The sequence below is a fragment of the Pezoporus wallicus genome, unplaced genomic scaffold (genome assembly GCF_028554395.1).
Source record: "Pezoporus wallicus isolate ANWC-B61680 ecotype Strahan unplaced genomic scaffold, APGP_CSIRO_Pwel_v1 contig_13737, whole genome shotgun sequence".
Taxonomy (NCBI): Eukaryota; Metazoa; Chordata; class Aves; order Psittaciformes; family Psittacidae; genus Pezoporus; species Pezoporus wallicus.
The window spans coordinates 168874-238285 of NW_026641629.1; the positions used below are offsets into that span (position 1 = coordinate 168874).

At 53.4% G+C, this 69412-nt stretch overlaps 1 protein-coding gene across 3 annotated transcripts; it reads left to right on the forward strand.

The window, feature by feature from the left end:
- Positions 1 to 7622: 7622 nt before the first annotated feature.
- On the forward strand, positions 7623 to 58531 carry CDH22 (cadherin 22). 3 transcript variants are annotated; one of them, XM_057424687.1, is made up of 11 exons: positions 7623 to 8225; positions 12899 to 13193; positions 22409 to 22528; positions 32041 to 32208; positions 32757 to 32944; positions 33718 to 33971; positions 40520 to 40656; positions 47898 to 48019; positions 48304 to 48421; positions 56403 to 56654; positions 57925 to 58531. In XM_057424687.1, the coding sequence occupies exons 1-11, from the start codon at positions 8001 to 8003 to the stop codon at positions 58461 to 58463; spliced, it is 2418 nt and encodes an 805-aa protein (XP_057280670.1). In that variant the 5' UTR covers positions 7623 to 8000; the 3' UTR covers positions 58464 to 58531. The 3 variants fall into 3 exon arrangements, with proteins under 3 accessions (XP_057280670.1, XP_057280672.1, XP_057280671.1); XM_057424689.1 differs by lacking the exon at positions 56403 to 56654; XM_057424688.1 differs by lacking the exon at positions 22409 to 22528.
- Positions 58532 to 69412: the final 10881 nt, after the last annotated feature.

Below are 69412 nucleotides of genomic sequence, written 5' to 3' on the forward strand. Positions count from 1 at the left end.
ACCTCCACTTGGGGTATGTTCATCCAGTAACACAAGCCTTTCACTGCGTAAGTAAAAATAAAAGTAATTTAAATATCCTCTGTTGAAAGTCTTTAAGTTTTGAATCCCTTGGCCACTTATCTCCAATATTTGTACACTCTGTGGTGCTGTGCCAGAACCGGATGGTCTTAAGGTCCTTTCCAACAATAACCGTTCTAAGGTTCTGTGTGCTATCCAGATCTGTAGCCATCTCTCACTTGATTGTGAGAGATTGTGGAAATATGCTGAGATTGTGGAAGGGACACTGAACTAGAGTGTCCTTCTAGAGAACGTATTTCAGCAGATTGATGCTCTGGGGGCTCCAGAGTTTGCACTGGTCTAGCTTGCAGCTGCTTTCTGGGCCACCACAGTGTTCTGACACATTGTCCAGCTTTGTTTTATCTGAACGTTGGACCTTAAATGCTACATCACCAATGGGATCTGCTAATGGGAATTTGTAGTGAATTTGGTCTGAATGGGAGCTTGTGGCTATGTGCAGTGGCTATGACCATAATCTGTCTTGATGTGGGTGGGTGTCACATCCCACACCTTTGCACCAGCAATGCATGTTAATGTGTTCCCACCAAAGACACTTGTGGCTGTGGGTACTGCAGTGATTCAGAGGCAATTGGAGCAGCAGCCAGGTTGTGGTGTTGGCCCCTAGTGATCTAAATCTGCAGATCCCTCTCTGTAGGGCTGAAGGCTGAATGCCCTGACTACTGCATTGTCCTGCCCAAAGGTGTAATTGTAAAATGCCTCTTGGATGCTACGAAGGAGCTGTGGAAAGCCAGGGGGATATAGGCGGGTGCTTGGCCATGGCGCAGTGGTCCAGGGTTTGTGTGGTACTGAGGTGTGTTGACAAGCATGTGGGCTTGTCGGATGCTTGCATGCAGTACGCTTACCGTGTGTCTGGAGTTGATAGCATCTTACGTCTGGCAAGATTGTCTCCTCCCTCATCTTTGGATTTTGGGGAAAAGTTCATAAAAGAAAAAGGTATCTTTGTCTCATCTTGCCTTACAATATCCAGTAGAGAAAGTGAGCTCCAGAGAGCCTGAGTTCATGTCTTAGCCTTAGGACTGGAGATTATGAACAATTTTAAAGCTTTGCAGTAGCCTTGCCATGCTTGTATTACCTCCATACAACATATACTAGAAGTGTGCTCTAGACAGCCTGTTCCTTTTCCCAGGAAGGGGAGCATTAAGTGGATTTTAATTCTGTTTAACAGGAGGAGATGTGGTTACACACCACATGCTGCACTGTCGGCAGCATGAGAGAATTGCTGTTGAAGTAATTGCAGGCTTTTTGTGGCCCTGTCTCCCAGCCAGGTCTGCCTAAGGCTGGGCTGCTCGGCTGCTCCCTTGGCTGCTCCCTCGGCTGTGAGGGAGGTGGGCTCCCTGTGATGCAGACTGAGCTGGGGCTGTATGGCCCCAGAGCTGCTGTTGTGCTTGTTGTGGCTTTGTCTGTTCCTGTGTGGCTGACACAAGCTGGCACATGTGGATGGTGCTGGGCCTGGTGCTCACCCTCTGGTTCCTGGGTGAAGGCACATTGGGGTCAGGAGGTGCTGGGCAGAGAATGGAGGGCCTGGTTGGTGCTGGAGGTCTGCCCTGCTGTTTGGAGAGTCTCCAGATGGACTTGCCTGTCTGGGGAAGGAGCTGGTGTGAAGCTGTGCTACTCCTGCCACTCCATCAGTGAGGTCTGGCCGCTGGCTGGGGGGATCTAGCAGGAGCTTTTGTCCCTCAGACTCCTGTCTTGGGTTGTCTCCAAAGATGCTGCAGTGCTGCCTGTTTGAAGCAGCACTGCAAACCGCTGACAACATCTCCAACCTGCCTCTCGCATCTCCCTGTGCTCATCTCTCCACCTTCCCTCTATTGTAGCTGTATTCGGTATTTATTCTGTAGCTTTGCCTTCCCAAGGATGGCACAAGCAGTGCTTTCCTCCTCAGCAGCTTTTGTAGCATCCTGGTGGCCGTTCTGAACAAATGGAGCAGTCCCAAGGCTGGTGCAGGCAGCTCATGCAACTCTGGAGGTTGTGAGGAGCCAAAGCAGTGCATCCAGGCCTGCGCTATCTCAGGTAGCAAGCTGGGGTAGAGGAGGGAGGGCTCTCCTACTCCATTGCATTTTTTGTAGCTGATGGGGAGCTCTCTATGTTCTGTGGCTTATCTCAGAGGAACAGTACTGCTGTGACAGTCTCCCTCATAGAGTTGGAGGCACAGGGGGCACTGCCTCCTGCTGGGATCAACCCTCCTTGGGCTGCAGGGCTGCTACTGCCCTGGCTCTGGGACTGTAGCTCTCTTGGGCAACAGTGTGGTTTGGAGGTGTGGGACTGTGATGTATTGGGCAGTGCTTTGTGTGCTGTCGCTGCCTGTGTCTTCCCCTTCCCTCTTGCCTGCTTCTCCTGCATCAGCCTGCATTTGTAAAATGAAATAAATATTGACACGGATGGGATGCTATTCAATTTGTCCTGATCACTGGGCTGCAGTGAGTTCTGACAGAGCACAGTGTAAAACATAAGCTCAGGACGTAATTTCTACTGTCAACATGATGTACAGTATGGCTGTGCCAAATACACACCGACAAACTGCACAAGCTCTTGTAGAGAGGGAAGAGGGGAGTTGTGCTGATAATTGGGAATCAGGATGACAGCAGCAGGAGAGGCAGTGTTGGGTTGAACATGGCTGGTGTGGGGCTGGTGCTCCATTGCCTGGCACTGTGAGTGCTGGGCTTGCTGTCGTGGGGTGCCTGTGTGCAGTGCACCCGCAGATGCGTGCTGCTGCCTGCTTCGGATGCTGTGCTGTGGCTCTGGATGCAACTGCAGCTCCCACTGTTATTTATGGCTCCACTGCTCACGTGTAGCAGAGAGAAGTGGCATTTCCAGCTGCTGGTGGAAGGTCTTCAGTAACATAGGGAAATAAATGTTGTGCGAGTCCTGATTCCTGTGCACGGGATTTCTGTGGCTCTTTGCAGCCCTGGGGTACTTTGAATCCTGTTGCTGCAAAGACACAAGCAGGACTTAGGGCTCTTGGGTCTGCTGTGCCTGGAAGAGTTCTGTCGTGTGACACCCAGAAAGAAAGATGTGCACACTGAGAAGAGGCGTGACACTGACCCTTGCTCTGGCCCGAAGGTGTGACAGAAGACAAACAGGCTGTGAATTTATGGGTGGAGAAGAATTCGGCTTGTGTCAGAGCCTTGCCACAGATGTGTCCGTCCCTGGGTCATTGTTTCTAGGTAGCTCTAGGCACAAAGGGAGTGCACTCTGGGTATGCTGGAGCTCGCAATAGGTTGTGCAATGGGCTGTGCCGTCTAGTACCTGACTGTCTCAGAGGCAAACTGGGTACGCCACCCCCATTGCTGCCCATAGGAAGAGCATGTAAAGAGCTGAGAGTAGCTGAGCTTTGGACTCACGAGACAGCCACCAGCAAACCATGTTAGTTCAGACGAAGCAGCAAGATGAGAAATGTGCTAAATGTAATAAACACAAGGTTGTGGTTCCCACAGCAACGCAGCCCAGCCCGTGCTGGACCAACTCAGCAGGACCCTCCTCCTGTGGCAGTGGCTGCTCCATGGAGTGCTCGGATGCAGCAGGGCTGAGCAAGTTGCCTTGGGAACTGTGGGCCAGGCTGTGCCCAGCCAGGGAGCAGCAGCTCTGCTGCAGCTGTGCTCACCCACTGCTTCATCTTTTGCCCTGGCTTCCTCTTCTAAGCCTGGCGTTCCTGTGTGTATTTGAATTGGTACTTTTGGTTTATTGATACTGTTTAGGATTTAGCTACTTGCTTTTATATGCAAGTAGCAAGTTAACTCCAGCAAGGCTGCAGGAAAAGGCAGAGTGAATGACTAGGGTGCCAGTGCAGTGTGTGGCTGGGGTAGTCAGGCTGTGGCGGGCATCAGTGGCTTGCAGCTGCCACTCAGGTGTGGAATGGTGCGATGAGGGTGGCTCTGACTGCACTTGTGAGCCGGTACTGGTGCTGTCTGCAGGCTCTGTGCCCTGAGCACTGCACTGAGACTGGCAGGGCAAAGTGCTGCCTTCTTGCCAGCCCACCTGGGGCTCTTGGATGCTGATGCTGCTGGTGTGGTGTCTGGATTTGCACCATTGGGTTGGCTTGCTTTTGGTCTCCCTGTGTAGTCAGGAGGTATTCAGTGGCTGCAGACCTGCTCTCTGGCAGCAGCCCTGCTGCCTTGTCAGGCTTCTGGGAGGGCTTTATGAACCAGCATGGAGTAGCCTGGATGGCAAGGAGAGGGTGTCAGGGTGGGAGAATTCAGCAGCTGGTGACTGCCTCTCCCCAAGGCTCTGCTTACACAGTAGTCACTGAGAACATGTGCAAATAGACTATTTAAGTTCTCTTTCTGGTGGTTGCATTTACCAAATACAACTCATTTGTACTCTGACTTCAGGCACATCTGGGGGCATTGCCTGAGAAAGTGCTGCAGAGTAGCAAAGGCAGAGATGCTGGATATGGTGTTCTTGCCACACTTAGTCTTTGCCCTGGGTGCTGGCCTGAAGCTTTTGCTCTGGCTTGGCTTGTGCTGTTTGGCTTATTGACATCTCTCACTGTCTGGGGAACATCCTCCAAAATAGCTACAAATTTCCTGGATGTGAGAAATGGGAGCGATGCTGTTTGCGGCAATGGTATGCTGTATCTTAGAATCATAGAAAGGATTGGAAAGGACCCATCTAGTTCTAATTCCCCTGCCATGGACAGGGACACCTCCCACTAAACCATGTCATCCAAGACTCTGTCCAACCTGGTCTTGAACACTGCCAGGGATGGAGCATTCACAACCTCCCTGGGCAACCCATTCCAGTGCCTCACCACCCTTACAGTAAAGAACGTCTTCCTTGTATTTAACCTAAACTTCCCCTGTTTAAGTTTTAACCCGTTACCCCTTGTCCTGTCACTACAGTCCCTAATGAAGAGTCCCTCCCCAGCATACCTATAGGCCCCCCTTCAGATACTGGAAGGCTGCTATGAGGTCCCCACGCAGCCTTCTCCAGGCTGAATAGACCCAACTTTCTCAGCCTGTCTCCATATGGGAGGTGATCCTGCCCCTCTACTCTGCTCTCGTGAGACCTCACTTGGAGCATTGTGTGCAGTTCTGGTGTCCTCAACATAAAAAGGACATGGAACTGTTGGAACAAGTGCAGAGAAGGGCCATGAGGATGATCAAGGGACTGGAGCAGCTCCCGCCTGCTGGTCACGCTCCTTCTGATGCAGCCCAGGATACGGTTGCTTTCTGGGCTGCAAGCGCACACTGAAGCCAGCTCATGTTCATTTTCTCATCAGCCAACACCCCCAAGTCCTTCTCCGCAGGGCTGCTCTGAATCTCTTCTCTGCCCAACCTGTAGCTGTGCCTGGGATTGCTCCGACCCAGGTGTAGGACCTTGCACTTGGCAGGGTTAAACTTCATAAGGCTGGCATCAGCCCTCCTCACAATCGTGTCAAGGTCCCCCTGGATGGCATTCCTTCCCTCCAGCATATCATCCAAATCTTCTTATATGTATTTCTATATATCCATGTAAGCCTCATAAGTAGGTTTGTACGTGTGCTGTTATCGTCAGTATCTCTTGCTCTGAAGCCAGCTGCAGGTGGGCAGCCTTAGCTCCATTGCTCCAGGGCAGGGACCTTCATATCTGTGTTTGATCAATGAAGGCTGCAGTTGCTTTACCCTGTGAGACTTCTAACAGCAGGATGGAAAGACTCAGTCCATCACTCATCAACAGGCCACCTTGCTCCCCTATGTATAGTCTCCAATGAGAAATGTCTGATGATGGGCATTGTCACCAGGTTGGCAAGACTGGCCCTTCAGGAGCAGTGGCAGGAATGGCTTCTGCATGGGGAGGCCTGACTGCAAGAGGGAGTCATGCCGTTGCCAACAACCCCCCATGGCTGGTGTAGAGATGTCTTAATAGCAAACAGCCTGGGAAGGAAGAGGGGTGGGGAGGAATGTTGATGCTTCTGTACTGTGATTGCCAAGATAAAAATATACTGGAGACCCTGTGCTCATCGGAGCATGAAGTGCACAGGGATTGCACATGCTACAGCTGATGCACACGTGTGTGTGGAATTAGCATGTGTACCTGGAGGGCATGTGTACACCCACGTAAGGCACAAAACAGAAAAGAGTGCCAATGTGTGTGTGTGCTATTAATTGTGCATGGCATAGAACATGTGTGTGAATAGATCTGTGCACACTGCGTGACACGCTACTTGCAAAAAGGCAGTGTGGAATGATGCCTGGCATTAATGCCTCATGTTTCTCAGCGTTTGTTCAGATGGGCAGATGCAGAGATGTCAGTGGAGCTCGCTGGGTGCTTTGGGAAACTGCCCTGCAGTCACACCAGGCAAATGGCAAGTGCAAGTAAGAGCTGGGGAAATAGTTGCAAGCTGCCCCTCCTCTAAACTGCTGAGGTTGTTAAGAATTAGGCAGAGGGCTGTGTGAAATAGAATCCAGTTCCCCTTCTATGGGGAGTAGATGGATATCTACTCCAGGAGCATCCCCCTTTCCATTCATCCTCTTCCCCATCCTATTTAGAGTGACAAATGTTGAGGAGATCAGCTCTGCAAACCAATGAAGATGTTTCATGAGTGGTTCTGGCTGTGACTGGTGTCGCTGAGCTCTGGTGGAAGCTCAAGGTGTTGGTTCAGGGAGAGATGGATGCTGCGTACCCATCCCCATATCCTGGTCAGGCCTCTTCTCCCCAGGTGCTCACTGAACGCAAGCTAACCTTGGCCACAGGTCTCATGTCTTTATCCTTAGTGCCTTGTGGGTGGCTTGAAGCTTACTTCACAGCCCTTTCTTACACTGTTAAAGTCAGGCAGGTGTTGAGCCAGCGTTTCCCAGTGTCAGGTGCTGCCATCCCCAGCATGAGGGACTGGTGTGGTCTGGCCCTGTGCAGGCAGCAGCAGCTCTGCCATGCCAGGGTCCTGCCCACACATCTCCCACCAGTGCGAGCAGTGATGACCTGCGCTGGCAGCAGAGTCCGCTCCCGTCCTCAACCAGGGCAGCATGGTAAGGAGGTACCTGTGACGGGGGCTCCTTGGTCTTGGAGCTCTTGCTGGAGCAAGCAGACATCCATAGTGCTGCAGAGCCTGCTGTAGTTCTATGCAGTTCTGCCCTCCCTTCCGGGGTGTCTGCTCTAACGGGGGCTGGGCTCTGTGGTGGGGCACCTGGGGCAGGGCAGGGTGGGACACAGCGACCAAGGCTGCAGGCAGCAGCACGGTGGGGCATGGAGACCTACTCTCACACCAGCACTGACACCTTGGTCTTTTCCAGGCTACTGGGGCTGCTGCCGGCTGCCCTGCACCTCCCTGTGTGAGCCAGCAGATGATGGAAGTGACCGGCATCAGCTGGGCAAAGGACCCTTCGCAAGGTGCTGGAATATCATCTCTCGAAAGATGGGATTTACAAATGGGCTTGTGAACTGCATGTGTGACATAGGCACCTCTGCTGCCAGAACCCTTGTGCAGTAGCCCAGGGCCAGCAGAGAACAGGCAGACGCTGGCCACAGCAGCTCATCCCGGTAACTCCTCTGTGAAACCGTGCATGGAGAAGCTTCTCTTCCCTTCCCCTCCTGTGGATGCCTGCTGTGGGTACCCGTATCCCGCTCGCTGCCTGCTGGCGGGGTGGGCAGCCAGCAGTGCGTGACCCTGTCCCCCAGCCAGAAACGGAGCCACACTGCTCTGTCCCTGGGGACAAATGCCAGCCGCCAGGCTCATCTCTGGAGGCCCAGGAGCAGCTGGTGAGGCACCAGCACTGACTGCTCCCGTGCTAGCAGCAGGCGGTCTGGGACGTGTGTTGTCACAGAAGTGACTCCAGCCTGCTGGGACAGAAGCATTCCAGCTGCAGAACATGGAGTGCAACAAGGATGGGAATGTTCTGCATTGACCAGGGAGCCTTCTGCTGCTAGTGTGGACTTTTCCTCGTCTTCCCTAAAGGATGCCAGTTGCCTGTCCAAAAGCTACTGCTCACGCAGCCTCCTAAAGCGCAATGGCGAGCGGTCTGCAGGGCTTCTTGTGGACCATGCTGCTGCTGTTCTGCGCCATCCAGGAGCTGGGAGCCTGGGCCATGCACACTTCTGTTGAGGGCCCTGGCCTTGGGCAGCAGGAAGACCCCGCGCTGCTGGCCAGCGGGCGAGTGAAGCGTGGCTGGGTCTGGAATCAGTTCTTTGTGGTGGAGGAGTACACGGGCACGGAGCCGCTCTATGTGGGGAAGGTAAGGTAACCTGATGTCTCCATGGGGCTGACCAAGCCAGCAGCAGCACAGAGTGTGCCAACAGCATGGTCGAGCCTGGCAGGGAAAGAGGGTCTGCATGAAGGTTGCTTGTGGGGGCCCAGTTAGAGAAGTACTTTCTGGACTGGGATGGCAGGAGCCCGGTCCCTTCTGGGGTGGTGAGGCTGATGTGCTCCCAGAGACTTTGGGGCAGGAGCACACCAAAGTTCACATCTGTGTTCTTGCAGTCATGTGCTGGGTTCCCATGGTGTTTGGGGTGGGTGCAAGAAAGGGGTGCAGCTCTGGGTGTTGTGGGTGTGCAGTGTGGAAGGCTCAGCCACACCTCTGGGAAGATCTGCTGGGCTCAGCAGATGTTCAGACCAGGCTGGCATCTGCTCATGTGCATACGCTAGTCCCTGCCATGTCTTGGGAGCCAGTACTGTTGTAGCACCAAGAACTTTCCTGATACAGTAGTCACTGCCTTAAGTGCAACCCTGACTTCCTGAAGGTGGTCCATCCCTTGCCCTAGTCCTTTCAACATGTGGATAATGTGCTGCTGGGTTTTGTTGGGTGGCCCCTCCGTGTGACTCCCTCCTGCTCCTGGAAGGACTGTTCTGTGTTGCACCTGCAAGCTACAGAGGCTGTTTCCTCGCTAGTTCTCTCTGCAGGCTGGGGCTGGCAAAGGAGGTGTCCTCTCTCTCTTTAAGGCAGGGAAATTCTGCTCTTATCTGTGGCCAGAGCAAGATTGTGATAGGATTTATGTATCTCTGTCTGGCCTGCACAGTGTGCTGTAGAAGGTGCTTGGTGTGGGGGTGCAGGGCTTGGAGGGACCCTGAGGGTCAGCACTCGGTAGAACTTTCTTAGGTTTTGCAGTAGCTCTGTCCATCAGGCCTGTGCTATGGGTGCTGCTGGGTGCTGGCCAGGAGCTGCACTGCGTTACTCTGCTGCTCCCAGGACCATGTCCTTGCTGGGCTTTGCACAGGCATTTGCATCCACAAACATCCAGGGAGAGGCAGTGGGAGGTTTGGCCTTGTGGTAAACAGTGCATCCTGCTCTGCCGTGAGAAGATGTGATGCAGTTGCTGGAGCACACTGGTCTTCCCTGTGCTGGACCAGTCCCAAGCTCCCTCTGGCTGTCTCCCTTCTCTGCAAGCGGGTTGCTGTTGGTGCTGTCCTGGCTCTTGCCGTTGCTTGTGTGTCCTGCAGAGAGGATGCTGGCAATCCTGGGGCTGCTGGCAGGTAGCAGTGCCTTCTGGGCAGGGCTGGGTCAGAGCTCTGCTTCCCTGATGTGTGACCTGGGCCCGGGGGAGGCTGGCCATGGGCCTCTGCTCCCTGTGTCCTGGGGCTGAAGGAGCATTTTGCCTCAGGGTTCCAGAGCTTTGGCCCTTTCTGGGAGCTGTGGGGAAGCTGTCCTGTGGCTCCCACATGTTGGGATGATGTTATTTGTACACCGGTGAAGGTAGCGCTGGCTGTTGGGACCAGAGGAGCACGCTGCAAGCCAGGTGGATTCGCTGCTGGAGGCGCATGGGCTGTCCCCAAAGGAAATGCCCAAGAGCTCATGCAATAGGGATATCTGACAGCCTTGGCTGTCTGGTCATCAGTCTGGAGGAGGCTTGAAAATGGGCTTTTTGGCTAGGGGCCAGCTGGGATTTCAGCGGTGATTTGTGTCCATTTCAGCAGACGCTTGAGAGCTGCACTCCTCTGCCGCCACACTTGATGCAGTTACAGCTAATTCACAGCTCCCCTGGGAAGCGACTGGAGGCATCAGGTCCTGTCAAACTCCAGAGGTAGCCTAGCAACCACCTCGGCTCCAGAATGAGCCCAGGCACCTGCCACTAGCCCGTTTGACAGCCCCCTTCCACACCATTCACTGCGTCACCCACCCTGCTCAGGAAAAAGGCCAGCCTTTGCCAAAATCCGATCCCTGTGAGCTGCTCCCCAGGGCAGCTCCTGGGTCAGGCTTTCCTCTGGAGGAGGTGGGGCAGCCTCCTGGAGCTGCCAGCCCTCATGGCACAGCCGGTGGGCTCCGGGGCCTTCCTGCCCCAGGGGCCCAGGTCTCCCTGTGGTGTAGCAGGGGCTCGCCCTCCATCAGCACCTTCCGTGTGCTTTTTGAAGGGCCGATACCATTTCTGTAAAATCTGGGCTCTCCAGCTAATCCTTCTGAACTGTAATTTCCCCCGAGGCTGCTGTCAGTTTGATGTGGATTTCTTTGGGTTTTTTAAATAGAATTATGGGGTCAGCACTAGTTACAAACTTCTGCATGTGGACAGATCTATTTTAGATAGAGGAGAGGATTAAAGGAAAAAAAGCAGATTTAATTAAGTTGCTAATATTTAAAGAAAATTGATGAACTCGGGCTTTAGGAGTTGGAGCAAACAGAGTGTGCCTTTATTACGGGCTAGTTTGTATTTGATTTTCTTTCTCTTCCAGCCTCAGAGTAATTTTTGATTTGTGTATCTGTGCTTCCTGTTTAATTGTTTTTAATAAGGAATGTGCACCTCTGCTCACATTTAATTTTGATTTAATTATTAGTATGTAATTAATGGCTTTGTAAAATTCCTCCTTAAAGCATTCTAGGACAAGGAAGCTATTTTCCTGTTTAACAAAGTGAACAGATCAGCGTTTTGTCCACCTTCTGGACAAGCCTGGCTGCTGCGGACACTTGTCCTTGGCCAGGGGAGCTGAGCTGCAGGCGGGGAATTCCCTCCATTCCCGGGCACAGCACGCCAGGGTAGGGCTGGGGGAAGGTGCAGAGGGTCTGTGCTGTGCCAGGGCTGCCTGGTGCAACTGGGGTCTCCAGGCCTGCATGGGAGCATGCTGCTCCCTTACCTGCCTGCTGTAGCGGCAAGAACACCCCTGGATGTGGTGGTCTGGGCCTATGGCATCTCCCCTCAGATGTCTGCAGTCTGCTATCCAGCCCTCCCCCATTAGTTGTTGTTCAGCCAAGCAGCACAGATTTAGCTCTTTTAATCTTCCCTTGTAAATCAATCTCTACAGCCCCTTGAGCCCGGGATCCATTTTTCTTCCTAGCATTCCAGTTTGCAGGGATCCGGTGTCTGCTCCAAGCAGTTAGTGATGAGCAAACATGTAAAGAGGATGTGCTGAGAGCACAGTGTGGTTCTAGGAAGAGGTGCTGGGTGGTTTATCTCTGGCCTAATTATTAACCGTGAGCCTGGTGTTTCTAGGAAAGTGCAGGTTTCTGTTACCTGTGCTGTGCAGACCAGGTGCCTGGTTTTGTGCCGATCCCTGGCACAGTAATGAACACTAAGGAGAGGATGATAAAGTGGAGTGGCAGCAGGAGCTCAGCAGCCAGGGAGGAGGGCTGAGCTCAGCTCCTTGAGCTACCTGAGTGAAGGTCTCCTTTGCAGGCAGATGTTTCAACATGGGCAGTAATATGTGAATGTTCTGCAAAATGCAGTGAATTGTCTAACGCGTGGGCCCCTCATGAAATAAATATATAAACTGTATCTAACAAGACAAATATAATGAAGGCATCATAAAAAAAGAGGCAGCTCTGGTATAAATTCTTGCTGGTAGAGCTGTATGTCTGAAAGGTGGATTATAGAACTGCAGTTTTGAAGACTGAATGACCCATAAACATTTTCATATTTCATTAGCCGATTAATGGACAGGTTTTTTGGGACACACGCACACACACACACACACACACACGACTGCTCATTTTAAGCAGAAATTGTAGGAAGCAAATGAAAGCAGCTGATGAAACCTTTCCAGGGTCCTGTCCTGTTACGGATTGTCCCAATTAATGCCCATGCTGCTCTCTGTCATGATGCATTCTGCCTGTCCAGTTACCGTTAATAGATTTCTCATAAGTGGCTGGATTGTAACAACCTCATAACTCAGTTTAATGCCACCAATAAAATTATCTCTGGATGTCTGGCCTGGCTTTCATTCAGCTTCTGGTCCGTGAGGAGCTCTTTACCCTTTCTTTTCCTGATTTCAAACACTGTCTTAATTAGAAAATGAAGTGGAGATTGGCTGCAAAAGCATCTTCCACAGGGTCTGTTTTTCATCCTGAACATGGGCCTGATTTGACACGTTCTCCTGCAGTCTTTGCTTGGGTGGGGGCTGTGGGTGTGATGTTGTGATGGGCTGACTACCCTGTTGCCTTGCCACATAAACCCAATACAGATGTTCAGCGAATACCTGAGCTCTCAAGCAAGGAGACTTGTCAGCACCAACTGCTCTGAAAGCAGAGAGTGGCTGTGGTGGGGCAGAGCAGGCAGGTAGGAACAGATGCTGGTGGAGAGCTGCTTCTGTACCTTGGTCTGCTTTGTGCAGCCTGGGAGAGATGATCCCACACTGGGGTCTGGAGTCCTTGCCCACAGGGAAGCTGCTTTTTTGGGGGTGCTGTTGAGTTTTTACAGCTTCCATTATCCCTGAACCTCATAGTGGTGGGTTTGTCCCTTGGTTTGTGGTGTGGGTGGGTACTGGCAGGATTTGTGATCTGCCAGGTGTATGGGTGGCATAGGGAGGACTGAAGTTCCAATTTATTGAGCCTTTTTCCATGCCCAGGCATCAGTTGGTGGTGCTCTGCCCCTCTCCCTGGTGACAGACATCACACAGGCACCATGAGCTCCACATCATGCAGTCTTGGCCACAGGGGCACAAGCATGGCCCCAGCCTGCTCCTGCCCTCTCCCTCTTTCCCTGACAGATCCACTCAGACTCGGATGAGGGGGACGGCTCCATCAAGTACACTATCTCCGGGGAGGGCGCAGGGACGATCTTCCTCATCGATGAGATCACAGGTGACATCCACGCCACCGAGCGCCTGGACCGGGAGCAGAAAACCTTCTACACGCTGCGGGCTCAGGCCCGTGACCGGCAGACGGACCAGCTGCTGGAGCCCGAGTCAGAGTTCATCATCAAGGTGCAGGACATCAACGACAGTGAGCCGCGCTTCCTGGAGGGGCCCTACATCGGCAGCGTGGCTGAGCTGTCCCCCATCGGTAGGTCTCCTGGCTGGGAGGAGGGGGGCTGGGGAACCTGTGCGCAGCTTTGAACCTGTCAAGCCTTAAGCCTGCTGCACCCTGCAAAACCGCCTCCAAATCCCAGGGATTCCAGATGAGACCAGAGCCAGGGAGCCAAGAGGGAAAAATAAATAAGGTGGCTTAAGGAAAACAAGTGAATAAATCCTCTGAGCTGATTGCCAGCCTGAGGCTGAGCGCTCAGTCTCAGCCCTAAGCTGTGCCCTGGGGATGGGCCATGGCAGAGCCAGCTGCCCACTGGGCATTTACCCTGGTTTTGCACAGCCCCCTCACTCCCAAACACGGGAAGGGAGGGGACAGAGACCAGCTGAGCCCTTGCATGCCTGTGGTGCAGATCAGCTGGAGTGGTGTTTCTCCCTCTCAAGCAGCCTGTGCCCAGCCCCTCCTCAGCACCATCCTCTGTGTGCTGCTTTGCTGCTGTCCAGAGCCCTGTGGTAGCTCAGCCATTCCCTTGTGCATCCCCATGCAGCACTGCCAAGCCCCTCTCACCTGGCCCTCTTGCCTTCCTCTGAGGGCTCAAGAGTTGTTGGCTGAGGTTGGGGAATTCATGTCCCTGTAACAGAAGTGTGGCTTCCCCATGTTACTGTCCCCTTGCCCCTATCCTCTTGCCACCAGCGTCTTTAAGTCCATTGGTGATCAGCCTTGCTGAACTGCTGAGGGGCCAGGATGGGACATGTGCCATGAGGCTGTACAAGTCCATTCCCCTGTGCATGGCAGAGCAGGACAGTGAGCTCTGCACTCACCTCAGTGTCAGGAAGGGTACAGGGTGATGTATGAACTGCAGCATTGCTGCCCTTGCTCTCTGATGCTGGGTTCCTGTATTGCTGGGGCACAGCTCAAGCGCATGGAGACTGGCTGGCTTGCTGAGCTGCCAAGAATGTCAAACCATTCCCCATCCACATCAGACAATCTGTTATCCCCCATTGACTGGCCGGAGCATGTGTCAGCATTCACTGCAGGCAGGGAACTATAAATCACTCTTCTCCAAAGGCTGCATGGAGGTAAGAGACAGCTTGCAAAAGGCTGACTGACATCAAAGATAAGGCAGGTCCCCAGCACTGTCAGCAAGGGATGAGTCAGCGAGGGGAGCGTGGCAGTGCCGAGGAGCAAGGGGGGGAAGACAGGGAGCACCCTGGGGGGGGCTGGGGCAGCCTGGCTGAACTGCATGAGGGGCTCTGCTGCCGGGTGAACCTGCCGAGTCCTGCTGCGCTTGGGCAGGCAGGCCTAGCTGAGGAGGCATCCTGGGAGCAGTGCAGGGGATGCTTAGTCTGTGCTGCTTCAGGACGGAGCTCTGCCTCTCCATGGTTGATGTGCAGCATATTGTAAGACTGGTGCATGGCCTCCAGCAGGTTACAGACATGCAGAAATTGCCCACAGCAGAGGAGCTGCCACTGCCTGGATTTCAGTTGACAGATGGAGAACAATCTCTCTTGAGGTATCCCGAGCATTCCTTCCTCTCCGTTTACCTGCATAATCCTTTCCCGTGTCAGAGTGACCTCTTGGACTAGAGCCACGTGCTCCTGGAGAAATGAAAGACAGCATGTGGGCAGCAAAGCGGGAGGCATCCTGTTCCCAGAGGGAAGAAAGAAATTAATCTGTTTTGCTTGAACAACATTTAAAAAGGAATTCTCAACTCTGAGTATTAGACAAGGATTCCAGTTCTTTGAAAATCACAAACAATTATGGAGCTGCCTGATCAGACTGATGTGAACAAGATGTATCAAAGGAGACAGTTTCTATGCAAAATTGGAGATCAGAGGGAAAGAGAAACACGGTTTCACAACATGAAAGGAGGTGATTCCTGCAAATTAAAATACTTGGAAGTTAAAAGTAAAGAGAAGTGCTGTGAGCAGCGTGGGCTGTGCTACCAAGTGGCATGCTCAGACAGGGGAGCTGGAGCCATGAGCCTGTTCTGCTTTCCAGGCTGATGTCTGTTTGCCTGTGGCAAGCTTGGAGATTCCTGAAGCCTGACCACCCCAGGGAGCATAAGGGCTCCTCTGTAGCAGCTCAGCCTTGGAAACGGCCCATCCAACAGCGCAGGGAGAGCTTCACGTATCATCGCATGGTGCTGCCGTGTGGTCCCCTGCAGTATGAATGCAGAGCCTGGAAGGTACCCACATGCTGCTGCTGCAAGTCCCCAGCTTCCTCTCAGTACTCCCTTGGCTTAGCAGTGATTTGCCCAGGAACAGATAGCACAAATGATAGAATGGAGGCATCCTGCAAAAGCATAAATAAGGAAGCTTGGGAAGAGGGAACAAGGAGCATGCCTTGCTGACTGGATGGAGATGACCTTCTGTACCGGCCAAGGAAGGCTAGGCAGCTCAGGCAGAGCTTGGATTGGTTATTAATGCATTAACATCAGGGTCAAAGCCTGGGGACCTGCTGGTGAACATGCCTATTCTCTGCTCTATTCGAGTACAGATGTTTTGCCGATCTTTGCTGGGGAAGTGGCTAGGACAGGCCCACCCCAGTGGCCGGGGCTACTCCCTAGCTTGGAATTTGTTTGCAGGGAGCTGTTCATTCCCTGTATCTGCTGCTCTGACATCCTTTGCTCAGTGGCCAGGCCTGAAAAGTGAAGAGTGGCCTCCTCCTTCCTCCTCCTGTGCCTCTGTTATCCCAAACCTCATGGAGTTTGTGCTTTGGGTTGCCCAAGTGGGTTATTTTCCTTCTAACTCATTGCAGCTATCAGCTGCAGCTCTCCATTCCCTGCCAAAAGCATAGTCCCAGCTCCCAGGGCTAGTGCCTTTCTGGGGCATAAAGAGGAATAAAACAAATACGGTCAGATCCGCTCTGTGACAGCAGGAGCAGATCAAAGGACATTATTTGCATAATGAAGGAGTACTAATTGGGAGGGAAAGTCAACTGATTTCCTAGTGTCTAAGAGGGAATAATAGGTGAGAGAACCACACAAACTCCCACCAAGTAGCTGGGAGTGTTCTGCAACACACCTGCCCCTTGCTCTGCGCTGGGGCCAGGGCAGCGTGTTTGGCAGGCACAGCATACATACTGCTTGAGACTATTAAAGTAAGTCAGAGCCGACTAAAGGCCTCTTTGTACCAAGATCTTGTCTTGACAGTGGCCAAAATGGATGCTTACGGAGGAGGAGGAACAGCACACAGCATCTGTGATGCTCCTCTTAATATTCTCCCAGCCAGCAACCAGTTTCAGCTAGGGTATTTCTTTAGCTGTGGGTGGTTTCCGTGGGTTTAGCCTGCTTCAGTGTCTGTCTTCCATGAACTCATCCAGACTCACTGTAAACCTCTGCAAAGAGCAACGAAAAGGCATCGAATGCTGCTCTTGGGGTGCACAGGAGGCAGGTTTGACCTGAGGCTGCAGGGGGGCAGCTGGAGCTGCAGCAGGGCAGCAGGCTGTCTGTGCTCAGCTTCTCACACGCAGCACTGGAGCCACACACATGAATGAGCCCAAATCCAGCACACAGTGCCTCCTGCGAGACATCACTGGTGGTTGCACAGAGTGCTGTTGTAGCCCAGAGCTCACTTCTGGGCTGTTCAGGGTGCGTGCAGAACCCGGAGTGAGGCACGTGCTAGGAAATGTGCATCCTTCCACCAGAACATCACTCCTCCCTTGGGGCATTTTGCTCTCCTTATTTCTTTGTGTAGCACCAAGTCCAGATTAGAGACGATTTGGCTGTACAGACAGAAACTCGGGGTCAAGCCCTGGCTCTAGCACAAAGCTGGTTGAATGCAGAAGTGATTATTGTGAAGAGAAATTGTTTAGTCTTCACACTACAGCCAGGATGCTTGCAGGCACCTGAGCTTTTTTCTTTCCTTGATAGACAATGCTCAGAACTCTTGTGTGCACCTGGGAGCTGCTGGGGCAGGAGGAAGCTGGAGCTGGGGCTTGCCCTGCCTCTTGGTCCTCAGTGTCCTCTCCCGCAGTGCACTTGGTCATGGGTTTGTTCCCCAAGACGCCGTGTTTACCTGCTTGGTGCCAGGGCTGGGGTCCACTGAGCAATGTGTTTCTCTGGCCAGACAGCCCAAAGGGTATTTCCATAGTTGTGTGTTTTAGCAATTCCACCACAGCCAGGTTAGCTCCCTCAGGCTTGTCCTGTGGGACTCGAGGGCTCTGCAGAATCTCCTCTGAGTCTGATTTGGCTTTGTACCAAGCCAGGATGTTCCTGAGACTGCAAGAAACTCATTTCTGCTCCAGTAATTTCTAAGCTGCCCTGGTTTATTTTGTTCCCTGATACCCTGTTGGCTTGTTTCTGGGGTGCCCCAGCCACTGCCTGTCCTGGGGCAAGACAGAAGCTGTAAATTGCATTGTTTATAAAATCTCAGCTGCCTCCAGCCCCCACAGCAACCAGGTTTCCTGAGACCCGAGTGCTGCACCCGGGCGTCAGTCCAGCGTGTGTGGCTTTGCATGACAAAGCACTCCTCTCATGGTGCTTTTTATTCTGCAGGGCTGAAATGACCATGTGCTGTCCTGGAGCTAGCTGAATCTGCGTGGAAAGGGGCTCTCTAAGCACTGGTAGAGTTGTCCTTTGGGCAGCGTTTGAGCTGGAGGTGCAGGCTGTAGCCCTGCGGCTTTCTGGGGAGCAACTGGAGGATCCTGCCCACACCAGGGAAGGGGTGAGGAGGGGTGGTCAAATTTAGCAAGTGTTGGCTTTTCCTGCTACCTGCTTGTCTCTTTGTAGGCTTGGAGTGCTTCCGTCCTTGGGGAAGTGACGGATTCCATCTGCTTGCTTGTGGATTCAGTGCAGGGCCTCTTTATACTCTTGGATGTGCCATTTATCAGCATTTAGCTAAATGTGCTTGGAGCAAGTGACACAGCAAGTGGTCTGGAGCCATCAGCCTCCTGTGTGCAGGTGAATGGCTGAAACTGCTGCAAAGGCTCTGGGTCCTGCAGGGAAGGTGGTGATGGACACTAGAACAGGTCTGTATTAGTATTTCAAAGGGGCTCTGCCCCCATATGTCCAAGCCAAGGCACTTGGTGCTGAGCCGCTGCCTGCGGGGCTGGCCTGGGACTGCACTGTGGCAAATGGCTCCTCGATCCTGGCAGCTCCCGGGGCAGTGCTGGGCACCTCTGGAGCTGGCTGCTGAGCCCCTCTGCACTGCCACCAGCTCCATGCTGCACTGCCGGTGGCTCCTGCACCCAGCCTGGCCGGCACCCGCTGCTCTGCAGCCCCAGGGCTGAGAGGGAGGCTTGCTCTGGAAGTGAGGGGCTTGTCTCCTTTTTCCTCTGGGAGAAACCAGTTTGATCTGTTGTGTCAGATCTCACCTTTTGCAGCAGGAGGGTGAGAGATGGACTCTGACTTGTTAATCTTTATGCAAAATTTATGGTTTCCCCTGGTTCTGTGGGGTGAGCTGACCAGGGAAGGAGCTGAGGTCTGGCTCATTTTACATGTCTAACTATCTCTCTGGATATGAGTTCAGGATTTCTGGTTATGGGAGGTGGGTTATGCGGTACATGATGGATGTTTAGGTTTTATTTGTCATATCTTTTATGGCTAAGATACATGCCAGAGAACTAAATAAAAGTCGTACATGCTGTACTTGCTGTGGGCAGTGCTGTGCTTAGAGCAGGGTGGGAGCCAGTATTCCTAGGCTTGTCTCCACAGGAAGGAGGGGATCAGGATAAAGTGGAATTCAAGACCTTTGTTCTTCACATTGAAAGGGAAGGGGAGGGAGGAAGGGGTGGAAAGGGTATAAATGTGGGTTATGAGAGAATGCTGGAAAGTTGGACTCCTAGATTCCTGACACACTATAGGTGACCTTCAGCAGGCTGCATTGCATCTTAACAGACTAGAAGTTAAGGCACAAGGTGGAGTTAATGGTAACTACCTGCTGTTGTTGCTCATCTGCTAGTGAGATGCTGTGAGAGGAGGTGGGGATGGGCAGAGCCTTCATCACCTTCAGGGCTGCTGGCTTCATCTGAAGGCATTTTGCCGTGATCCTGCTGCCTCCAGCTGAGGGTGCCTTGCTGCATGCTCTTCATGCTGCGTGGTTTCCCCTTGCACTAGAGTGGAAAGTGTTGGCCTCAAACATGGAGCTCATGCCTAGGACCTGGAGCCTGGATCTGCTGCCCCACAGCCCTGTTGCTCCAGTGCTTGGGAGTGCCCAGAAGCCAGAGGCAGCCCCATTGGTCCCCAGCCTTCTGTGGAAAACTGAGATCAGAACCTACCTGGCTTGTCAAGGGCATGGCTTAAAACAGCTAAACCTCCCCTCTGGGTGGGCAGGGATCCTGTCTGCCATTGGATTCTGCACTGCTGCATGCACGAGTCCTGACGCAGGTTATTCTGTGTACAGGACAAGTACAGGTGAAGAACTCTGATGGGCTCATGTACATGTGGGTGAGTTTGGATTTCCTAACTCTTGCCTCTGAGGTGCCCAGGCAAGAGGAAGTGGTTCTTGGAGCATGGGGCGTTTGTGCAAGGTTCTGCCTGTGGTGACAGTGGGTGCAGGAGCTGCTGTGGGCACTGGGCAGGGACTCCAGGTGGTTGCTGCCAGGCTGGGCGCAGCAGGAGCCCGCCCTGTTGCTTTGTTGGTGCTTTTTGTGATTCTCAGACTTTGGCATCCCCAGTGTCCCCAGCAGGGCTTCCCTGCTACAGCAGGGAGAGGGTTGCTCCGAGACCCTGCTGATCACTTCCTTCTTCACTTCCTGATCAGAAGGAACATGCCATGAGGGGCTGTGCAGTGGAGTTGCTGGTGTGAGGCTGATTTGCCTTGGCTCATGCTTGCTGAAGGAGTTGTGTGATGGCAGGCAGGAGAGGAGGAGGCAGGACAGACCCTTTTGAGGAAATGCAGCCAAAGAATTTCTGTAACAGTTGTTGGCAAGACAGGGAGCTAGTGTAGCTGTGGTGTAATCTGGATGTGCCTGGCAGGGATGCACCGTAACTTCACTGGAGACAGCAAAGCATAAATAAGTTGACTCAAACTAGCTTGTTGCTGAAGACCGATGAGGGGGATTCTCATGTTATCAGCAGAGCTGCAGCTCTGAGAAGATGAGAGAGAGGCCAGGGAGAGTGTAAATCAACCATGGTAACTGCTTGTTTCCTCCAGTGAGCATCCTTTCCAGGAGATCAGAAGCGAATGGGCTGGGGGCAATGCGTACATCCCAGCTGCTTGCATCTGCACCGCTATCTCCACTGGCTTGTCTTCTGTCTGAGTCCAGGCTGGGCTGGTGCAGAAGCACCCAGGCTGCCTGCAAGCCCTGAACTTGTGGTCTCCTCTCTGGACAGAGGAAGACAAAGGCCCAGGACTGGGGCTCCTCATCCTCCATTTGCATGGTTCCAGCTCCATTTCTGCCCACAGGGATGTGACCACTTCTGACTTTGTGTGTACCTCTGGTGTTTGGGGATGTAATGGGTCTAAGTCGCAGATCCTGACAACTAGTAGTACGCCTTGCTCTGGGTTATTCATGTCATGGGTCTAGCCAAGATCAGCCTGTGAGACTGTCTTTGCAGCATATGGGTGGGTGCACTGAAGAACAGGTGGTTTTGTGGTCCAGAGTGTGGTACCTCTGATCCTCAGCTGGTTGCACAGCACCCTTAGGAGGTGTGTGAGGCAGAGTGGAGCTGCTGGATGAAGCAGTGTGAGCTATGAAATGCTCTCTCCTGGCCCCTTCAGTTTGGGGTGGTCTTGTGCCCTGGAGGCATCTCTGAAGCAAAACCTTCCTGTAATCACTGCTGGGGGATCTTAGAATCATAGAATCATAGAACAGTTAGGGGTGGAAAGGACCTCAAGATCATCCAGTTCCAACCCCCCTGCCATGGGCAGGGACACCTCCCACTAAAGCATGCCACGCAAGGCTTCCTCCAACCTGGCCTTGAACACTGCCAGCTCTCTGGCTGGGTTTAAACCATGACAACCTCCCATATGGAGACAGGCTGAGAAAGTTGGGGCTGTTCAGCCTGGAGAAGAGAAGGCTGCGTGGAGACCTCAGAGCAGCTTCCAGTATCTGAAGGGGGGCTATAGGGATGCTGGGCAGGGACTCTTCATTAGGGACTGTAGTGACAGGACAAGGGGTAACAGGTTAAAACTTAAACAGGAGAAGTTTAGATTGGATATAAGGAAGAAATTCTTTCCTGTTAGGGTGGTGAGGCACTGGAATGGGTTGCCCAGGGAGGTTGTGAATGCTCCATCCCTTTGGCGGTGTTCAATCTTGTCCATTACAAATTACTAGTTTCCCTGCTGGCCTTTGTCAGCTCCTGGTCCTGGCAGTATCTTGCAGCAGGGAGTTTCCCAGTTGGTTTCATCTTTCCTGTGAGCAGCTCCGGGCTCTTTCTATCCTGCACATCATCCCAGCAGAGAGGTAACCAGTACCAGCACTTGACCTGTAGGGTGTGGATGCTCTGAGGCTGGTGCTAGAGGCTGAACTGGGTAGCCTGTCACACAATTTCTTTTCTCAGAGATGTGTGTAGGTAGGATTAGGCTTCCCCTCCTTCCTCGCTTCTGCTGTCTGTAGATCTCAGCCCCTTTGCTCCTGGCCCCATTCTCATGTCCCGGGTCTTGCTTTTGCCAGATTGAATGTGATGTCAAATCAAAGCCATCACAGGGACAGTTGGAGTGAAGCACCCAGTTTAATGAGGCAGCATTGAAAATCAATAACTTAATTGCAGACATTCGATGGACTTTTATCCAATTTGTAGTGCTCCTGCCCTGCTACGTGTAGAGCATGAGGACGTGGTGCTGTGTCTGGCTCTGGGCAAGTGAAAGCCTTTCCTTTCCCATGGCTGTCATCCCTTTGCAGATGTATCTGCTGCAGAGATGTGGTGCTGCAGTGTGGATCAGGCCCTGTGGGCTAGAGGTGACAGTGTCACTCAGTGCTGGCAGGAAAGGGGCAGCTGTGGTGGTAACATCTCGTCCCCAGCTCCTTCCTAGATGGTCCAGCAGAAGTCTGCTGGGAGAAAAGCTGCTGGCTGCTCAGACCCCAGTGATCTCCTTGAGAGCAGGTCCTGCTTAGACAGCAGCCCCTGCTCCCTCCTGCCACTCTGCAGGACAAAAGGGGCATTTGCAGCAGTGTCTGGAGTCCTGGCTCTGGGGCTTTTGCAGGGAAGCAATGCTGCATTTGCACTCAGCTGGTCTTGTTTCCATCAGCATGTGTGAGTGATCAGCGCTGGCCTCTGCTCAGCCATTCTGCCAGCCCCTGGCCTGGTGGTTTGTGTTGCATTTCTCCCCTCCTCCCTGACGTTGTTTTCCTCCTTGTCCCTGCTGCAGGCACCTCCGTGATGCAGGTGATGGCATCTGATGCTGATGACCCCACATACGGGAGCAGTGCCCGAGTGGTCTACAGTGTGTTGGAGGGTGAGCAGCACTTTACTGTGGACAGTAAAACAGGTGAGCAGCAGCACCCAGCTCAGGGCACCAGCCTGCGGCCACGTGCCTTGCGTGTGATGCGCATGGCAATGTGCCAGCCACTGGTGCTGGGGTGCTCATGGCACAGGCATTACTGGGTGCTAAGAGCAAGCTACATAGCCCCACAGGCTGTTGCCTGGCTGGGTGCAGAGCCTGCAGCAGGCAGCACTGTGCAGCAAGACCTGAGGCTGCCAGCCCCGTGCTCTGTCTGCGCCTGCACTGGCCAGAGCCGCGCTGTGCCCAGAGCAGGACTGCACCCACAGGCACATCAAATCTCCGTGTGAAAGGTTTTAGTACCACCAGAGGGGCCTTACCAAAGGCAGCATCGTTATCACCAGGGCCTTGATTAAAGGTAACACTTTCAATTAAGGATTGGTTTATAAATGTTCTATTAATATTTAATGGAAGAACAGTAGAAGCTGCTCCATTCCTTAATAACTTATAATAGAGCCTGTTGTAAAATGCCTCTGTAATAAATCTGTGGCAGATGATGCTCTGACATACTGGTTAGAGTAGGCCATAACCAGGAGATGCTGGGGTATATATTCTCCTTGCCTCCCAGGAGTGTGACTCTCATTACCCTTAATGGGAGCCTTTCCAGCTTTCTGAGGGAAGGCACTCAAATGCTAATAAGAGGTAGTTAAGGCACAAAGCGTGTAGTAAAGTACCCACAGTTTAATGAAAAATTGTCAAAGGACAAGCAATGCTGGGTAGCTTCAGGTCCTGTTGGAAGGCTGGATAGCAAAGTGTCCCCCACCCTATTGGCACAGACTTGAGATCAACACCTGGACTGAAGTGCCAAATGTCTGTCAGGCTGACCTGTGTGATAGATGCCTAATAGATGTTTTGTAAGGCTCTTTTGATGTAAGTCACAATGAAACTTGTTGGGAGGCTCATGTGTAAGGACAGTGTGAGGAGGGTTATGTGTGCCTGAGCCTCTGCATCGGTGTGGAACCACACACCCCCTGCAAACTGGTCAGGTGGCGTGGGCAAGCCAGTCTCAGCCCTGTCAGTGCCATCAGCCCTAGTTACAGTGGGTGAAAGGCTCAAATTTGGGTGCTCCTAAGCATGCCTAACAGCAGAGCTGGGGCACACAGTGGAAGATGCATTGTCTGGACAGGCTGGTGCAGTGGGGACAGCGCACAAGAAGCAGCCTGGGGCTGTACCCAGTGCTGGCCAAGAAGCTGCTGCCCCTCGGCTTTCTTTGCTCCCAGATTTGCTTTGGTTTGGGGGTGGGAGGATGGATGAGCAATTGGCTAAACACTGAAAATTCAGGTGCGTGTGAGATCCTGTTAATCTGAGACAGCTTTGTGTGAATGGAAGCCTGTCTGGTAGAATGACAAGGGACCACTGGGAGCAAAATGCACAAGCTGGGACGTGCAGAGGCTCAGTTTTCTGCATCAACATTAATGCTCTGTATTAAGGCATAAACTAAAATGTGCCCTGTGGGACTGTGGTGAGAATTAATGTCACCCTGGGAATCCAAGCTTCTTCGTTCCTTGACTTTTTGTGTCTTAATTCTCAAGCTGTCTGTTTCATACACCGGGGGGTTGATTTACTGTGCTAGTTGCTTGTGATTCATAAAGGCAAAACTGCTGACAAGTCTGCAGAAGAGTCCTCAGCTCCTCTGGAGCACATCTGTTCCCAGAGTATCTGCCCGTTAAAGCAGGTATGGGGGCTGACTCTTTGGTGATGTCTGAGCTAATGCCACCTTTGGAGGCTGCTCGCCTGGGCTGCAGGGGTGCAGCACGCAGCTCTGCCATGGCCTCGTGCCTGGTGTGAGCTGTATGTCCCACAGGGGCTGCAGGGGACAGCAGGGACAGGACTGGTGCTGCCAGGCGGGGGGGGGGGGGGGGACTTTTCATTGTATGTCTCTGATGCTGGCCACAGCTAGCACATCCACCAAGCAAATCCCATCCTGCTCCCACTTTTGAATAGGTTTTTAGTGCTCCACATGGGAATGCTGCTTGGACTGACCTGGGTGGCCCAGCTTCTGCTCTCAGCGTAACATTTAATTATCCGTAGCAGCAGCATGGATGCTCTCAGAGCCACCATTCTTACTAATGGCCATAAAAAGAACCATAAAAACCTGGCATGTTACATTTCTTATAATTTATTGTAATGAAAAGCAATTTGTTTTCTCTTTTTGGTTTTGATCTCTTTCTCTGCCTTTTCTTGCAGGTCCATACATGCGTGTGCCCTCTTGCACACTGCTTAAGCCCGTAACTCCTTCCAGCACGGGTTGTCTTGTCCTTCCTTGCTTTTACAATCAGCTCTTTTTGAGCTGTCCTTCATAGCATGGATGCTGCATGTACAAGTGTGGTACAGGATATGGCTTGTGTGTAGGTTGCTTAGTTTGTCTCCTGTTCTTGGATGTTACTAGCTGTAGTATTCAGCTGCAATTTTGGATTTGATGGGACTTTCAAAGGCATACCCAAACTGTCTGGATGCCATGCTATGCCAGCTCTTATCACTCAATAAGCCCTGAATTCCCATAGTGTCTGACATCTTTTTGGAGGGAGATGAGCGACTAAATGGCCCCATTAGAACAATGCTATCTGCAGCATGGCATTTGCTGGTGTCCACAAAGCCGTGGAGGATGTTTCCAGTTTCTGCAGTGTTGAATGATGGTGAAGAAAAAGCCCAGCTGTGGCATATGAGCTTTTATTTTTCATATACTCCAGCCACTCTCTCTCATGCTTTGAGAACTGTTTCAGTGAAACAGTGAGACAGTGAAACAGCCTGTGGGTTTGTGTTGTGTGTCACAAATCAGGTCCCAGAACTTACCCTGCACAGATTGAAGGTCTCGACTGGCTTTTTTGGTGTATGAGTGGGGAGCTTTGTATGCACAGACTTTGGAGGCATGATTTTCTGTGCCAGCTATGAGAATATCCCCTAGGCTTCTTGCAAGAGCCTGCAGGTATTTGTCATATTTCGGCTTTGTGCTGTCTTCCTCACTGATTCTCAGCGTGCCTGTAGTGGGCAGCTGATCTTTGCTTGCTCTTTGTAGCAGGAGAGCTGTATTGCACTGCTCGTGGCTGCCGTGTTGCTGCTGGAGGAGGGTGTGCTTTTACAGCAGTCAGCACATACGTGTGCTATGCTGCTTCTGTTGGGAAACAGCCAGTTCTGGTGGTGGTGGTGGATGCTGGTTCTGGTGCGGGCACTGCAGTGTGACTGCACAGAGCCATGTCTCCCCTGCAGCTCACTGGTGGCCAGGAGCCCCAGCTCTGCCCCACAGGACGTGGGTCAGGAGGTTTAGTGCTTGTTCCTATTCTAGATCCAGGAAGCCCATCATCACCAAGATCCTTCTAACTTGTGCTCTTCAGATGCTGAGACGGGCAGAGAGAGGATGTGACTCCCTGTGCATTTATACACGAGAAAGTGTGAAAAATTTGCAGGCCAGTTTTTCATATTGCTTTATATCACCCTGCATTCTCTGCACCTCTGCAGATTATCCACCTTTTTGGGTGCAGATCGCTTCTTTGGTGGGCAGCTGTGTGTGCTGCTCGTATCTGTTCCCATGTTCTTTGTAATGCTTTTTCTCATCTCTGGCCAGCATGGAGACTGGCTGCTGCCTGCAATCCCTGCCCGCAGCCTCAGCAGCAAACCTGGAAATACTCTGCACCCAGAAGATCTTGTTCATCCCTTTGCAAGGATAGAACAATCACAGCAGGTAACGTCCTAGGCCTCATGATATTTGGTGCTTCCCTTAAAACCCAGTTCGTTGGTGTGGGGGAGTGCAGGGGAATCTTGCTTTTTGCTGAAAGGAAATGGTTCTTAAGATCTGTCATCCTCCTGTAGGCAGGGAAAAGGCAGAAGGACTGGGAAGGCTAATTGAAATGCAGTTTGGCATTTAGGAGTACTTAAAACAGTGCCTGAATTCTAAAGCCTGTCTCCTGATTCGGAGACAGCGGGTAAGGGCTTAGCGATACCTATGCCAGGGAGAGCAGGACAAGAAGTACTGGCCTGCTGGCATGAAGCTGATGGTTATTCGTTTGCAGTCATTACTTGCTTCATCTTTGCCTGTCAGCCTTGCCCCCTTTGGAGACTGATCACAGCCCTTGTCCCAAGGTGGTGGGGGTAGACTGGGAGAGGAGCTGTTGCTGGGAGCATGCTGCATGCTGAACTGGGCTGAGGAACCGTCGTATTTGTGGAGGCGGAACATGTTTCTCTGCTGCTCTTGCAAGTTTCTTAAAAATGCTCCTTGGTGCCTGGAAACAGATATTGTATGTGCGTGTCTGTGTGCGCTCATGGGTTTATGCGGGTCTGTGCCCGCCCCTGAAGCTCATTCAGCAGGGCAGTGCAAAGGGACAAGGGATGGGTGATGAGAGGCTGCAGAGAAGCCACACTTATTAAAAGGAATTGCTCTTACTAGCAAGACTGAATGTTAACAGTCCTTCTCGGAGACTGGTGAAGGAACTTGAGTTTATTTGGGACCAAACTGTACGTTTGGTCATCTTGAGGAAATTAAGGGGTATCTACCCATGTGCAGTGGGAATTAATATTAAATGACAAAGGATTTAGCTCAAAAGAAGGGACAAAGGAAGAGCAAGTGTGCTGGCCCGTCCCTCAGAGCTCTGCAGGGGCCTCTCCTGGCTGCTGCCTCTGCTGTCATGGGCAAGGCTGATTCCAGCCGGGAACAAGCGCCTCCTCTCAGGGCAGTGGCAGTAGCTCCCTGGGACCTAAGGAACACAGTGGTTTGAAAAGGACTGGCCACCTGTTATGAATGGTCCTGCATTAAGAAACCTGCAGGCTGCAGCATCCCTCAGCCACAGCAGTTGCGCAGTTCTGCACCCCTCCAGTTAACTTTGCTGTTTAGCTTGGTGATGCTGATACATCCACGTTCCTTTTCTGGACCTCAGCTCTGTACCTTATTTGCTGAAGGGTCCTGAACCTTCCAGCAACCAGGGCAGATGAAGTGCTGGTTCTTGGGGCTAAGGTCCCACCTGCAGTGAGCTGCCCTCCTCCAGGATGTCTGCCTTAAGCAGTGCTCATGTCTGTGCAGATACATTGGTATTTCTAAATCCCTGCAGGCGAGGGCACGGGTGAGGGGGGGCACAGGTGAGGGGTCTCCACTCTGTTTGGCAAGTGCCTTCCCACCCCTGTGCTGGGGCAGAGATCTGTTTGCTTTAACTGACTGGGCTGCTGGGAGGAGTGAATCTGTTTTATCCAGCTGAACAGGAGGGGATGGAGAAGCCAGATCCAAACTCTTCTTAGGCATGAACAGTAAAAAGACACAAAAGGCAGGAAGATAAAACTTGTCATCATGAAGGTGGCATTTCCATCCTTGGAGATACTCAAAAGCTGACTGGACGTGGTCCTAGGTAATCTCATCTGCCTTTGAAGACTATCTGCTTTGAGCTGTAGTTGGACCAGGGGACTCCTGAGGATACAACCTCTCCATTAATTTCTTGGTTTATGCCTTGTAGCAGGAACATGTTTCTTCTGACTGCCCTCAGAGGGAAGTGGCCTTGTCCGGAGGTTCTTTGAAGATGTGGAGACGTCTGGGCTGGAAGTATCTGGGAACAGACCAAGGCCCATAATTATGGGGTTCCTGGAAGTCAGTTGCCTGCTGAATGCTTTGTCCTGCTTTGGTTTTATCACCCAAAGGGTGTCTGCAGTTTGAGCAGATTTGATGGTATTTATGTGCTGCAGTAAGCGTCCGCTTGCCTAGTAATTATACTGTTTAATCTGGATCATGCTAGAAAGTCACATGTACCTTGTACCAAAGGGTATGCCACCAGGCATCTCTATTATTCAACTATAACAGATGCTGACAAGACCTAGGGAGATGAGTCTGAGCTGGAGGTTGTTCTTGCTTTGTCAGCAGCATCTGGGAAGGACAAAGCTTGGCAGTTGTACTGGCTAGAGAGAAGGTGAATCTTGGGAGATGGTAAGGGCTTTTCCCTTCGTCCAGCAGTGGAGGTCCCTGTCTCTTGTGTCTCTGCGCTCTGAGGACAGGTCTGCCACCATCGCTTGCTGCTGCTTTGCAGAGTTCTTGCGGGTCAGGTTTTGGGAGCAGAGGCTATGCTGCTCTAGGAGGTGGAACCAGGTGAGTTTGCTGCTGGTGGGTGTTCATGGCAGCACTCACAGTGCCATATTTAAGGAACTGGTGTGGAGTGTGTTTGGAGACCCTTGTTTGTCAGGGCCGCCGGGAAAGGATAAGTGGTACCTCAGCCTAAAAGACAAAATAAGCTGACACTCAGGGCAGTACCTGGTGTGGCCCATGCAGCTTTAGGGGGAACAGCTTTCTTGGTGAAAAACCCACTGGGGTTCTTGGAGGCCTGGGACATGGGGCAGTTCCTCCGTGTCAGACTCTGCTTTTCCAGGATGGACTGGGCAATCAGCATCTTGGCAGGAGGTGGTTTCTGCTCACAGCCTGCACCCCAGCCAAAGGCAAGGATTTTGTCTGCCTTGTGCCACTAGAAGAACTGGAGCTGTTTGTCCTGCTCTGCACATGCCAAGTGGTGTGGATTTGCCTCCTGCTGGGACAGGTGACCTTGGAGGTGTTCTGGGAAGCGCCTGAGCACTTTCCTCCCATCTTGCATGGTGTATTATGAGCTATATCTTTACGAGCAGCTCAGTTAAGTCATTACAGCCTTGGTGAATGCATGAGCTTTTTCTCTCTCATCCCAATTCATCACTATTGTGCTGACATGAATCATTTTCATTATAAAATGCTTCAGACCCTGTTAATTAACAGAATTGCTTAAATTTCAATGAGATAGTGCTTACCCAGAAATAATGGGTTTGCATTCATAGTGGACTGACAGGAGAAGCCTGTGTGCATGACCAGCTGAGGCCAGCCTTGTGCAGCCTGGGGTGCTTGGGCAAGGCCAGTCCTGCCTGAGCTCAGGTGGGAGGTTGAGATTCTTGCTGGGGCTTGTGCCTGCAAACCTGTTCATCCCTCCCTTGGTGTGCTTCCTTGGTCCTTTGGATGACGTGGAGTTGGGACTGTGGTCAAACAGCTTCCCTTGAACAGAACTGCGATAAAGGAGCCAGTGCAGACCCTGGGCTCCATCACAGGGTGAACGCCTGCTGTCATCCTATGGAGGGGTTGGGATGCTCCCTACAGCACTTCTGCATTGCTCCGTGCTGCATGCCAGAGGCTGAGCAAGAGATGGGCTGAGAATGTGTGAACAGGCAGGTCCTGGAAGTGCTCAAGAGATGGTTGGTGAGACGGAGCCCTCCATGCATGTGACTGAAGGCAGTGGGAGTCCAGGTAATTACAGACTAAAATGATGGAGGGACAAGGGAAGCTGGGTGAAATTGTGTGTGGGAACTGCAAGGATCTGAAACAGTGGTTATGTCTCTAGAATAAATCCTAACAATGATAATCGTTGGGATAATTGCTAGTTTCAGGAAGCAAGGAGAGATAAATATCTCCAAAACAGTGTTGCCAGACCCTGCTGCACCTGCAATGTCATGCAAAGGGGAGGAAATTCCATCCTCCCGGCTCAGTGGTATTTCTGGCTGCTGTTGGGACACAGCACCAGGGGCTCCTGGGCATGAGCGGTCCACCCGCAGCCACGGGCAGCAGCGCACAGCATCACGCATGAGTGGGAAGCAGTGGCAGCTGGCTGGCACCCAGCCACCTCTTGCCTCCTTGCAGCCTGCTGGCACCCAGCTCTGCCCTCCGCTGTGCTCAGGCTGTGCTGGAGGCTTCTCCCAGTGTCTGCCTTGAGCCAGGCGGTTTGGGCAGCTGCGCTGCTCCGCCATCGCTTGCTCTGGGGCACCTCAGCAAATACAAGTTGTTGAGAGCAGGGGGGTGATCCCTTGGCAAGGGGGGAGCAAAGTGTTCCCTCAGTCTGGACCCTTCACTGCAGACCCGCATGGCACAGCCAGGCCACCCCCATCCCCTCCCGTGGCCTCCCTGGCACCAGGCAGGATTACTGGACACAGAAAGCAAAGATGGATTTTGCGGTTCACAGCAGGAGGAGGTAAAGCTGGTGGTTAAACAGAAACGCCTGGAAGAGAGCAATTACAGAAACACAAACCAGCGTCTAAGTCCGTGTTAAGAAACTGAGCTGGAGGGGATTTTAGGCTGATTCCTACTGTTCTGGGGTACTGCTGGTACAGGAGAGTGGGAATGTGCCGCTAATAACCATGCCTGCGCTCATGTGTGCCCCTGGTGCCACCTCAGGGCAGAGCCTTTTCTTTCATTCTCAAAATATTTCTTCTCTGCTTTGTTTCAATGTTAATGAACCACTCCTGGGTGACAGGGGCAGTAGTAACTTTGCCATTCACAGCATTTTCGGGGGTTTACTACCCTTTGTTTCTTGTTTTACATTCCTTTACGTTTCAGTCCTAGTAATTTCCCCCCAGCCCAGATGAATAAAGAAGACCTATAAGCACTTTTTTAAGAGACTGAATTTCATACCGAGTACGAAGATACCACTCGTTTTTTGTTCAGCTTTACAGGCTCTAGTGCATCCTCTGGCACTGCATGAACATCATCTCTGGTCCCCTTAACGGAGGGGGACATTTGAAAATGAGGGGTTTTGCACAGACAGACTTTTGGAAATGCGGTGTCCCCGGTCAGACAGGGGCTCCCTGCAGGCGTGGTTGGGCCACAGAAGCCCATGAGATGGAGCTTGGGCAGGTTCTATTCTGCAGTAAGCCTGGCTTCTGCCAGAGCAGATGAGGGTAAGTGGCTGCTGCAGGTTTGTGCCAAAGGGGTTTGTGACTCAGCCTGGGCTTTTACACAGCCTTTCTGTGCAAGCCTTGAGGCTGGCCCCACTGCAGCCCCATATTGGGGTGAGTTCTTATGCTCCTGAGCCCACCAATCCTTCACCAGCCTCCCTGGAGAGACAAACCTCGTCCGAGCTGAAGTTTAACCCTGTCAGAGCTACTGCAATGGAAGCAGCAGTCAGAACCTTACATGCAACATGCCTGGGAATCCGTTGCAAAGACCTGCTGGAGTCAGGTTGGACCCGAGGCTATGACTGGGCTCTGGGGGATTTTCAGGATGTTTCTGCCTGGCTGACGAGCCCCTGGGCTTGTTCTTCTCTCCAGAGCCCTTCTCTTCCTTCAGTCAGCTTTTGCTTACATGATCTCTGTGAAGGCTGCAAAGGGTTTGCTCCCTTTTGCGCTGGGGTCCAGCAGATGTTCTTTGTTGTTGCCAGCAGTGTGCTCCTATGGCAAAGACAGCAGCAACACCTAGGGCTGTGGTAGGAAGAGCACCACCAGCAGTGGAGAGAGGTCACTTGTCCCTTCTGCTCAGCCCTGGTGAGATGATCCAAGTGCTGTGCCTGGTTCTGGGCTGCCAGATGTAAGAGTCATGGGCAAACCAGAGTGAGTCCAGGGAAGGGCCATGAAGACTGGTGAAGTATTGGAACATCTGGCATCTGCAGAGGCTGGGAAATCCAGCTGATCCTGTTTAGAGCTGGGGCTTGGACGGGGTAATCTCCGGCGGCCCCTTCCAGCCTCCCCCCATCTGTGTCTGCCGATGCTCTGCCACCTGCCCATGCTCACGCTGTCCTGCTCGTTTCCAGGTGTGATCCGCACAGCCGTGGCTGACCTGGACCGTGAGACGCAGGACCGGTACGAGGTGGTGATCCGTGCAACGGACATGGCGGGGCAGCTGGGTGGCCTGTCCGGATCCACCACAGTCACCATCGTTGTCACCGATGTTAATGACAACCCACCACGCTTCCCACAGAGTAAGTCCTGACAGCGGTGGGGGGGGAGCTCTGGTCCTGGTCCTGGTCCTGCCTGCTGGGGATGGTGGGGCAGGCGCTCAGCTCCCAGCACAGCCTGGCACCTACCTGCAGGATCAGCAGCCTGGCCGCTCGTGCTGCTTGCAGGCAGTGCCAAGGTACTACAGCACACACTCCTTGCCTGGGTCTGAATGTGTCCCTGCCTGGCAGTGCGGTGGAGGGGCAGCTCCAATGGCAAATCTTGCAATAGTAAAGCTTGCAAAGAATCAGAGAACACCGATTGCAGAGCACTGTCCTTAGGGAGAAATCAGCCCTTACTTCACCCAGCACCTTGAAATATCAGTGCTCCCCAGTTATCTTCCCTCAGCCCTTGTTTTTGGCTGGGGTATGTGTTTCTCCTGGTAGGGTGTTCTGGACTATAGGCACTGGTAGTCTGGGCAACCCTCGTAGTCCAAGGGTGCCCCCAGAGGGGCGTAAAGGGCTGTGTCGGGCTGGAGGCAGGGGGTGGTCAAAGGCAGAAGCAGTGACCCTGGTATCTCTTTCTGCTCCAGAGATGTATCAGTTCAGTGTTGTTGAAACTGCCCCTGTTGGCACAGCTATTGGGAGGGTGAAGGCAGAGGACTCAGACATCGGGGAGAACACGGATATGACTTACCAGGTGAAGGATGAGGAAGGAGTGGAGATGTTCAAAGTCACCACAGACGGCAATACCCAAGAGGCTGTCATCACAGTGCAGAAGGTGAGAGCTGAGGAAAGCTGGCTGGTTATGGAGGGCACAGATCTCTAGGAGGATCCTTTCCTTTGGGAGCTCTTGCTGCTACGTTTGAGTTGAAACGAATGGTCCTCTGCTCCTCAACTGCAGTAGCAGTTGAATTTTTGTGCTTGCAGATGCAGGGAGAGACCTGCCTCTGTTCTGCCTGGATGGCAAAGCGCAGACCTGTGCCTGGGAGGAGAGGCTGAACAGAAGCAGCAGGGCAGTGCCTGCTGGAGCCTGCCCAGGGCTCCCTGGGTGGTAGCGGAGGGAGCCCTGCATAGGTGAAGCTCTGTGTGCGGTTATAGAGGGGACTGCTGGCAGTTGTCACTGATAGCATCTGTGAGGGAAGAAATATGCTCACCCAATTCCTATTCTGACCAACAGCGCTTTGACTGTATGTGGTTTTGGTGGCAAAAACAATCAAGCAAACACTTGATGCAGGCAAGGAAGAATGATTGTTCACCAAGGCCACTGCTTTCAGCTCGCATCCTCTGGGGAAATAATAGCAGGGTGATTAATGACCAAACCCCCCTGGCAGCACACACTGTGCTGTCTTCCCAGTGAATCCTGGCTGCCCGCAGCCTGGACACTGTGCTGGGGGGAGCAGGCTGGAGGCTTCCTCCTGCCCCCTCAGCGTGGGCACAGCAGGAGAGCTCGGGCTAGGGGAGTGGGTGGCTTTGATGGTGTCCCTGGTGTCTCTGGTGGTGGAAGGGGATCCCCTCAGCCTGGGTTTGGCTAACCCCCTCCTGCTCTCCCAGCCCCTCGACTATGAGTCGAAAAAGGTGCACACCGTTGTGCTGGAGGCCCTCAACAAGTTCGTGGACCCACGCTTCTTGGACCTGGGCACCTTTCGGGACCAGACCATCGTGCGGGTCTCAGTGCTGGACGTTGACGAGCCCCCCGAGTTCCGGCCCCCCTCCAACCTGATGGAGGTCCAGGAGGATGCACACATCGGCTCCATCGTGGGGGTGGTCACTGCCCTGGACCCAGACACCGCGAATCGTCCTGTCCGGTAAAGCAGCCTCCTAAACCCCAGTGGGCATAGGGTGACCTGCCAGGGATGCACATGGCCTGGGGGCCGAGGGAGGTGATGGCGGGGGGGCAGTGTGGCTGGCAAGTGACAAGGGCTGCACGCGTGGCCGAGCTTGTGGGTGTGCTGTGGGACAGGCATTGGCAGGTGAGTGGCAGTCTGTGTGCGGCGAGAGCAGGCATCTCACAGGTGACGGGAACGTCACTGCCAGTGATGGGTGTGTGAGTGGCAAGGGAGTGTCGGGGAGGGTGGCAGGGGGGTGACGGCACGCTCTTGCTGCTGACAGTGAGGTGTCTGACACAGTGGATGCCTGACACAGCCAGGGAAGGAACCAGCAATGGCAGGAGGCAGTGATGGAGGGTGACAAATGAGGTGAGGCTTGGGAGGTGCAGAGCCACAGCTTTGCTGCGTGTGCTTGTGTGCGCATGTGTGCGCAGGGATCAAAGATCAGAGGAGTTTATATTTAGGCAGGGGACAGACTCCAGGCAGCAGCTTATCAGCAAAGGACATTTCCCGTTTCTATTTAATTTGTGACTAAAGAGATTGTTACCTTGTTAAATTGCTGCTACCTGAGGCACAAAGCAGTTTCTGGCTCTGCCAACTGGCCTGAGTCATGAGCAGTTGGGTTGGAAAACTGGTGTTCAGAAAACGCCCTCAATGTGTGGAAAGCATGGCCAGAGCGTGTGTTCTCGTGCCAGCGGCGCAGCTGCAGGCACGCTTCAAAGGGGCAGCAGTGCCTTTGCCTTTCAGAGCTCTGCAGGGAGCACATCCCAGGCAGTGGTAGACTGGGATGGAGGAGGACATGGCCAGGCAGGCCTCAGTTACAGTACTGATCCCTTTTAGTGATGTCCCCACATGGTTGCTTAGGGTGCTGAGGCTCCAGTGCCATGTAGCCATGGAGAACTCTCTTGTTCAAGGTGGGGTATGGGGTATCTCTTGATCTTCATGTAAATTAAGATTGAGACACTTTATAAAGCTCAGAAAAGAACTTACACTTGGCAAGCTGCCATCTACAGATGCTTGGCAGCTTGCGGAGAGTATTGTGTGTCAAGGCTAGGTGCTAGAAGTTGTCTTCAGGGTGAAAGTGAATGAGATCAGCCTTGGTGTTCACGTGTTGCAGCACTTCCAGTGGTCAGTGCTGTCTGTTGGATGTGTTCTCAAAGTACTTCTGCTCACCTTCTCATGTGGCTGCCCTCTTCATTCAGGCTACATATCTGCTTTCTTTGTGGCCTGCCCTGAGCACATGGTTGTTGGCTTGTGCTCTTCAGATGTGTGCAGTCTTTCTGCACATCTGTGTGTGTATACGTGTGCATGTGCTTTTTCACTTGACTATTTCTAGCAGTGCTACAGAACATAGATTTTATTTTCTGATCTGTAATTGTAGGAAAGGGGCCTTAGGGACAGAACTATTCATATTCTCGTTTTCTCTTGTTCTTTGTGCTGCTTCCCTGTGGAGCTTGTTGCATTGTTTGCAGACAGAACAAAAGAAAGCGGTGGAGGGAGTCTTTCTACTGCTGTGCAGAAGGTGGTGGGGACTCAGAGCAGACAGAGGCAGACTCAAGTACTCCTTAGGAACAAGAGGGTTAGAGCCCAAACCTTGCTATGTGATTGTGTCTCTTACAGTGTGCTTAGTGCCAGTCAAGGCAATGCCTCAAGCTCAGGCACAAGGGCCCAGCCAGCAGGACTCTCAGGCATCTGCTGCAGCTTGGGAATTGCAGTGTGTTTTCCCGTGTCAGGCCTGATACATTCAAATATGTGTCCTCCCTCCAGCTATCCGCAGGCAGGTAGCTCATCCTGCATCCCCCGTGCTCCCCTGTGGCACTCGGGCTCTATCCATCCACCTCTTCACTCCTCTCTGTTCTTGCCGTGCGTCTCCTCATTCCACTGCCCGCTGTCACGAGCAGCGGCAGCTCCATGCCTTGCGGTGCTCCCCTGTGCTTGCTGGGGTGCAGGTGGGTGACCATTCTCTGCCATTTCAACATGGACTAAGTGGAGATGCAGGTTTATATCGGTCGCACTGACATGGCACCCGTGCAGAAGGAAGATGCTGTTGGATCTCTCCTGCTTTCCTGCCCTCTGGCTAGCTCAGCAATTTAATAACATATTTTGCCATGTAGGCAGCTGTTCACAGCTTCAGAATGATGCAGGAACATTGATGCAGGCATCCTGCAGCACCCTGCCAGGATGTGACACTAACCCGTCAGCAGGAGACTGCAGTAAGTCACCTCACATTTCAAGTGTTCTACTCCAAAGTACAGTCACAAGAAGTCAGCACTTGTACTTCACCTCTGATACATTAGAGAGCAACCGGTCCTGACAGCATGACCAGTATTTGATCCTTGGCTCCTTGAAGTTAGAATGAACCCTTTCAAGTTGCTGCAGTTCAGTGGATCCCTTTAACTTCCTGATCGTCATCTGCCAGAGGTGGGAGCAAAGACGTGGCTGTGTTTCTGCAGTGGCTGCTCTCTCTCAGACTCTGATGCATGTGTTGGCTCTGCCCCGTAAACAGGGGAGAGCCACAACCTTCTGTCATTGCAAGACACGCTCTCCCCTTGAGTCAGGAAAGAGCAAGGATTGCCAAAGACAGCAGAGCAGAAATCAGCTCTGTCAGTGTTTCCAGGTCATGCTGACACCAGGCTGCCAATAATGAGGTTTGGGAAGTATTTTTAGCCAAATGGGAAAAGAGATGCCTTTGGCTCTTTGTTTCCATCCCTAGGCCAGCACAGCAGGGCTACTGCTGCACCACCTGGCCTGAAGCAGCTGCTGGAGACACGTTTCAGCCTGTTGCTCCCCTCCTGGTGATCTGCTTGTCCCACAAGGATGAAGACGCTTCATATGAGAGCAGACCCCTTCCACACAAGCCAGGCTTGTCCCTGAGACGCTGCTCGCTGCCCCATCTGGCTGCATCTGGATGTAGAGCCCCTGGCAGCCGCTTACCCAGATGGGAGGAAAGCTGGGGCTCAGGGTGTCCAGGGAGCACCCCACTGCTCTGGGCATGTTTGTCCCCAGCTTGTGGCTGCTCAGAGGGGGACTCGCTCCCTGCGGCACCAGGGCTGTGAAGCAGGGAGCGATGCACAAGTGCTGCATCTTGTGGGAACACAGAAACCCTCCGTGGTAGAGGCAGGAAATGCCTTTCTAAAGGGCTAGTGCTTTTTATTTTATTCCATCCTTGTTTGTTGCCTAACAAAAGCTGGAACCGCTCTCTTTCAGAAGGAATTTAGCTTCCAGTTGGCTTTTTTGTCTTTAGCTGTACATTTCCTGGGTGTACTGCATTTTTTCTCAGCTAAGCCGTTGTATGAGGTAATACAATGATAGACTGTCTGTGTATGTGAGCTTGTTTGTATGGGAGCCTTTTGTTTTTCTCTCTGCAGTGGGAGCCTGTGCTTTGATTGTGTGCAGTCCAGGCTTTATCAGCACTGGAAAGACGTTGCTTAGGATTTAAGGTTCTTGGAGATATTCTTGTTTGGCATTCACCAAATCCGGACACATGTGTTGGACATGGGCATTTTGTAGACTCCAACAGCACAGCAAGAACTACAACCTGCTTCAACACAAAAGGGAGAGGAGGAAAAAACCAAACACAACAAAAAGCTTTTCACACTGTGTTTGAAAAGCTCCCTGTTAACAAAACACATGGCATAAAATGTGCTCCTTATTGCATTTGGGGGGGGAGAAGTGAAACAAACTGCTTGAGAAATGCATTCACAAAAAAGATGAGCACCGAGAAAGCTGTCTAAATTAAATAGTCACTTGTAACATCCAAACCAACAGGCAGTGCCAGCAGGAAGAGAGGAAAATGGATTACAAGGTCTGCATCCCAATCAGAACTGGGCAATGCAGCTCCAGATACGAAGCACCAGGCAGCTTTAGGAGGAACAAACATATGTCCTATTTCTGAGTACCTGGAGGACCCAGGGGTTAATCACTACCTCTTTCTAGGTGAGAAGCACTGTTTGAGTTCAGTGGGATGGGTGAATATGAAGCTGGACGACCAGAAGTGGAGAGGCTTGTGATGGTCAGCACAGACTTGAGTAGGTAAAGATCATACTGCACAGTGATGTAAACTGAGCGCAGTGCCAGCCTCTCACTCTGCCTTCTCTAGAACCTGAGCTCTCTGGAGTCTGTCCTGTGTAGAGCAGCGTGGATTGGTTGTTCTGCAGGTCTGAGCCTGTTATGGCTGTGGCTTTGGGGGGAGGGTGGACATCCCTGTGCACCTCAGTCCCCAGCTCCTCAAGCTCCAGAGCCTCCACAGCACTTTGTGCAGATGGGGAGCTCCTGGACTAACCACCTCCAAAGTCCCAGCGTGTAGAAGCAGGCTCAGCCCTGCTCTCATGGCGATGCAGACAATGCTAGCGCAGCGTTGCGAAGGTGACAGCTCTCTGTACTGGTGGTGACAAAGGGACCAGATTTGCGGTTTGGTTTGTGCCCTGCCAGGGCCATGGGCAGTCAGTCCTCAGCAGGCAATTAGGAAGTGACAGAAGACAACCTCAGCAGCAAAACAATTAGAAGCATAAGAAAAGGTTACCAGTGGCATGACACAGAGCACTCCCCTACCAGCCTCCTGCCCTCTGGCCATGCAGGCAGCCACTCTCAGATGTTTCCAGGCTCAGTGATGTCTCCCATCGCTGTTTTTTTTGTGTGCAGCTATTTTTTCCAGACATTTCTGTTTATGCAGCAATGACATGAGTGTGAACAAAACAGGCATGTGCTTACCCGAGAAGCAAGGAAGGCATATGGAGAGTGAAGTGCTATCCTGAACTCTAACAGTATTAAAAAGTGGAATGGAGGACAGTGTGGAATGGATCAGGTGATGTGGGAGAACAGTGGAAGCAGTTACGCTATTGGAAAGATATTGGGTATTGTCATCCCCATTTCTGCTCCTCCTTCCAGCAGCACGGTGGACTGATGTGTACAAGCCAGAGTGGCCAGACCTCTCCTTTCCCTTTGTAGTGGGTGAGAAGAGTAGATGAGAGGCTGCAGTACCTGCCAAAACAGGTACTGTCCCTTCTGGAGCTGCCTACCTGCCTGCAGAGGCAATTTCCAGCTGGGAGTTGGAGCAGAAAATGCAGGATGGCTAGGAAGTCCCTGGCAGTTGGTTCAGAGGTGCCTAGGCTTGTAGCTGGCTTTGGGTGGCAGATTCCCATTGCCTCTAGATGCGAGAAGGGGGGAAGAAGTCAGACACATAGGTGTAGAACACGTGAAATTGTGCATGTGCCCAGACACAATTTCCATAGTGATTTTAACTTAACTACAAGCGAGTGCTGTTGTATTTTCTCCTCCCTGTGTCTGAAAGGGAGAGTGCTGTAATCTGGGTCTGTATAACACTTTAAATAGCGTAGAAATGCCTTTGTATGTGCCTCCAGCAGAGATGGAGCTGCCTGGCTGGGGGGATAGGTGCCCTCAGGGAGGCATTCTCATCTGCAGCTAGTTTCCCCCCAGGGCACAGAAAGGCACTGAGGTCATCAGTGCCTCTGTAGAGCAGTGGTCCTTGCATGCAGGTGAGCTGGTTGGTGTTCCTCAGCTGCAAGCCATATGGATGATAGAAACACAGGCTGCAGCTGGACTGTGTCAGGTGAGGTGCAAGCACTAGGAAGCTGCCTGCAGCATGCCTCCACTTTCCTGGACGTGCTTCGAGCCTAGAGCTGTCCTGCTCTGCTCCCCTTGTCTGATGTGGCCTCTCAGTACTGTCCTGTCTTGTTGGCTTTCCAGCTTGCTTTGTCCATAAATTTATCTTCCCTCTATTGTTAGACAAGTGACTGAAGGCTTTAATTTATTCACAGTCCTCCTTTTGATAATCTATCCTTTGTACTCTTTGCTGTCTTGTATTATCTAATTCTGTAAAGTGCTCTGGGATGCAGTGTGTGTGAAAGATGCTATACACAATAACATTATGCTGTATTGTTTGCAGTTTGATGGGCCTTCTGGGTTTCCAATTCTGATTGCAGAGGTGGTGGTTGTTATTTGTGCACAATCAGGTGTGTGCTCATTGGAGAGGGGATGGGAAGTCCGATCCAGCTGAGGCCCTCAAGCACAACCTCAGCCTACCTGTGTGCTGCTGTGCTGTCCTCCAGGTCTCTCACTTGGGTGGGTGCTGTGGCAGGATCAGGAGGGAGGGTGGGAGGTGAGGTGGGCTCCTCAAGCCAGGGTGGCCTCCTCTGGTCTGGGTTGATGTTTCTCCTGAACCTGTAGTTCAGAAGCTTTCCTGAGTAATGAGTGGAGTTACAGGCCATAACTTTTATATCGCTCTGTCTATGCTGAGCAAAATGTTCCCATCTGAGTGGATTTTTCCGCTTGTCCACAGTTTGTGCTTAGTTCTACTTCATGCACCGAAAGCCACACTTTAATTTGCTTGAGAGCTCTGGGCTTGCAACCTGGTAAAGCCATGGCTCTTGTGCACCATGCTGCAGCAGAGGAAGAGTGACAGTGGTGATAGAGCTGCTTGTGTTAGATCCCTGTTCTCCTGGGGCTGATGGCAAGTTTGGGCTTGGCACTTCCAGCTGTTCACGGTTTCCCCTTTTGCCTGGTCTCAGGTACGCCATCGACCGCAGCACGGATGCAGAGAGGATCTTTGACATTGATGCCAACACAGGTGCCATTGTGACAGGAAAGGTCCTGGACCGGGAGACGGCAGGGTGGCACAACATCACTGTCCTGGCGATGGAAGCAGGTGAGGTGGGAGCGCTGTGTGGAGCAGACAGTCTGTGCTGGGCCAGAGCGGAGCAGAGGTCCGTGGAGGTGACCAGGATGCAAGTGTTAGTTAATGCTGAGGTAATAAATAAATGCAGCAGCACCGAGCCTGACATCTCCCTAGACAACCTAAAAATACTCTTCCTGACTCGAGCGCTAATAAGGGAGCGGGGTCGAATAGTATATTTGATGAACTCTAATCAAATCTGTGTTATCTGTGCGCCGGCTCTGCCAGTCATCCAGTGCAGCTTGCTCCCTGCGCTCACCTCCAAGCGGCGCTGGGGCTCCCGGGGGGGCTGTGTTCAAGTCACCTGCATCCGCCACGTGCTGGGGTGATGCCCCGTCAACTGGAGCCCTGTGGCACAGATGGCTTCTGCTGGGCGCTCACAGCGGGTGGGATTTGCAGCCTATACCTGCACATCATGTTTGTGGCTCTGGGTGCCCCCCCGCCTGCTGTGTGGCTCCAGGCTTGGCAAGGCACAGTGAGGAGTGGATGGGAGGTCCCGGCACTGAAGCAGTGGAAAGGGGCTAGAGGAGCAATGTTCTGAGACCCTGCGCTGGGAATAGGGGGCAGTGATGCTGCCAGAGTTGGTACTGCCAGGCTGCTGTGGCTCTGGCTGCAGTGCTTGGCCTCATCCTGCAGCCCACCAGGAAGAACTTCAGGCAGAGGATGAGGTGAAGCTTTCTGTCTTTTCTGCAATTAGCTTCTTTCTGCCCCTCCCATGAGAGGCCTGGTGATGGGCTCTTCCTTCCCTGAGGCCGTGCAATCCTTTAGCCTGTGTTTACAGCAACTGCTAAACCTACTCCCACCCAGCTGGGAAACCCGGGAGGGAGCATCTCAGTGGCTCAGGGGGTTTTGTCAGTTTATCTTCCCTCTGTGATGGGGGTGGTGGAGCCCAGCATGGACGCTTCCAGCAGAAGTTCTGTTTGTCTTTTCTTCTCCAGTTCAGAAAGAAAAGAACAAACCTGGGTCCTGCTGCTCAAAGGAGCTCTGAATAGACTCCTTTTGAGGAATGAAAACAAAATAATAGCATCAAAGAGCAGGCTTTGCTTCCCCCCAGGGGTTTTGCTGGGGTAGGAAGCTGCTCCGGGCATCCTGCTGCCCTCCACTGAGTTTGCACAGTGCCTTGGCTCATGGGCCCTGCAGGTCCCGTGTGTGATGGTGCATCTGGCCCCTTGCACCCTACAGAGATGCTCTGTCTTACTCCTTAAGCCTGCAGATGGAGAAAGGGCTTCATCGAGTCACTGTGCTGGGAAGCACAGTAGGAAGCAGAAAGGCATTGCTGTAGTCTTCGAAGTTCTCCACATTTTGGACACAGCAGTGGCCAGGGCACTGGCACCTGCAGTGCTTTGCCACCCCACAGCTGCAAAGCACCTTCTGACATCTGCAAAAGTGCGCCAAGACCTGTCTGTCTGCAGGCAGGAGCCTTCCCCAGGCTTTGCTCCAAGAGACCCCTCAAGAGTTCTGGTGGCTCTTTCTTTGCTTGTTCTTGAGCAGGAAAATGCTGCTCAAATTCAAGGAGTTGGGTCAGGCCTTGGCTCGAGGCACAGAGATTGGTTCCTGCTGCCCTGCCATGGTAATCATCTGCCCTGGCTGGGCAAGGACCCAGGCCCTGCTGTCCTAGGAGAGGAAGGGGACTGCATGTCCCAAGCCCCTCTCTGTGCTGATGCTTTGCGCCTCTGGCCAGGGTGACCCCTGTGCTGTCAGGCTGTGGTGCTGTCATGAGACCTGCCCAGCATCAGGCAGCAATGGGCAGGCAAGGAGGGGACCACAGCGTTGCAGCACAACTCAGCATCCAGAGGAAACACGAGGTGACAAGAATCAGAAGGACAATATTTACACACAGTGGCTGGGATTTCAGAACAAGTCAGTAAATGCTGCAGCTCCCCTCCGGCAGGGAAGCCTGTCGTGCTGGATCGCTTCAAAAGCCAGCGAGACTCTTCAGCGCTCTGACTTCTCCTGTGGTGAGCTCTGACTCATCCATTTTAACTGCCCAGACGTTCCTCCCACTGACATTATCCTTAACGTTTTGTAATCATGAATTATTAATGACTGATATTGAATTTAAAGTACAATTTATGTCTGAATCCTCTGGTGGAAAGGGCAGTTGTAAAGGTGCAGCTGCCCAAGTGATGGAGCGGGGTTTTGGAGCAGGGCTCAGCGCGGAGTGGACACGGGGCTGGCGGAACCGCTGGCGTTGGCGTGTCCGCTGGTGTGTCCGGCGCGGCAGTGCCTAACACACGGTGTCTGGGGCTGGGGGGCTGGCGGGGCCCTGCGCGTGCTTGCCATGGGTGTGCAGGTTGCGGCTGGCTGCCACAGGCTCTGCTGCAAGGCCAGGCAGGACGTTAGCAGCTCCGGCAGAGGCAGGTGGTAAAATATCCTTCCTCTTTCCTTGCTGAGATGTGAGCTTTGCAGAAGGAATGAGGTGAAGCTGGTAGGTTCACTCCATTCCTGCCTACTCAATTCCTGTGGGGCTGTGCCCTCTCAATTCCCACGGCGCATCTTGCATGGGGCATGTTGCACCAAGGTTTTGCCTCCCTGCAACCTCCTCAAGCTGCTTGCCCTGTCAGCTGGCAGGACTGTCCGGAGAAGGGTTTAGCAAATGGCAGCTGATGGAAAGCTTGCCCGCAGGCAGCCTGTCTGTTAGGTTTGAGCAGCTTGGAGAGCCCTGCCTGGGACCTGGTGCTGCTGCAGCAGAGGCCGTCTCCAGGGTGCATGCCCCACCAACACACAACCAGAGAGCACGTGTGCATCTAAGGAGCAGTACTAAGAAGCTGCAGAAGGTGTCTGGCTGTAGCTATGAGGTCGCTGGGCTGGGGGCTGCAGGCAGGATGAGGAACAGGTCCCCCCCTGGGACAGGCACTCCCGAGCGTGAGCTTCCTCGGTGGCTTGTGACCAGCATTATGCTTGGCCTCGAGACGTGGCAGCCAGCAGGAAGCATGGGGCTGTTCAGCCAATCTGGCTGGGACCAGGCCAAGCATTCCCAAGATAAATCTTCATCTCCCTTGCAAGCTGTTTACCTTCCTTGGGCTAATATTAGTGATTCTCTTCCTGTTTTCATCTTTGCTCATGTAAAATGATGAGGCTTTGACTGCTGTGTCCACTGCTGGTAATTGAGATGATAAATCTTCCTGCTGGAGTCTGGCTTTAATCAGAGCATTGTGTTTGGATGCGATTTAATGACTCTCATGCTGCTGAGTTTGGGCAGGACTCCGGAGAGGTGAGAGCCATTTATATGTCACTTGGCTTAACTGCTGCTTCCACTTTGCTTCCCCTCAGCTGGGAGTCACGTTTTCAGCTCCAGCCTCTGATGTAGCTGGTGTGTCCGAGGAGTGGTACTCCTGGCATGCCCCTGCTTTGTCCTTGCCATCGGAGTTGGGCTTTGCAGGCAACTGCGCCCACATCTCCAAAACCACCCTATGCTTCACAGCCATGGCGTGAGTGCTGGGGAGCAGAACGGCCCATCGCAGCCTTCCATTCTGCACTTTGTTCTCTCAGTTTGCCAAGATAGCAAGAAATAAATTCCACCCCTGCCTCTTCTTCCCTGCTAACGTGAACATTTTCAATTCAGTGCTGTACCAGTGTGGTCTCGATGCAGAAGAGAGCAGGTCGCATGCTGTGCACAGCAGCGTCCATGAACTGTTTCCACAGGTGCTGCAGCCCCAGGCTGCAGCCCGCAGTGCATTGGGCTTTACTCAACCTGTGCCTCAGAGCCAGGAAAGCTGCAGAGTGCCTTTCTGTGTGTGATGTCGCTGCATGGCAATGTGTGCAGGCAGGAGGGCAACTGCATGTGTGCCTCAGCAATGGTTGAGTTTGGGGCTTCACAGCAGAGGTCTGGGTGTAAAAATGCAAAGTGTTTTAGGTGAGTTTGCATAAGGGTCTGGTGGGGTAAGGACCAGATCCCAGTGTAGCAGTAACAGCAGGTCTCCTCTTTTCCTGCCATGGCAGGGGTGGCCAAGGATCTCAGCAACCCCTTCCCATCACTGCGCGCTCTGCTGCAAAGCTTTCAGCATTTGAGAGTAGCTTCCTGGGGGAGGTCGGTGTTGGTCCTGCAGAACCCAGGGAGAGGGCATGCTGCTGATGTTCTGCATCCAAATATTTTACACAACAATATTGTCCTGTTCAGATTACTCTCGTGCTCAGTTAACTTAAGAAAAACCACTTTGGGATGTGGCTGCAGGTTCAGCTGGTCTGTTTCAGTCTGCCTGTAGCACTGAGGCAAGTGCCACTGCTGAGCATGGGAGCAATGGGTGGCAGAGCTCCATCCCCTGCCCCGGCAGGCTCCAGCGGCTCCGAAATAATTCAGCCTGTGTTGGCAAAGGCAGCTGCCAGTCCTCAGCCTGAAGCTCCCGTAGTGCACTGCTGTGCTTCCAGCATTTCCCCCTTCTTCTGTGTATTTTCCATGTCTCTTTCAGATTAATAGCATTCCAGCTCCTGAAGGAAATGCAGAAAAATGGCATGTTTAATTTTAATTTAGGAAAGCGTTTAGGTAGCAGCCTAGTTTCCTCACTGCTGTCAATCAGGTTTTCTCAAGGCTGACATCAATTAGTTTAAAAATATTGAATGTAATTTTGCCTGACACAACATATTGCAGCCACTGCAAAATATAATTTATTTTAGAAGAAGAAATAATTAAACTAATTTGCATGTCAGTCAGCTGAGCTGGGATACGGAGGAGAGGTGCTGCAAGGGAAGGTGACTGGTTTTCCTCTCCCGTCGCACTTGGCCTGGCCCGTGCAGCCTCCACTGCACACTGGCCGCGCGCTGCATGCAGAGCCCTTCCAGGGTGTGTTTCTGTGCCATCCTGTGGCCCCTGTCCACCCAGGACATGAATCTCTGTGTGCTGCAGCATGTGAAGAGGTGCGTGCACACAACTGGTGTGCGCGTAGAGGAAGCTTTTGGCCTTGCACATCATGCCTTTCATCACAGGCGTACTCCAACAGTCTGAATTGCGCTTCTGACCATCATAAAATCAGTTTATGCCACATAGTTACAGAAAGCACCTCTCAGATGCTTTGGAGTTAACTTTTCTCAAATACATCTAACCATATTTTATATTTTCCACCCATAAATCCAGGTACTGCCTCAAAGGAAAGGGGGAAGTTGATAAGTAAAGCATTTGAGGAACCTTCAAATAGATTACAGTCCAGCCAAAATAAGAAGAAGCCGATGTGTGCTTCACTGAAAGAGTAGAAAATCATGCAGTGATTGCATTTTTAGCCTTGATGTTCCTGGAGATGGCGAATTTTAACCCTGTCACTGAGCCACGAGTAAGTGTGAACCTCAGGGTTCAGCAGCTTCAGAAGGGGCAAAAGGAGAGAGGGTTTATGACAGGACAGCCGTGCTTCAAGCTGTGCTCAGGGCAGCAGGATGTTAGTTATGGCTCTGGCAGAGGGGGTCGGTGTGGGTCCTTGGCACATAGATGACCCCACTCATGTGCGTGCCATAAACCATTCCTGGCAGCTGCTCACTGATGATGGGGATGGGGCTAGGCCTATGGGTACGTCAAGCTCTAAAAGTACTGGCCCTCCTGATGGGGCTGTGAGAGGTCTTGAAGGGAAGTGGCTGTGCTCAGGCTCACCCAGAGTCCAGCTTGACCCCACAGAGCCCCCGTGGATGTGCCATGCCGAGAGGTCCTGGGGAGACTCGGCAGCACTGGGATCTGCTCCCGCTCACAGCTTGGGCACTCTGGAACTGCTCCTCCCGGTTGTGCGTAGGAAGGGAAAGAGATGGGGTCCTCCCTGCTCTTTTTGCCTTTCCTAATCGTTCTCTCAGCAGTGCCTCCAGGGCAATGCCAGCCTGCTCAGAGCTGAGCAGCGGGGATGGCTGTCCGTCTGCCTGCAGGCTGGGGAGGGGGTGATGAGATGCTGTTGTCCTCCTTACAGGAACTGAGCCCTTTTTCCTCCTCATCTGTGGCGCCGTGGCCATCAGGCGCATCTCCTCCACCTCCCCCGGATCCCTTCCCACCCCGCTGCCTCCCCCTTGCTCTCTCCCTGAAAGCAATTGCAGTTTACTTCACTGCACCAACATGCCTTTTAAAATAACACATAGTTCCAGGCTTTTAGTCACGACTTCTGCCTCCCTCCTCCAAATCTAATCACTAGAGCAGCTGGTCTGGGTGAGAGGGAGTGATAACGTGAGAACAGGGTGAAGGCAGCTCAGGGGAGGGGGCTTAGGTTCCTGGCTAATTATGGAGCAGCACTAAATCTCCTCTCCCCTGGGCTCTCCCCCACCTGATCTGGGGGGGGCAGCATTAATTTCATAGGCAAACAGGCAGCAGAGCTGCTGCCTGAGCGAGGGGAGAGGCATCAGGTCTGTCACAGTTGCAACCTCTGGATAAAACAAAGGAGATGGGGTATGAGGGAGTTCTCATTTCTGGAAGTGCATGAGGTGCTTCAGAAAACATTAGGCTCTCCAGAGTGATTTATAACCTTACAGCCGAGGGCTCAATGTACCTTTGCAGCGCGTGCCTGCGCTGGAGCAGCACTGCAGTGAATGGAGCTGTAGATGCAATCCCTGTCCCGTGTGCCAAGAGCAGCACCAGTGGGCGCAGCTCTGGCCCAGCAGCTCCATGCCCCAGGAGAGGGGAGATCCGGCTGCGGCCCCTGGGCTGGTGAGTGTGGGGTGCCCTTGGTCTTGCTGCATGACCCCCCCGGCACCAGCTGGCAAACGGTGGCGGGCTCAGTGCAAGCTGCTGATGGCAACGCAAGAACGGGTGTCAATGTGCAAGGCTCCGTCCCAGGGCAGGAGCCTCCTGCCCTGACAGGCAGCGTTCGCCCCCAGGTCACTACCATGTGCTGGAGGTGCTCATGCCACGTCTGATCACTGCCCTGTGCTCTTGGTTGATCCTAGGTCTTTCCTATCCCGGCTCTGCTCACTCACCTGTCAGCTGCTGCTGCTAACCCCTGGGCTGTCAAGGTCAGGATCCAGTCAGGGTGCGATGCCCTCACACCTGGGTTTGCTCAGCCTTTCCAGGGTAGATCAGACCAACAGCAGTATTTTGGGAGTCCTTGTTGCTCGGCACAGCTCACTCTTTGCTGCAAAGCAGAGCAGGGAGACTGCGGAAGCCCACAGGAATGGTCTGTGCCATGGGACCCTCTGTGCTGGCAGCAGCTGCGTGGCTGCAGTGCCCTCTGGATGGGCAGGGGTAAGGAGGGTTTGCTCCCTGCTAGCAGCAGATGGCACTTCCTGCTGAAGCTCTGCTTCTTTCTGTGTTTCAGATAATCACTCACAGGTGTCGAGAGCCTCCCTCCGTATTCGTATCCTGGACGTGAATGACAATCCGCCTGAGCTTGCCACCCCATATGAAGCTGCTGTGTGTGAGGATGCCAAGCCAGGCCAGGTAGTGGGTATTCCCCAGCCCTTCTCCCAGGTTTCCATCAGTGCCTGCAGAGCTCTGGACCATGCCAGCCTGCCCGTTCTTCCCCTTCTGCCTGAACATCTTCCCATGCAACCACCGTCACGGCTTTGCTGGTGTCCCACAGCTAAGCCCATCTGTGGGGCAAAGGCTTGTCCCTTGCTGTGGCAGCAGGCAGTGATGCTCTGCTGGGCTGGACCTGGTGAGCAGGGCCCGTGCGCAGGGCTGCAGAGGCAGCAATGACACTCACCTCTGCTTTCTCCCCACAGCTGATCCAGACAATAAGTGTTGTGGACCGTGATGAGCCTCAGAGCGGCCATCGCTTCTATTTCACACTGGCACCTGAAGCCACCAACAATCACCACTTTTCCCTGCTGGATATCAAGGGTAAGCCCTGCTGCACCCTTCCCAATCCTGCTGCCTGTGGGCTGGGTGGCACTGCTGGCCATGGGGAGGGAGGCAGAGCTGTGGGCATATGGTCCGTCTATGCTGGATGGAGCTGAGGATCCTCCAGGCACTCCACAAGGCTCCTTTGCCAACCTGGAATGGTGGGACAGGTCAGCTAGCAGTTTGGATTTCCTCAGGGAAGCTCTGCTAGCTTCCTTCTCTGCTGCCGAAGCTCCAAAGCTCCTCTTGCGCTGTCTCCTTAGGCTTTGTGTTTTCAGGGCCCTCGGTCCCTTTCCTGATGCAAAATCTCCAACCTGCCTGAAGGCAAGGACACAATGTGGATTTACAGATGAACGTGCTCCCAGTTTGAGCATTGTGATTTATCTCTCCCTAAGGTAAATCCCGGAGTGCCGGTCATCCCAGGTCTGCCGTGCGGGTGGGCAGCCCCTGTGCCTCGACACAGGCTCGGGAGCCTGCAGCAGCCGTTGGGGTTACCTGGGATGTGGCCAGCAGAGCTGGATCCCCCGTTTAGGGGGTGGCTCAGGAGTACCCTCCCCTGGGAAGCTCCCAGTTCTTTGCATCTCTGGGCTGGGGGGCTCCCCATGATCCCAAACTGCCGATGTAACCAACAGGCTGTGATGCAGGATTTTTCTGGCTGAGCCCTCGCTTGTGGACTGCAGGGTCAGGCTTCGTGCGTGTGGACAATAACAACCCAGAAAGGTCGTTACCAGGCTGCTTCCTATTTTTGACTGGGTTTTTGAGTGAATTTAGGTGCTGATTGCAACAGTAAGTACAGCAGGAGGGACCCTTGCACATACTGGGGTTTTATCCAGCCAGATATGTACTTTCTTGCCAAAGGAGCCAGCCCAGATGGAAACCAGCAAATCACATTAAAATACTTCTTTGTTTTCCAAACCCTTTTTTTCCTCTGTTTTTGCAGTTTCATCTATCAAAAGTCTGATTTAGTTTGTTCTGAGCTTATCGGAGGAACCTTCTGCTGACATAAGATCGTGCTCCCTCAGTTTGCTTCAGCATTATTAGGGATAGTCAAAATGGAATTTGCATCAGAAAGCTTCAGACACAATCATAGAAGGACCAGTAATGCTTTGTGTCTTAAAAAGTGCCACTGTCCCTGGCCCAAGTCCCTCCCTGGCACTCCCGGGCAGCTGTTCTCACAAGACCTTTGCTTCTTATCATCTAAGCAAGCTTAAATCCTTTGCAAGCTTTTGCCCCACGCCCAGTGATTAACTTGCTCGAAGGACCTTGTGAGGACGTGCCTAAGCGTGCCAGATTCCACCCTGCTGCCCATCCGCACCAGAGCTCTCCAGGAGCTCTGAGGAGCACGGGGCTGCACTCGCTGCCCTGAGCCGTGGCTGGTTCCGACCCCGGAGCCGTGGCTGCTGCTCCACCTGCCCAGCAGGAGGGACCTGTCCGGTCGCGGTGGGGGCTGCCGGCTCCCGGTGCCTCACTGGCACCCAGCAGCCACCCGGCAGCGGGCGCTGCAGGAGGGCACAGGACACGGGCTCGTGCGCTGCTGCCTCCTCCAGCGCTGCTGCTCTCTTGAGTGGGATGAGGCTCTCGTTGCACCTTCGTGCTAAACGATCCCACAAACTCTGCATGTGGTGCAACACTGCATAAAATGAGTGAAAGCTGGCATCACCTCCCGCCTTCTGCTCTTGGGAAAACAAATGCTGTTGCTGCAGGGTTATTCCCAGGGTGCTTGGAGACCCTCCCAATTGCAAGCAGTGCTGTCTTCCACGGCAAGAGGAGGCAGCTGCCTGTGCAGATGGAGGCACCTCTCACTTCTAACATGCATGTGTTTTAGTGCTATCTCCCTTCTTTTGATTCCTTCCCCCTAGTCCATTGAGCACCTAAGTGTGCTCACCTTCGCTCCCTGCCCTCCTGGGTTCCTTTGCTGCACCCTCTTTTGCTCCCCCTCTTGCCTCCCTCTTGTGCGTTTGCCCCTCTTGCACTTGGCTCTACTCCTCCGTATAAATATCAGTGGTGACAAACTGCTACCACCAGCCCATCTGTTTCTTCGTACAAATTTGTAGCCAGTTTTGAAACGTGATTTATAAATATTGCTTTTGCAGCCAAGGAGTGACACTGATGGATGTCAGCACAGATGGATTCTCTCAGCTTTGCTTAAATCCTCTCTTTTGCTTTGCACCTACTTCGCTCGGCCCCTGCAAGCCATCTCAGGAGGGTGACTTGTCAGTGCGGTAGAGATCAGCATCCACTTGGGAGAGCTCCCTTTACCATTCTTCAGGCAGGGCAAGAGCCCCAGGCTGTGGCAGGGCTAGCAGCTGGGAGCACCAGTGGCTGCAACACTGCTGGGCTCTTAGAGGGCTCCTCATGGAGTGTGGAGGAAGACTGCAAGGGTTTTGGAGAAGGCCCAGGGTGATGGATGGGGCAGCCTGTCCATCAGATGATGAACTTGAGGATGGAGTACCTGCCGGTAAGTGTGGTGGTCACAGGGCAGGTCTCCTGCAGCCTGATACACCATGGTATGGTCATGGTGCTGCTGCTCACCCAGACCCCACTGGGTCAGGTCCCGCTGCAGCCAGAGCAGCTCAGAGTGGGGGTGGCCCTTGCAAGGTGCCTGCAGTGAACATCTGCAGCCCCGTTCGTCACCTCCCAGCAGCACCCAGAGCTGCCTCTGATGCTCCAGTTCAGGGATACAGGAGCAAAAGGTGACCCTGCAGGAAACTGCACTAGCTGGATTAGAGCCACTTTGCACAAGTCAGGCTTTTAGCAATACTACCATTTCCGGTGGGTATCTCTCCTTCCTTGATCTTGCTCTGTCCAAGGGAGTGCTCAAGCACTTCCTAATTCATCGCGCAAGGAATAAATGTGTCATGTGTGGTAACAACAGCCGCGATCAAGAAGGAAGATGCCCAGCAAATTAAGGGGCATAAGGAAGAGATAAAACTGGAAAAGCTGACCTCACCCAGCTCCAGTTGGTGCAATTCCAAAGGCATTCACCATCCTCTGCCTCCCAACTTGCCTTTTGCTGCATCTTTCTGGCCTGAGAAAATTGATTACAGCAGGATCAAAGGCGATTAAAGCCTGAAATCATACTCTCCAAGAAATGCTAATTGTGTTGGAAGGGAGGGTAGAAAGCATCCGAGCCCAGCAACCTGGAGGGGGTGGTAGATAATACAGAGTGACACATGGAGCTACTGACTCCAGAGCTCAAGGGCTAGGCAAGCAGATGTCTGAACTCTCTGCAGGTCTCATTAAGAGTATGTAACGGGTGATAGAAGATCAGAAAATCCTAACAATCAAAAGCAAAATGTTAGGATTCCAGGATTGCCTCAGGATAGAGAAAGCCTCCTCCAGCCCCGCAGGGATGTTGTTGTTAGCATGAGCAGCTCAGACACTGGTCTGACAGTGAAGTGAAAAAGAGCATCGAATCTGTGTGGGGCTGAGCAAAGGCAAAGAGCGGGAGTGGTCTGGTCTGGCCCAGAGAACCTGGGAGAAGGAAGAGGCAAAAGAGAAGAATCAGATTCTTCTTCTGCAGCTGCTCCTGCCTGGGGCTGGAGGGGTCTGAACGCACCTCCCTGGAGCCGGCGTGCCTGGGCACCGGAGCTGCAGAACGGCTGCCAGAGCAGGGAAAGGCACGTGCTGGTGGGGTCCTGGGGCATGGGAGAGGGTGTGGGTGTCGAAATCCAGACTGGAGGTAGCTTGCTCCCTTCTGGTCTCCTAACACTGTTTAAGATTGAGTTATGGGAAGGATTTATTATTTCTATCTTTGAAGCTGCCAAGAGCCTCTTTGGAGACGGAGTCTGAGAGACAGAATTCCTGTATTATTCCTGGAGTACCACCAGAGTATATTGCATTCTTGAGCTTTCCTCTTGCAGCAGTATTGACTGGTCCCTGCATTCTTGACTCATCTTGATTTCTGGCTTGTCTGCTCCTCAGAGCAGGCAGAGGTGCCATCTCCTGTCCGTTGCACAAGGTGATATGATGTGACATGGGATAGCATCACTGTGTGGTCAGGAAGAGGGCGGCGTAGGAAACCTGCAGAGGAAATGTCAGTTTGTGCAGCAAGATGGCAACGATAGGAAAAGATTTGGCTTGAGGCTTCAGAGAACACATGGCATGACCGTTAGAGTGGTGTGACCACAGCGCAAAGTACAGCCTTGGAAAGACAGGCCAGGAAAGCATAAATGTAGTGATTCAAATGCATCTGTTCAGGAACGCTGTGGATTAACATCTGCTCGAATGTCAGTACCACTGCCTGGGAAATGCTGTTCCTCAACCTCATGACCCCAGAACTGGACTTAAGAGAAAGCTGCTACAGAGGAAGAGATGCGAGAGGCCGCTGGGCCAGGCTTGCCTGGCTTTCCACAACGACTCAGGCTGTGCTGATACAAACAAATCTGCACCAAGACACATTCAGAAGCAACTGCCTTCAGTCAGCAGCATGTAGAAAAGCAACTGCGCAGAGAAATTACACTGTTTCATAGGAGGTTTGGATGCATTTTCCCAGATCTGGGCAAAATTTTCTTTACGTCTATGGTCAGATAGACTACGCTGCATGGCAGCAGCAGTGCTTTTTCTGGAGTATCTCACAAAGAAATACAGAAGAAGTTTGGGAATAACAGGGGTGTAACTATGGGACAGAGAAGAGTTATCCAGGTGCTTAGGAAGCTTGGGCACAGTGGTGGCCAGCAGGGAGGTAGCTAGAGCCATCCCAGTGCCTGAAGTGAACTGGTCTCAGCTGGACTGGGGTCTGACTGGCCAGCCTTGGTAAAGCAACATCATAGGTGGTGTGAAATTCCTGTGGATCTCCGTCCTGTGGGAAGTGCTCACATCACCTTGTTCAGGAGAAAATGGTATTTGAAATACTGGTTTGTAGTTGTAATGTTTCTCTCTCTCCCTAGCACCAAGTCTGGGGTTATGGGGCAAGACTCAGCCCCTCCTGAGCTGAGCTTTCTCAGAGCAGAGCTGTCTGTTGTGCTGCTGATATATTTAAGTACTAGCTGCTTTATTTTCACTTTGAGAGTTCAGCAGTGAAAATACTTCTTCCCCTACTTGGCGGTGAGGGGGCTCAGCGGTGCGATGTGCTGCCTGAGCAGTCTCAGCTGAGCTGAGGTTAGCGGCTGCCTCTCTGTGACTTGCACATGTATTTCCCCTTGATTCCTAGAGATTGTTTCTAAAAATATGGTGTGCCTTGTGGCAAGTCCCTCACAGGAGCTGGAGCTGGCTGTGAACAGAAGGGGAGTCGCCAGCCTTCTGCTGCATTTCCAGGGAGGTGAAGAGCTGGAGCTGCACCGGCGTTTTCACAGAGCTGGAGGGATGCTCCCTGGGTGGCTGCGGGAGCTCCCAAGCACAGCGGTTTATCACACCCAGGCCAGACACAGGCTGAGCAGCACGTGGAGGTACTGGGCTGTGTGCCAGGGTCCTCTGACCCCCAGCTCAGGCTTAGCTACTTGACTGCTGTGGTGGTGCCAGCAAAGGCGAACTTCCTGGGGCAAGGACCAGAGCCTTGCCCACACAAGGGTGAGGTGGTCTGTCCCGTTTGTCCTGTGGCTTTATCTCCCCTGGTTCCAGATGCCCAAGGCTTATGTTTAGCTGGGCAAGCTAGGAGTTAGTCCTTGGCCTCTTGCTAACCTGGTGCCATTAACATTATTTATATCTGCTTCCTATGCTGCAGCAAGCTGATCGAGCAGCACTCAGCGAGATCTGGTTACCTTTGTGTGAAGGATTAGCATAACAATAATTATTTTCCTCTCTCATCCTTAGTAGGTAATAGGCAGCTTCTCAGCAGACTCCGCTTCTGGTGCTCCCCAGTGGCTATGCCAGTTGCCTCTGTGCTGGTGCCACATCTCAGACAAGGTGGCCACATCTGGCAGGACCTGGTGGCTGCCCAGGTAGAGTCGGTGGTCCCTGCCTCCTGTACGGAGAAGCCAGGCAATGCGTGTGGTGCAGAAAGGTTGTGCTCTCCAATCTGGGTGATGCCCTCCATGTGCTGGGGACACTGCAGCACTCAGATCACATCTGACTCAAAGCATGGGTCAGTGCTGGGTGTGCAGCCTTGCAGGCAGCGAGCTGACATTGTGTGAAGTGTCTCCCTCTGAGGCAAATTGTCCCCAGATCGACTCGTGCAAGCATTTGCCTTATGCTGTCTTGTGCTCTGTGCTCCTAAGGATGTTGCCTGCCTGAAGTCTTCTGCTGTGAGCAGGGATAAGTGAGGTTACCCAGAAAATTCCTTTAGTGGATAAAAGATGCTACATCCGAATGAAGAGTTTTGTCTAGTGACCTGCAGCACAGTTCTGTGTGCATGAGTAAGATCTGGTTTTGAGTATCGCCCTTGTGGCATTCAGTGCAGCCTCCTGTTGTTGGCTGGTGTGGTCTTCTCTCCAGTGTCCTTGCCTTTCCCACGTTGAGCTCTTCAAGGCAGACCTGGGCTCTGAGGTGAGCTGGAAGAGATGGCTTTCTCCGTGTCTCCTTTATGGTGGAATCAGCTCTCCCCAGCTGAAAGGCTTCACTCTCCCCAGCAATGCAGCCATATTCTGGCAACACAGAAAACTGGTGGGCTGAGTCCAGGAGCCTGACAATAGGAAGCAGCAGCTGGTATTTAGCACCATGAGAGCTCAGTGCTGTTCTAGACACCAGCCTGTGCACGGCTTCCTCCCCTCTGGGCACAGACAGCCCATCTTCCTCCTTCTTGCTGCACTTACCCATGCTGGGCTGCAGCACACGCTGGGGGAGCACAGATTGCCCCAGCTCCTCCTCTTCCAGGCTGCCCTGAAGCAGAGACCAGCCTTACCCCAGCCAGGGGCAGATGAGCTCTGCTGCAGCTGCAGCGCCGAGGGATCTGCCCTGCTTCCAGGTGGGCGCCTGTCTCCCTGCTCTGCTCTTGCCTTGCTCCTGTCCCTGCCGTGCCCGCATGCTCCCATGCAGCACCCAATCCATACAGCAATTTCCGTGGTGGCAGGCAGCCCAGGAGCCAGAATTAGAATAGATGCCTTTTCCAATCGAAAAGCTGACTGATACAGAAAGGGGCCAGTCCAGCATAAATCAGGTGCAACGAGGAGAAAGTCTGTAGACAGCAGCACCTCGCTGTGAGTGCACCAATCTACCTTTTATTAGATAAAGACTTCAGACAGTCAGCAGCAACTTCTGGCTGCAATTGTTCAACTACTGTTCAATCCCTTCTTGCCCATTCAAGCTGGCAGTAAGTAGCACACATGAGCAGGGAGCTGAGCTGATTTTCAGTCCCTGTTCCTACCCTCCCTGCTCCAGGTTTTCCAGGCACAGCTGCTGCTTGGGTTCATCTCTGGCACTGGGGTCCTGGAGGGTCCCATGAAGTGGCCGTGTTAATGGGATTGTAATGGGTTGTGCTGTGCCGGCTGAGCCCCTGAAACTGCAGGGTTTGAGCAGATGGGGAGGAGGATGCTGGCTTGGCTGGGAGGCTTGGAAGGAGCTCTGCCTGCTCCTCAATAAGTGACTGCGGGTCCTAGGGTCCTCCGGCTGAGGCAGGACCCTTCACCCATAGCTCTTGGGTTTGGAAGCAGTTAATTGTCTACACTGGTCTCCATGTCAGCAATTGATTTTTATCATTCCTGCCCTGTGTCACTCTTTGAGGGTCTTCAGGAAGGTTTTTTCCTCTCTCTACTCCTACTGCATTGTCTGTCAGCACGGCCCAAGCACCCGCGTGCCGCTGCTCCTTTGCCGGGCTCGCCGTGTGCTGAGGAGATGCTGGGCTGCCCTGGGGGACCTGGCCAAGGGGCACATGCTGGAGCAGAGCTGGCTGCCCCTGGCTGCTCGGGTTGCTGCAGTGCAGGGGAGCCTCAGGCTGGCTCCCTGCTCCCCTGTGATGGAGAGGACGGAGGCCCCATCCCCTCCTGGGGTGGCTGCTGGTGTTGGTACAAACAGCCGCTGATTGTCTTGAGCACGGGGGAGCTCCTGGCAAGTCCTGCTGGCTGTGCTGTGGGAGTGACTTGGATGTGGGTTTACTTGTTCCCTGCAGACAACACGGCTGCGGTGCACACGCAGAGAGTGGGCTTCAATCGCCAGGAGCAGGATGTGTACTTGCTGCCCATTTTGGTGGTGGACAGTGGCCCCCCCGCCCTCAGCAGCACAGGGACTCTGACCATCCGTATCTGTGGCTGTGACAGCAGCGGGGCCATCCAGTCCTGCAACAGCACAGCCTACGTTGTGTCAGCTACGCTGAGCCCCGGGGCCCTCATCGCACTGCTAGTGTGCATCCTCATCCTGGTTGGTGAGTGCCTGCCTGTCCCCAGCCTCCTCCTGTTCTGTCCATCCCCTTTCCATCCAGCATCACACAACGAGCACAGGCCACAGCCATGGTGCAGGCTCCTCTGCTCGCTGGTAGCTGCAGCGTGGGGACAGGAAGCTTGGCCCTGCCAGCGAGTGAACATCGGGAAGCTCCGGCGTGCACTGGGCCTGGTGGCAGCCAAAGCAGGGCTCCCTGTGCACAGCTGCATGCTGCTGCCCTGTGGGCACCGGAGGGCTGCCGGCTGGCTGCCATGCTGTGCCACAGCAGGCGTCCCGCAGTGCATGGGCTACGTGTGTGTCCCAAGGTGGTGGCCAGTGGCGGCCCATGAGGGACTCGTGGTTGTGCTCTTGCCTCGGGTGGCTGGGTCGGTGTTAGAGTGCACATGAGTGTGTGGCAGGAGGTGCACGCAAACCAGAGCGTTGCCCGCATAGGGCCCTGCACCCCGTGAAAGCTGCTGGCTGCCACTGACATGGTGGCACAAGCTTGTGCTGGGGCACCACGGGATGGCATAAAGGTGCAGGGAAGTGTGGGCTTGTGTGCACGTGGGAAGGGGCTCTGAGAGGGGTGTTGCGCTGTCCTCAGCTTTAACATAGGGCACCTGATGGCTGCTGCTGCTGAAAGCCCTCCGACACCAGTGCTGCCCTCAGCTGAGTCCTGGGCTGTCCAGACAGCCACTGGCTTGTGGAGGCCAGCTCAGTGTTCAGTGAAGTCTCCTCTCCTTGGCATATCTCTGCTCCCAACCTCCTGCCATGTCTCCATTTAGAAAGCCCTTTCCCACAGGGTGCACTTTACACCGGTTTCATTTTCTGACGCAGCGCAAACAAATTTCTGCCTAATTGCCCAAACGAATAAAGTGCACATCGGTGCTTTAAAGGTGATGGGATGAATGGATGATGATCCAGGACACAGCTGCGGCTCGCTGCTCAGGCTCTGTGCCATCTGCTCCACATTCACCCTCCCAGCATTTGGCTGCTGCTGTGATTCATGCACCCCCTTTTCCTACTCATCTTCTGCAGAATCCGTCCGTTTGTCTGTCCAGCCGTGTGTCCATCCATCTCTCGCTCCTGTTTCAGTGGTCACACTGCATGAGGAAGGAAGCTCCTGGTCCCCACTGGAGCCAGGGCAAACCTCCCCGAGCTAGTGAGACAGCACATGCTTCTTGATGAGCCTGGCTGGCAGGAGCCAGTGCTCTGTGCCCACCAGCTGTGTGCACAAGCCCCTGTGCCCGTCTGACCATCTCCTCCTTTCCTAGTGCTGATCCTGCTGATCCTCACGCTGAAGCGACACCACAAAAGCCACCTGACATCTGAGGATGATGAGGACATGCGGGACAATGTCATCAAATACAACGATGAAGGGGGTGGTGAGCAGGACACAGAGGCCTATGACATGTCAGCCCTGCGCAGCCTCTACGACTTCAGTGAGATCAAAGGTGGTGACGGAGGGGGGATAGCAGGAGAGGGGGGCCTGAGTGGAAACCCGGCCTCCGAGCTCCATTCCCTCCCACAGTGGGTGCAGAGCCCAGACCTGGACTTCTCGGTGTTCAGAGACTATATCTGCAGGAAGGTGGAGCAGGCGGACGAGGACCAATCTGTGCCGCCCTACGACTCGTTCCAGACCTACGCCTTCGAGGGCTCAGACTCCCCGGTGCCCTCGCTGAGCTCCATCAACACGTGGTCCAGCAGCTCGGAGCAGGACTTCTCCTACCTGGGGGGCTGGGGGCCGCGTTTCCGGCAGCTGGCAGCGCTGTATGCGGGGCGCAGGGGCGAGGAGGACGCCGACGCCTCGTAGCCATCCCACCACCCCCTGTGAGGTGCCAGCAGCTCCTGGACCGGGCTCCATGCCAGGAGGGCTCAGCGTGTGCCGAGGGGATGCAGTGATGGCTGATGGGCTCCTCGGCACACACCTCCTGTTCATGACACCTCCACACAAGGGGCTGGCGTTCCCAAAGGAGCCGCTGTGGCAACAACATCTCCTAAATACTGGTCTCTGTTAAAGCACTACGCATTCATTTCAGAAAGAGAAAATCTAATTCAGGAGAGTTTGCAGAGGGTTTCTGCCCCACAAATTATCATTTAAATTGATCTGTTCAGTGAGCCCTTTCCAGGAGAGGAAGAGCAAACTGGGAGCCTTTTGTTGTCTAAATTGTTTTTGTCACTTGAGTCAGAGCATTTGAAGTGCTTTGATTTCTCTAAGAGCTTTCCTTGCAGAGGGAAACAAGCTTTTAGCTTCTCTTCAGCTTTTCCCCACAAGTTCTCTCACTCTTTGGGGTCCTCCTCTCTGTGCATGGGCTCCTCAGCAGCACCCAGCTGCTGGCGCAGGGTGGAGGCAGTGTGTGCTGGGGGTGCGTGTCCTGGATCTGGGCTCCAAGGTTACGTTCTGCACTAGAGTTCACGTCAAAACACACTTCACCTCTAAATGCGATTGCATCGCCTCTCAGTTCTTAGACCTTTCTTGTGGTTATGAGACACTCGTGATTTGAAGGGGCTCTCTCCCTCCCTCCCTGCACAGCAGACATTGTCTGCAAGGTCCTGATGTGCTCCATGGCACTGGTGATGGACAGGGACATCCCCATCACCACCAAGGCACAGGGGGTGCAGAGCAGCACTTACCCGATAGGCTCTGCAGCCCCTCAGCAGGCTGGGCCTGGTTCTGCAGGGCTCTCAGCCAGGCACCAGCTTCCTACCAAACCCCACGGGCTGCACAGGGCACGGGCAGGAGGTAGGGGCACCCTGGCCTCCAGTGGTAGGGGAGCTGTCTCCTGGCTTGAGGACCATGCTGTAGGGTGCGAGAGAACCCCAGCTCCTGGTTTGGAGTGATAATTCCTGTTTACACCCAGCTGACAGCAAAGCATCACCACTGGTGACAGAAAAGCCATCCCCAGGACATGTGCACAAGGCCAGATCCTGCTGGTGCTGCCGCATGGCCGAGCCGGTTGCTGCAGGCTGGGCAGTGGGCCTGTGACACCACAGGGTGCCCGGTGTGTCCCCAGCCTGCCACACTGCCCTGCAGAAACTGGTACCAGCTCCCACGGCGGGGGCTGCCTTCACAAGCAGTTTATTTGAGGAGGAGGGCGGTGAGATGTGCCGTTGCTCCTCCTGCTCCAGATGATGCTGGGGAGAGCACTCCCTGCCCTGCACCCATCCAGGCTGCAGACTCCCGCCACAGCAATTGAGCAGCAGCCTTGGGCAGCTCTCGGCCATGCTGGAGAGTGCAACTCCTTATCTGTTCACGCTGGGGCAAAAAATCAATTACATCATTGATAGGTAACTGATGAGGCCTCCCAGGCCTGACACATCCTGGGCTTGTCATTGGGTTTGTCCTTTTAGTTTAGCCACAGAGAGTGTTTTCCTCTCCTCGGAGAAGGTTTAACTGTAAATGTACAGCATGTTCATTTTGCTCACTTCTTCCTGTGTTTTGTTTCCCGGCTGCTGGTGTTGGTCCCTTGCCTGCAGCACGAGACCTGACGGCAGAGAGGGGCAGGACGCATCTTTGCCATGGCTCCTGCCCGCTGCCCCCATGTCTGCCCACACAGGAGCTGCAGCTTGGCTTTCATACTGGGACCAGGAGCTGCTGCTTCTCAGGATCTCTCCGCTCCCCCCCAAAGGAGGCAGCAGGTGTCTGCTGCTGGCACCCATGCCCTGGGTGCTGCTGGTTCACTGTGATGATGCTGAGGAGGCAGCGGGGCCGACACGCTGCTTCCCACTGGCTCTGGCCGCACCGCCCCGGAGCAGGAGAATGGAGAAAGCCCTCTCTTTCCTCAGGAATGTGTTTGTGTTTTCCCTCCAGGCTGAAGAGCTGTGCCCGAGCCCCTCCAGAGCTGGCCCTTCCTCTAGCAAAAGTGTTGTGCAATAGCAAGACTCTGTCCGTAGGAGATGGGGTCTGACAGGGTACATGTTTTAGCAGCCCTCCCAGCAGGTTACTCCCCATCCCAACCAGGCAGTCCATGCACGTGCACCTGCAGTTTCATTTCTGTTCCCACATGTGAATCGGAGCAGCGCGGTGCCCTGTGCTCCCTGCGCCCCGCACACAGCACGAGGAGCTGGTGGCTGTCAGGGCAGCTGATGGAATCATTTCGGGTTTCTTTCTCTACCCAGATCAAATTAGAAGGTTGATTTCCTCACCCTTGTTATTTTTTTCAAGGTCTTTGTGGGACCTGGAAATAAATTATTCCTTGTCGTCTAGCCTGTGTATTATTGCCTCATTTTGTCTTTTTTTTTTTTTCCTCATGGGGCACTGCCAACATGGTCCCACAGGGCCATCCCAGAGGGACAGGGCTGGCTGCTCCCGCAGCACATTCCCCCTGGCAGAATGCTGTTTCTCTGGCTTCTTCCCGTTTTTCACTGAAATGCTCATCAGAAAAAGCATCTCCAAGAGCAGGGTCAGTTTTTCTGTCTGAATTTGAAGTAAATGATGAAAAAAATGCCCTTGGCTTTCTCCATCTCTTCAGAAGGAGAAAGTTAAGTTGTGCTTTGAGTGGCACAAGGTGCTGCATATGTGCTCCAGGCTGGCCGTGCTGGCTGCTGCCCTGGCTACTCCCAGCCCCAGGGTCTACGCTGCTGCAGCCAGTCCCAGAAGCTGGGAGGGGGTTAGCATCCTTCATCCTGCAGAACAGCAGCAGATAGAACAAGAGGCAAACTGCACACCAGATGACAAGGTCTGATGGTGTATCCTCACGATCTTCCTTTCTCAGCCAACGGAGTTCCTTAATGTTCCTTAAAAAGTGCAACTTTAGTGTTGTCTTGAAGTCATGGACAGCCTCGTAGCTCACCAGCTGACCGCTCACGAGCGCTCATTCCGGTCATCTTCTTCCCAGCTTCAGTTCAGCTGAGCACTGTCAGTGGGTTTGGTTACCATGGCCTGTTCTCATGTTGGTCATGGTGTGAATTATGGCAATGTTCAGTTACTGGCTGCAGCAAAACAACCTCCTTCATACTCAGTTTTAATAGTGAAGCGATGCAAATAAATGACACTCTAGCCTGACCACAGATAAATCAATTGCTGGTGGTTTTCTTGCAGGGAAGGGACTGGGGAATGATCCACACGCTAACGTACATCAACCTCCCTGGCCCAGGCCCGCGGCTGCGCATGCCCTGGCACTGTCAGTGGGGACAGCACACTGTGGAGGGCACAGAGCGGGACCTCTGTGCGGCACAGAGAGGGGCCTGCAGTAAACTCAGTGGGGCGTCAGTGTAGGTCAGCAAATAGCACAGGCAGAATTTAAACCTCTTCATAAAGCAAGTCATTGAAGTAGCATCTTGCAGTCCTTGCTACAAAAGAGACTTACTGATCCCTGAGGTCTTTGAGCATTTCCATATCCTTCACCATCCCTGTGCCTCCACTCCCATCCTGCTCCCATGGTTATTCACTAAATGTTACAGAAGAAGCATCTGGTAACCTTTGACAGCAGCAGTTAGAGGGATGCTGCAACAGAAGAGAGAAGTCTTGAGGTTGGTGGGTTTCCAGACTGGCAAGATGAGCTGCCAGACCCCAGTGCACGCAGACTTTCTTTGCACAGTTGCAGCGAGTGCCTCTCTAGCTGCCAGCCAGGAGGAGGCCTTTTTGAGAGCATCATTGTTAACTTCCCCGCAGAGCAAGTGTGTCCGCAGTGCACTCACTGCTGTATGCTTCAGGGGCTGCTGTTTGCAGGGAGATGGTGATGGTTGCTATGGGTTTGCATCCCAGGTTTTCAGACTCTTGGCAACAAGAACTCTAATGTTCCAGCTGCAGCCAGCACAGAGGTGTGCTCTCTTTAAATCCTGCTGTCCATCTTCAGGCACCCAAACAAGCAGCCTTAGTTATCTTGGGACTCAGGGGATCAGGTGGAATGGGTTGTCCTAGGAATTCCCCACTGACAGAGGAAGTGCCTGCAGTTAGCGTGCTCCTAACAAAGGAGGTAACAAGTGCCTAGCATTAAGGTGATGAGCCTGGGCCATGCAGAAAGACTTGATGCTTGATACAGGGGGGGAATGGAGAGAGCTCAAAGCAACAAATTGCCAACCAGAACCAGACCCTTAACTACAAAAGAGGAGGATTATTGAGAGCTCTGATTGCAGAAGCACCTGTGAAGATGTTTTAAGAGCTCCATGCCCCTCAACACAGCCCCTTTTGAGAAAATTTTTCTATGGCACTTTCTCTCTCTTCAGCAGAGGCACAGCAACCTCTGGCTCCTTGCTGGGCAGGTTGATCTCCTCGCTTCTGCAGGAGAGGAAGCCAGTCCTGCTCTGTGGACTGGTGTCCAGTGCAGGGCTGTCCTGGATCTGAGCTGGCTGGGCAAACCCAGGGGCTGCTCTGCTTGTGAGTGTGGAGTGAAGATTCTTCTTCCAGGTCAGTTTTCTCACACCAAAGACAGCCCAGGGGTGCATCCCCACGGCCCAAGGGCTCCGAGCTCGTCAATGACACCCAAGGTGTCTGCATGCAGTGGGTCAGGGCGTGCGCAGAACAGGCAGTCGCTAGGCAGAGCAGACTCGGGTAGGAGCAAAGTAGGTGTGTGTGGGTGCGACTGCTGCATCCTCAGAAGGTGTTGGCAGCGGCTGAACCTGGCCATGCTGTGCCCTGGCCATGCTGTGCCCTGTGCGCTGACACCCGCAGCTCTGCGTGTTCCTCTGCCTGAAGGAAGTCTGCTGCAGGTGGCTGCTTTGCCAGAGCAGAGCATGGCAGCCCCAATGGGGCTGCACTGTCAGTGCTTTTGCCAAAGTGCAGCTGCTCCCTGGGTGCCCTAGCTCCTGCGGTGCTCCGCGTCCTCCCATAGGGCTCCTTCCACACGGGTCACCCCCTCAGCACCCACCCCAAGGCAGGACCTTCGCCACACACGATGCAGCCTGTGGCCGTCTGCTGGCAGAGGACGGTGGCATTTGCCACTATCACCCTCTGAATGAGTCCTGCAAGGTGAGTGCCCCTCTGCTAGGGGCAGCAGCTGGATGCTGCAGCTCCACTCCTGGCCCCAGCACAGAGACGCTGCAGCGGTCACCTCTAACGCTGTCATTCCACTCCATGGCAAGCTCCAGAAGGCAAAGTGTCCGAGCCACCTCCAGAGGGTTATTTACAAAAGATGGATGTGATCCACTGGGATCATTAAGGGGAAATGAAAAAAGGGCAGTGATATCTGCACCCCCAGGAGAAAAATACATCTCTGGTAACTGAGTGCAAGTAAGGCTGTGTAAGCCTCCACCTCCTGTGTGCATCAGTAATATACTGCTCGGGAAGGTGATCACTTCTCCCCATAGCCTCTGAGGAAGCTGATCTGTCACTAGAAAGCGGACTCCTTTAACCACCTCTGCCACAGCTAATGTCACAGCTTCCTGCATCCTTTCATTTACCAAGCCCTTGAGCTTCTTTTGGAGTTGGTATCAGACTCTCACTGCTCAGCATATCTGAATTTTGCATTTCTGGTCACTGTGCTCAGTGCAAAGACAGCAGCCGTGACTTGTTAAGGGTTTCTTGCTGTGCCGCGTGCTCCACTTTGTGCTCTCTCTTTGCTGTGGCTCCACTGGCTCCCAGCCCACCCCAGGAGTGTTTCCAGCACCCCGGAGGTGACCTAGGCTTGTGGTCTGCAATGGCAGGTATTCCTCCCACTCACTGGCAGGGACGGGACAGAGTTTCCAGGCAGCTGTCACAGCTACGTGTTGCCACAGCCGGAGAAGCTAGAGAGCAAGATCATTGAATTTTGCTTGGCCTCGGAGTCTTGCTCCTGGCTGGTCAGTCTGTGGGGCTGAAACCTGCCCCTGTCCTGTGCACACACCAGGGCATGCGGTGGGGATGGGCACTGCTGCTGCCAGTGCTGCTCCCCGCTCAGGACCTGGTGCTGGGGCTGCCAGCATCTCAGACAGCCCCAGGCTCGTTGCCAGCCTCGTGAACGTGGATTTAATGACTGTTCTTCAAATTCTTAGGGAAAGACCTTGGCCTTCGCAAAGCTGCATCCAGTACAGGTGGGCAGGCTGGGAAGCAGTCGGGATACGTGGCTATTGCACCAATGCAGCCAAGCAAAGCCAGGGCCCCTGTACAGTAACTGCACAGCCCCAGCTTTACAAAGGGCCTCAGTCCCACCGCCTTTGCCACTGCCCCCACCAAGGCTGGAACAGAGGTGTGAGGAATCAGCATCTGATGTTTAATGTCATGATGCTGGGCAGCAAGGAAGGGTGGAGATGGGAGTGGGAGCATTTGCCTCTCTGGTGCACTCTGCCCACCACCACTTCTGGTGTGTTGGCAGCCGGTGATTGGGATGCCAGCGGCTGCTCAGGCATCCCTCATCTGCTGCTAGCCACAGTGAGTGTTTGTGGCTTGGGGATTGTTAACTGCCCTGCCCAGCTACACTGCAGTTTTATGGACACACATTTTTCATCCGTCTCCGTTGCTGCTGTAGAGGAGCTGCTCAGGTGAGCATGAGTTAGTCCAGCTGCTCTCGGGGGGAGCAGACACCGGCCATTTCTAAGCAGAATGCATCTCCTTAGCTGGTGTTTTAACCGTGGTAACTGAAGAAGTTTTAATCCCTCTTCTGCCAGGGGAAGCACGCACTGCTAACAGAGACCAGGCACCCCGGCTCAGCCTGGCTAAGCCAGCCCGCAGCAGCTTCCTCCACGGTCACAAGTCACTCACCTTTAGCCAGGCACCAGGCAGCTGTTGAAATCCCTTTACATTGCACGCAAATTAGGCATTAAAAACGCTCATTACAGCCAACATGACACGCCTTCATTATTCCAGAATAATTGTCTGAAAGGCTCAGCTCGAAGCACAAGCTTCACTTGGTGCAGAAATGTGATAAAAAGAAAACAGGAAGTGCAATCAATGCTTGTAATCCTTTTAAATAAAAAGGTACTTGCTAGTAGCTGCCAGCATCTTTAAAAAGCTGTGATTTCCCTGGAGAGAGCCCTTATCAGCTATGACTGCATATCATTCTGGCTGGCTGTCAATCCATCAGACTTCAGTGCCACTGACATTAGGAAGCCAGGCGTTAAGATTATCACATTTAGCCATAATGTAGCACAGATTGTGTTGACATTTGGGAAGTATTCCACCACAGGAGCCATTTGACTTCAAGATTTTCTTCCCAAAGAAAAAAAAAATGCTTTGAAATACTGGGTGGAGGGAGCGTGCTCTACCTGCAGGGTGCTGGGCAGCCTCTGCGCCCTGCGCTGGGCAGGAGGAGTGAGGGCACAGCCGACGGCCATGAGCAGGAGGGATGCTGCTGCCGGTGGCGGTGGCGGTGGCGCTGCTGCTGCTCCACGGCGGCTGCTGGGCAGCTCTGCGAGGCCTGAGCCCGCGCACGCAGTCAGGGCATGGCTGACTTTGGAGGTTCAGCACCCAGAGCTGCTGCCCAGCCCTGGCCTGCCGCGGAGGCCACTTCCCAGGAGCGCTGCTCCCTCATCCCTTTGCTGCCCCTGGTGCAAAGCACACGGCACCTGTGTCAGCATCCCCCGTGCGCGCCCCGCAGCCCTGGTGCAGCACCTGCAGGGACCAGGAGAGCAGTACTCTGTGCTCTCTGCTCTCTAGGGGAGAGGGGGATATTTCAGGCCATGCACTGTGGGGAGGCTCAGCAGTAGAAACAATGGTAAATGACCTAAAATGAACTGATTAATCTCTTTAAATAACTGTGAAACCATTTTCCAGAAAAAGTTAATCTACTCTAAATGGCTCTCGTGCTTTTCCTGGGCTCCAATCAATATGTGCTTGCTTGCTTTTCATGTGTAATTCACAGTAATTGCAAAAGAGCATTTTCTGAAGAAAATGACACTCTGCAAGCAGAAATGCAAAAAGACACTAGGACCAATTAACTTTAAATCCCAGAACAAGGCTTGCTGTCGTATGCTGTGAATGCTGCAGCATCACAGCTCAGTATCCTGGCTTCCTCTCCAAGAAGCTGCTGGAGGTGTCAGAGCAGGTTATGTCCATCTAGCTTGGCTGGAAGTCCCTGCTGCTTCCAGGTCTGGCTGCCAGAGCCCTGGCCTATGGACATCGAGCCCACCAGCTGTGGTGAGAAGGTGGCTGCAGGATTACAAAGTTAGGCAGATACATCCCTTTCCACCACCACAGCAACAGGCATTACTGGCACCCAGAGGCAGGACTGCTCTCCTGCCCCGCTGTCCTGCCCAGGGCTGCCTCTGCACAGAGCCACTTTCCCATCGCCCTGGCGTCACTGTGGTCCAGGATGAGTCCCTGTGTGCAGAGCTGATGTAGCCCAGGTGCAGTCAGATCCTCACATCTGTCCCATCCCCTTCATCTCCTGCTCAGGTTTGCATTTGCTGGGTTGCCTCATCCTTGCCCACCCCGCTAGCACGTGCCCACAAAACTGCTCCTGGTCTGCACCCCCAGGGCTAAGGAGGGCTGGCAGGGGGGGCATACAGGTAGCTGGGTGGAGGGGCAGGTGTTCCCAGCAGGGCAGAACTCACCTAGGCTGCCCAACACGGGGTACTGAGGGGCCTGCCCAGCCCTCACCCCCTTCCAAGAAGTCCATTGCTTTTCCATCATCTGCTGTAAAACCAGAGCATAATTTTCCAGGATGTCATGCTAATTCTAGTGGGAAAGCTTATTTCGTGTGATTTACCCTTAAAAAAGCCTGGTGACTTATGACTGTGTGTCTGTGGGTTTACCCATCAATCCAACACAGGGGCTGCAGCCAGGATCTCTGCAGGGGAGGAGGAGCATGATATAGGGACTGAGGTGAGCATGCCACTGTGACTGATATGCTGCTTTTACCATCTGTAAAGTCTCTGACATATTCCTTTTGGCTCAGTGCAGATCCGCACTGCTGAGCTCCAGCACAAATGTCATTAAAACATGTTCTACCCGTGGTACCTATAAATAATTGAGGCAGCAGGTCTGCACTGAGCTCTGTGCTGCAGCTTTCTGCTCCTTCAGTAAGGGGGCCTGGGAAGATGACCTTTCCTTCTCCCATTTAGCATCTTTGAAATGGAGTGCCTGGTGCTTTGTCTCCACACCCATTTCTGTGCTCTATCCCCCAGGTCATGCAGGATGCTCCCTGGGGTTGGTGGAGTGCTCCTAGCAGTCCCTAGCAGGGACTGGCCAAGCTCCAGACCTGTTTCCCCCTTGGAGCTCAGCCACCCCTTGGCTCCACCAACCTGCAGCCAGGCTGCTTGCAGCAGACTCATGGCTTCTGGGGTTCAGGTGAGTGCACATGCAAGAGAGCAGTGTCGTGGCTATGGCAGAGCTGTGCCCCACTGACCAGCACCAGGGCATGCACAGGGCGATAGCGAGGTGTTCTGGTGGTGGAGGAACAGCCTCTGCCCCAGCAGCAGACCTGTGCCACCGTGTGCTGGGCCAGGCTGGCAGCACCAGGCAGCACCAGACAGCACCAGGAAGCAGGTCTGTCCTGCCCCCCACATCCCCACACGCTGCACATCGGTGGGCACGTGAAGCGGCGGGTGCTGCAGCCTGCATGCGGAGGTAGGTGTGCAGCCATGCAGTGTGCACCGAGGCGCACACACAGCGCTGTGCAGTGTGCGTATGCCCTGACAGATCATGAAGTACATTAAATAGCAGCTGTCTGGCACAGTGGTAACACAGTTGGGACCATTGTGATGTCTTCTTAATTTAAACTCGTGTTGTCTTTCAGCCACGTGCTAATGAGGGCTAATGGGGAGATCTGTGTGTGCTGCTTGCCAGCGTCGCTGTGTGCTTGCTATGGCGCTGTCTCCCCTGCAACCTGGTTGTCCTCGCTAGCTGCTGCCATTCCCTGCCTTGCTGGTCTTGTGGGGAGGGGGACTTCACGCCTGCTCCCCAGGGAGTAAGCTCCAGCTTGATGTGTCAGAACCTGCTTCCCTGAACCATCTGCTCCAACCACGGAGCAGCAGAACTCATGGGCGGGTTAAGCCTCCTTGTGCTGTTTGTGGGCAGGTCCTGTGGTCAGCAGGGCTCCTTCAGCAGCATCAACAGCCCCTAGAGCCCTGAACAGATCCTGTGGCTGGATGCCTGTGGTGCTGGCATGTCCCCTCCTGAAGCCCCAGCACAGCTGTACCCCTGGGACCCTCTCACAGAGAAGGGGTAGCTGAACACTACTCCTGTGGCAAGTGTCAGCCCCTTGTACTGCCCCACTGTGTGCCGGAGGCTGTCTGGGTGCAGTGGTCTTTGCTAACCAGAGGAGTGGTACCTCTGGCTCATTTTGCCACGGCTCAGTAACTTCATCACCTGCGTGCCTATTCCAACTTGTGTGGCTGTGGTGCTGGTGTCAGGGATGCAGCAGCTCTGCATGGGAAATCTCTGCTTTGAAGCTTTTAGGAAGGATGGAACTCTGGGAGCAACCCTTAGGGCCCAACATTCCTGTCCTTGCCTGTCCAGAGCTGCAAGCTTTGCCTTGTACCGGGGCAGCAGCAGGGACCTAGCAGTGCCATGGGGCACAGCTGGTGGCTGGGCGGCCCCATGGGTACCAGCAGGAGCAGGGCACCGGAGGCTCCAGCATCCCTGGAGCTTCTTCTCCCATCCCAGTCTCCCCAGCCCCGTGTAGCACTAATCCACATATTTATCAGGATTAATGAAGTGTGCAAGAAACGTATAGGCGAGGCAAAGCAAGCAGCAGAAAGACAGAGACAGTGGATGACAGCTGGTGAGGAGGAAGATAAGGCAGACCTGGGAGCAGTGCAAAACCACGTGCACTTGCTGGCCAGGGCTGCATGTGAGCAATGCACGCTCTCCTTGTCCATGCTCCCACACACCTGCACAGACACGTGGCAGTGCTCACGCTTGCTCACCATCACATCTCTGTGCATGCAGGCACAGAGATCATCTTC

Bases quoted from the DNA above. Each gene is read 5' to 3' on its own strand.
- CDH22 (XM_057424687.1), top strand. From the start codon at position 8,001: ATGGCGAGCGGTCTGCAGGGCTTCTTGTGGACCATGCTGCTGCTGTTC. The intron at 32,209-32,756 runs GTAAGTCCTGAC...TTTCTGCTCCAG, and splicing joins CCCACCACGCTTCCCACAGA to AGATGTATCAGTTCAGTGTT. The intron at 32,945-33,717 runs GTGAGAGCTGAG...CTGCTCTCCCAG, and splicing joins CTGTCATCACAGTGCAGAAG to CCCCTCGACTATGAGTCGAA.